Source organism: Oncorhynchus clarkii, unplaced genomic scaffold, assembly GCF_045791955.1.
Source record: "Oncorhynchus clarkii lewisi isolate Uvic-CL-2024 unplaced genomic scaffold, UVic_Ocla_1.0 unplaced_contig_12721_pilon_pilon, whole genome shotgun sequence".
Lineage (NCBI taxonomy): Eukaryota > Metazoa > Chordata > Actinopteri > Salmoniformes > Salmonidae > Oncorhynchus > Oncorhynchus clarkii.
Window position 1 is genome coordinate 1 of NW_027261041.1, and position 72,089 is coordinate 72,089.

Below are 72,089 nucleotides of genomic sequence, written 5' to 3' on the forward strand. Positions count from 1 at the left end.
GTGGGGATGGGGACTGAGTGGGGAGGGGACTGAGTGGGGAGGGGACTGAGTGGGGAGGGGACTGAGTGGGGAGGGGACTGAGTGGGGAGGGGACTGAGTGGGGATGGGGACTGAGTGGGGAGGGGACTGAGTGGGGAGGGGACTGAGTGGGGATGGGGACTGAGTGGGGAGGGGACTGAGTGGGGAGGGGACTGAGTGGGGATGGGGACTGAGTGGGGAGGGGACTGAGTGGGGAGGGGACTGAGTGGGGAGGGGACTGAGTGGGGAGGGGACTGAGTGGGGAGGGGACTGAGTGGGGATGGGGACTGAGTGGGGATGGGACTGAGTGGGGATGGGGACTGAGTGGGGAGGGGACTGAGTGGGGAGGGGACTGAGTGGGGAGGGGACTGAGTGGGGAGGGGACTGAGTGGGGATGGGGACTGAGTGGGGATGGGGACTGAGTGGGGATGGGGACTGAGTGGGGATGGGGACTGAGTGGGGAGGAGACTGAGTGGGGATGGGGACTGAGTGGGGATGGGGACTGAGTGGGGATGGGGACTGAGTGGGGATGGGACTGAGTGGGGAGGGGACTGAGTGGGGAGGAGACTGAGTGGGGAGGGGACTGAGTGGGGAGGGGACTGAGTGGGGAGGGGACTGAGTGGGGAGGGGACTGAGTGGGGAGGGGACTGAGTGGGGATGGGGACTGAGTGGGGATGGGGACTGAGTGGGGATGGGGACTGAGTGGGGATGGGGACTGAGTGGGGATGGGGACTGAGTGGGGAGGAGACTGAGTGGGGATGGGGACTGAGTGGGGATGGGGACTGAGTGGGGATGGGACTGAGTGGGGAGGGGACTGAGTGGGGAGGGGACTGAGTGGGGAGGAGACTGAGTGGGGAGGGGACTGAGTGGGGAGGGGACTGAGTGGGGAGGGGACTGAGTGGGATGGGGACTGAGTGGGGATGGGGACTGAGTGGGGATGGGGACTGAGTGGGGATGGGACTGAGTGGGGAGGGGACTGAGTGGGGAGGGGACTGAGTGGGGATGGGGACTGAGTGGGGAGGAGACTGAGTGGGGAGGAGACTGAGTGGGGAGGAGACTGAGTGGGGATGGGGACTGAGTGGGGATGGGGACTGAGTGGGGATGGGGACTGAGTGGGGAGGGGAAAACTGAAAAATTGGTTTGGATTCTTTCTTATTGGTCTATCAACTAATTTAGTGCCTGGTGACGTCACCAGGCAGGCCAAAACTCCATCCCACCAAAACATTCCAGGCAGTCTTTTTAAACAGCTCTTACACTAAAAGGTTAATATCATCATTTTCACAATATTATTCCAACCTCAGAGTGTGATATATATATATATATATATATATATATATATATATATATATATATATATATATATATATATATATATATATATATAAACACAGGAAATCACGTTTGTGATAGCGCTGGACCTTTAAAGTTAATTCAGAGAAAACAGATGTCCTTGACACTTGAGAGTTTCTATTGGTCAAATTCAGGTGGTCCCTTCCCGTTTCGTTTGCTTATGTTTGGTTCCTAGTGAATACACCCCACGACGGGTTGAAACATATTTTGAAGCCCTGTGTTGTTTGTTTACATCATTGTTATGTAAAACAATGGAGTAATAAAACCTTATATTTTGGGTATGATATAGAAAAACAGTTATGGCTAGCCTAAATATCGACAATAGCCGAATTTTAAAAAGCATTGCATAGGACATATTCCCAGATCCCTTCACAACAGCAGGACTTGTTTGTTTAGCAATAAAGACAAAAATAAATGTAGTAATAACGTTAGCTAGCTAACTAGTTTGTTATGATAAGTTACAATACGACATGATCTATAACATCGAAATGACCGTAAATCTGTCTGCTAGCCTCACAAGATAACGTTAGCTGCTAACTAACTTGTTGGCTAACCAGTTGCTCACATGCCGTTGTTCGCTAATAGCGTGTTGTTAGTCAAATGCTGCAAGCCTTACCTGTGAAGCCTAACTTTTTTAGCACGCAACTGATTATTTTTATCATATGTATCATGTCCTCTATTCTTACAGCTGTAAGCTGAACATGACATTTCTGATTTACAAATTGTTGATATTTTCCTTCTTCGTGTGAATTTCCGGCAGACTTAGACGTTGTGTTATGTATTATTGCTGCCTTTCGAAGGTCTGGGGGGCGTATTGCACATATGGTCACCCAAAAATAAAAGGGAAAGGTGGAATGGGAAAATCTTAAATTGCACCAGGTCGAAACTCTGCATCAAAGCTCAATAAGACAGACAGGGCTTTATATTTCTTTTCTTCCTCATTAGTGGTTTTATGACTTGTGGCAAATGAAAAGGTTGTGCAACACCGCCACCAACTGGACAGGGTGGAAAAAAGGAAAATAACACCATGTAAAATACCAAGTATGGGTAGCTGCAGCCCAATATGGTGACTAGGGTATGAGCGAGTGGGTGTGTTGAAATGCAGAGTTGCAGTTTTAAAGCCAATTTCTTGTAAATCTACACATTTTATCATAAGGGGTCCTCCAGATAGCATATGATAGCAAAATGTGTAGATTTGCAGGAAATTAGCTTTAAAACTGCAAATTTTATGTCAGCCTAATGGAAAAATAGGAACAAAAGAATGAAATGAGCTATAAAAACAGCACATTGTTTTCTCTACCCCATGGCAACGAGTGTAGAATTGCTGGAAATTAGCTTTAAAACTGCAACATTTTATCTTGGCCTCATGACAAAATCTGTAATATAGAATTATAAAACTGCAAATGTTTCCCTCTGCAACATGGCAAAATGTGTTAAAATGCAGTGAGTTAGCTGTTTTCCCGGGCCCCAAATGCAGTAGATCGAGTAGGTGTGTTTTGTATCAGGAGAAAGTTGATTGCATTCATTTTGGAACAGGGCTGCCTCCTGTTCAAAGCCCACGGTGAAGTCGGCTCAAAACAAAAGTGACGTAATTAGGCACATGGAGTAATGAATAGGGTTCTGTGTTTAAACTATCTATAACGTAGGCTATTTAGCCGACACTTTTATCTACTTCATTAAATCAGCATTTCCTCATCTCCCATCCTCTATCGTAGTCGCTCCTCTTTTACACCAGCTGCCAAACTAACCCTGATTCAGATGACCAGTCTACCCATGCTAGATTATGGAGACGTAATTTATAGATCGGCAGGTATGGGTGCTCTCGAGCGGCTAGATGTGCTTTACCATTCAGCCATCAGATTTGCCACCAATGCTTCTTATAGGACACATCACTGCACTCTATACTCTTCTGTAAACTGGTCATTTCTGTATACTCGTCGCAAGACACACTTGTTGATGCTTATTTATAAAACCCTCTTAGGCCTCACTACCCCCTATCTGAGATATCTACTGTAGCCCTCATCCTCCACATACAACACCCCTTCACTACCCCCTATCTGAGATATCTACTGTAGCCCTCATCCTCCACATACAACACCCCTTCACTACCCCCTATCTGAGATATCTACTGTAGCCCTCATCCTCCACATACACCACCCCTTCACTACCCCCTATCTGAGATATCTACTGTAGCCCTCATCCTCCACATACAACACCCCTTCACTACCCCCTATCTGAGATATCTACTGTAGCCCTCATCTTCCACATACAACACCCCTTCACTACCCCCTATCTGAGATATCTACTGTAGCCCTCATCTTCCACATACAACACCCCTTCACTACCCCCTATCTGAGATATCTACTGTAGCCCTCATCTTCCACATACAACACCCCTTCACTACCCCCTATCTGAGATATCTACTGTAGCCCTCATCCTCCACATACAACACCCCTTCACTACCCCCTATCTGAGATATCTACTGTAGCCCTCATCCTCCACATACAACACCCCTTCACTACCCCCTATCTGAGATATCTACTGTAGCCCTCATCCTCCACATACAACACCCCTTCACTACCCCCTATCTGAGATATCTACTGTAGCCCTCATCCTCCACATACAACACCCCTTCACTACCCCCTATCTGAGATATCTACTGTAGCCCTCATCCTCCACATACAACACCCCTTCACTACCCCCTATCTGAGATATCTACTGTAGCCCTCATCCTCCACATACAACACCCCTTCACTACCCCCTATCTGAGATATCTACTGTAGCCCTCATCTTCCACATACAACACCCCTTCACTACCCCCTATCTGAGATATCTACTGTAGCCCTCATCCTCCACATACAACACCCCTTCACTCCCCCTATCTGAGATATCTACTGTAGCCCTCATCTTCCACATACAACACCCCTTCACTACCCCCTATCTGAGATATCTACTGTAGCCCTCATCCTCCACATACAACACCCCTTCACTACCCCCTATCTGAGATATCTACTGTAGCCCTCATCTTCCACATACAACACCCCTTCACTACCCCCTATCTGAGATATCTACTGTAGCCCTCATCCTCCACATACAACACCCCTTCACTACCCCCTATCTGAGATATCTACTGTAGCCCTCATCCTCCACATACAACACCCCTTCACTACCCCCTATCTGAGATATCTACTGTAGCCCTCATCTTCCACATACAACACCCCTTCACTACCCCCTATCTGAGATATCTACTGTAGCCCTCATCCTCCACATACAACACCCCTTCACTACCCCCTATCTGAGATATCTACTGTAGCCCTCATCCTCCACATACAACACCCCTTCACTACCCCCTATCTGAGATATCTACTGTAGCCCTCATCCTCCACATACAACACCCCTTCACTACCCCCCTATCTGAGATATCTACTGTAGCCCTCATCTTCCACATACAACACCCCTTCACTACCCCCTATCTGAGATATCTACTGTAGCCCTCATCTTCCACATACAACACCCCTTCACTACCCCCTATCTGAGATATCTACTGTAGCCCTCATCTTCCACATACAACACCCCTTCACTACCCCCTATCTGAGATATCTACTGTAGCCCTCATCCTCCACATACAACACCCCTTCACTACCCCCCTATCTGAGATATCTACTGTAGCCCTCATCCTCCACATACAACACCCCTTCACTACCCCCTATCTGAGATATCTACTGTAGCCCTCATCCTCCACATACAACACCCCTTCACTACCCCCCTATCTGAGATATCTACTGTAGCCCTCATCCTCCACATACAACACCCCTTCACTACCCCCTATCTGAGATATCTACTGTAGCCCTCATCCTCCACATACAACACCCCTTCACTACCCCCCTATCTGAGATATCTACTGTAGCCCTCATCTTCCACATACAACACCCGTTCACTACCCCCTATCTGAGATATCTACTGTAGCCCTCATCCTCCACATACAACACCCCTTCACTACCCCCTATCTGAGATATCTACTGTAGCCCTCATCTTCCACATACAACACCCCTTCACTCCCCCCTATCTGAGATATCTACTGTAGCCCTCATCTTCCACATACAACACCCCTTCACTACCCCCTATCTGAGATATCTACTGTAGCCCTCATCTTCCACATACAACACCCCTTCACTCCCCCCTATCTGAGATATCTACTGCAGCCCTCATCTTCCACATACAACACCCCTTCACTACCCCCTATCTGAGATATCTACTGTAGCCCTCATCCTCCACATACAACACCCGTTCACTACCCCCTATCTGAGATATCTACTGTAGCCCTCATCCTCCACATACAACACCCCTTCACTACCCCCTATCTGAGATATCTACTGTAGCCCTCATCTTCCACATACAACACCCCTTCACTACCCCTTATCTGAGATATCTACTGTAGCCCTCATCCTCCACATACAACACCCCTTCACTACCCCCTATCTGAGATATCTACTGTAGCCCTCATCCTCCACATACAACACCCCTTCACTACCCCCTATCTGAGATATCTACTGTAGCCCTCATCCTCCACATACAACACCCCTTCACTACCCCCTATCTGAGATATCTACTGTAGCCCTCATCTTCCACATACAACACCCCTTCACTACCCCCTATCTGAGATATCTACTGTAGCCCTCATCTTCCACATACAACACCCGTTCTGCCAGTCACATTCTGTTAAAAGTCCTCAAAGCACACACATCCCTGGGTCGCTCCTCTTTTCAGTTCGCTGCAGCTAGCGACTGGAACGAGCTGCAACAAACACTCAAACTGGATAGTTTTAATCTCCATCTCTTCATTCAAAGACTCAATCATTGACACTCTTACTGACAGTTGTGGCTGCTTCACATGATGTATTTTTGTCTCTACCTTCTTGCCCTTTGTGCTGCTGTCTGTGCCCAATAGTGTTTTGATAAGAGAATTATGTTCTCCAGGTACATCACCCAATTTAATTATATTACTCAGTCTGTAAACCAGAATGTGTAAGATCCTGGTCGAATGAAACAGACGGAGCCCAGCTAAAATAGTCAAAAAGGTTTATTCACGGGAACGTTCTGAAGACAAGAATACAAATCAATTCATTTTATACTGACTTCTCACGCCCACATTCACACAACCATACGCGCACACACATTCACACAAACAGACGCACACAATGTCCTCACTACCCAGCCGACAGAGATTAGGGAGACCTTGAGCCGTACTCCCTGTTCTCTCCCAAATCTCTGGTCAGGTCGGCGACAAATTTTGCTCAGTCTGTCTTTAAAATTCCATAAAGACAAACATTAGCTATATTGTTTTACCCAAATTCTGACTAGAACTACACATTTATTAATTATAATTTTATACATTCTAACCAATTCCATACAATTATATGATTTCAGGGTGGAATATTCTAATCATTCAATTAACAGATAAATCCCATTAACATGTTTGTACCATGATTTGTGCTGCTGCCATGTTGTGTTGTCATGTGTTGCTGCCATGCTGTCTTAGGTCTCTCTTTATGTAGTGTAGTGGTGTCTCTCTTGTCGTGATGTGTGTTTTGTCCTATATTGTTATTTTAATCCCAGCCCCCGTCCCCGCAGGCCTTTTGTCTTTTGGTAGACCGTCATTGTAAATAAGAATTTGTTCTTAACTGACTTGCCTAGTTAAATAAAAATACAGAAAATAAAATTATCCAAAAGAAACTTAGTCATGCGTGCATACATTTTATGTATGGGTGTTCCGAGCAGGAAAGGAACTCAAGCCTAGCGTTACAAGCACCATGCTCTACCAACTACAGAGGACCATATCTGCCTTCCCAAATGGAAACTAGTTTAGTTTAAATGTGTATTTTATGAAAAAGAGATGTATGTTTCTAGACGATGCACAATGCTGCCTTGTTGACATGACCCAGCGGCACAGATTACTGTTCCATTTGAGAAGGGCGCTCCTCCCTCCCCGCTTTGACCCTTTCAAATCACGGGCCATAGACCGCTGCCCCCCAGTTCAGCATAATCAAATGTCTCTGTCTACTGTCCCCCAACAGAGTGTAAAGTAGCTGCCTAGTAGCCAACATCAAGGTGATAGTCACAGTAAGCAACAGTCTAACTAACCTATAGCAGAGTTCTTTTCAACACACCCACTCCTTTCCTTTCAACATGCCCACTCTCCCATACTCTGGTTCCCATAATGGACTGCAGCTACCCCATTCTCTAAAATACCCCAAATCAGAGAGGAATAGATGAAGCACTGAAGCAGTATATAGATGTCTGCCCAAATGCATTATTAAACAACAATCCACTGTTTGAGCACACACAACTTGAAAACAACACTATCTGTTTTTATTTCATTCCAAAAACGTGTATGACTGAGAAACATGTAAGTATATACACATTATAAACTCCTATTGTTCAAACTTCTTCCCCTAGGAACCTTTTTTCACTCCAACAGCAATCTCTTCCTTCACCACCACTTGGTTTCCAACGTCCTTATTATATCCTCCATCTTTTCAGTCCTTGTTTGAAAAGCTTTCTCATTTACATCCAGTTCTTCATGTCCTTGTCTCCTAACCCCTCATGACCTCCAGGGCCACCCTGCAGCTCATGGCCACCCTGCAGCTCACACAGGTGTGGGTGTAGTCCTCCTCCCCAAGTTTCATCTCCTCATATCTCTTCAGCTCTGAGTCCTGGCTGACCGTGCTCCATTGACTGCACTGATTGCACTCCACACGGACTTCCCTTTGAGGTGGCTGGGCATCTAGTATGACAAAGGTCCTTCCTTTTATCCCATTATCCTTCAATGCAAACAGGTTGGTCAAAGCACAAGTCAGTATAAACACTCAACTAAAATATGATACAATTCTATTTCTATGTGCATTTTCTTCATTCATTCAATGGGAATCAATAATATGAGTATGTTTTGTTGTAGGAGTGGTAAAGTGTAAACACGGGCAGTCTCCAACTTACAGGCAGCTTTCTTGGTGAGGTGGAGACAGACTGAGTCCCTCCGCAGCGCAGCAGAGACAGGGGTATTTGTCTGGTGGTGGGGTGCTCTTTGCAGCAGAAGCTGAACACACTGGCAGCCAGGTAAACATCCCAACGATCAGGATGTTCTTTCACCAAATCTGACACCAACCTGTCCAGGTATATGATGAAAAATGTATTAAAACAAAACACATGCATATTATAATGGGGCAGGGTAGCCTAGTGGTTAGAGCGTTGGACTAGTAACCGGAAGGTTGCAAGTTCAAATCCCCGAGCTGACAAAGTACAAATCTGTCGTTCTGCACCTGAAAAGGCAGTGTTCCTAGGCCGTCATTGAAAATGAGAATTTGTTCTTAACTGACTTGCCTAGTTAAAATAAAATAACAAGTCAGCAAGTCAGTTGGGCTAGCATGACATGTGTTTGGATTCAGTAAACTGCCAAAAGATTATTGCAATCGTCCCAATTCTATTTACTAGACTATTATCCATAGTATAAGCTTTTAGAATCAGGTGGCTGTGTATGTAGCATGGTACATTGGAGGACAAACCGGTCTACAAGGGACTTTGTTACTGGATCCAGTGACACTCCCAGAGGACGGTAGAATATGAGTTGGCATGTCAGTTTCTTCAGATCACCCAAAGCCAAGTTGATCTGTAAAATTTAAAAAGAGAAGGGGAACTTAACAGGGGTTTGAACCAGTTCAGGGAACTGGACCAGAAAACAACAACATTTTTGGAGGAACAGAATCAGAACAGGGAACGAAAGTTGTTCCGGAACAGAACAGTTGTTTGAAAACCATGGGAACCGGTTAATAAAGTAATTTTACTTTCCAGGCCCACAAAAAATTGCTACAAAGCGTCTATGCAAAGCCCTCACTCTGTCACTCAGAAACGTATTCCAGTGCCTGCCTGCTGAACATCAAATCAAATTTGATTGTCACATATGCTGAATACAACAGGTGTAGTAGACCTTACAGTGCTGGTCAGAACAGTGGAATGGAACTACACAAATTATGATTTTGTTCAGAGCGAAACAAATGGAAAATAATTTTGGTTCCACCCCCGGTACTTGATATTCATGAGATAACTTAGTGCAAAACTTAATTTCCCCCCCAAAACATTTTTATTTGGGGCAGTACAGTAACACTTACATCCATACATGCATGCATGCATGCATCTCTTACCTCTAAAATGTGTGCTCGAGTCAAACAAGACAGGATTCCAACAGGGAAGCCAAAGCGAGAGATGAGGTCAGAGATGATTTTGGCAATCTCTTTACTGTTGTTGGTCTTCATGGGGTAGGCTTCCATCCATTTGGAATAGTAGTCCATTACAGTTAGTACAAACTTGTGTCTACTTTTGGTCTCTGGAAATGGTCCCTTCACATCCATTGTCAGCCAATCCCATTTCTCCTTGATCTGGTTCAGATGAAGTAATTTTCAGTTATAATGTGTAGTTTCTTTGTGTAGTTATAATGTGTAGTTATAATGTGTAGTTAGTTATATGTGTAGTTATATGTGTAGTTATAATGTGTAGTTATAATGTGTAGTTAGTTATATGTGTAGTTATAATGTGTAGTTAGTTATATGTGTAGTTATGTGTAGTTATAATGTGTAGTTATAATGTGTAGTTATATGCACATCCATTAACATGAGGTAATGGGCTGGGGAATACACACGACAGTAACCCTTTAAGCTGACATGGGTCAAAATAATGTTATTGCCCGCTGTCCAGAATACAATGGTCTGTCAGAAACCTTACCTTGATTGCGTGCTTGGGGATGAAGATCAGACCTTGCTTTTCTAAAGTTGCAGATGGGATCTGAAATTGTCAGGAGTTCAGTTATTAAAGCACGCGTATGGAAAGGTTTAAGGTTATAGAAGACCTTTATAGGATGCTGTAATCATACACGCAACTGGCCCTAGAGGTCCGGGCCTCATCAACACCGTTTTGGTTGGGAGTAACAGTGACACTACTTTTCAACACGCTCCTCCCTGGGATTTTTGAGCAGGTACTGTGCATTAAGCTGTTTGGATGGAAACATGTGGAATATTTGGCAGAAGATACATACATGGTTGTTCTGTAAGGTCTGTAAGGAATTAGGGGAACCCTTCCCAACCAACAATTTTGATGAGCTCAATCAGCTTCATAATGAGGGCTAACTCACAACTTACTTCTTTAGGCATGTCTTTTACAGCCCAGTCAATACTCTGAAAAACAAATAAATACTAAATAAATAAGCATGAATTAAATATTTGTAAAAAAATAATCTTTAAAAAAAATCTAGATAAGAGTGATATGTACTTTGTACCTGTGGAACACAGTAATCGTCATGGAAACGACTTGGGTGCCATATACTGTGGTTTAAGTAGGTGGGTGGAGACTTCTCCCGTTGTGTCGACTCCTCAGGAACAGGATCCTCTGGAAACTGAAATTACCAGTAGAGGCAAAATACACTTTTATTTGTGAAATTAAAAAGGGAAATACATATGTGGCATATCCTTTAGTGTAAACAGCAACACCAATGGAAAACTGGTAGTACAGTTTACATATCCTTTAGTGTAAACAGCAACACCAATGGAAAACCGGTATTACAGTTTACATATCCTTTAGTGTAAACAGCAACACCAATGGAAAACTGGTATTACATTTTACATATCCTTTAGTGTAAACAGCAACACCAATGGAAAATCGGTATTACAGTTTACATATCCTTCAGAGTAAACAGCAACACCAATGGAAAACCGGTATTACAGTTTACATATCCTTTAGTGTAAACAGCAACACCAATGGAAAACCGGTATTACAGTTTACATATCCTTTAGTGTAAACAGCAACACCAATGGAAAACTGGTATTACAGTTTACATATCCTTTAGTGTAAACAGCAACACCAATGGAAAACCAGTATTACAGTTTACATATCCTTTAGTGTAAACATCAACACCAATGGAAAATCGGTATTACAGTTTACATATCCTTTAGTGTAAACAGCAACACCAATGGAAAATCGGTATTACAGTTTACATATCCTTCAGAGTAAACAGCAACACCAATGGAAAACTGGTATTACAGTTTACATATCCTTCAGAGTAAACAGCAACACCAATGGAAAACCGGTATTACAGTTTACATATCCTTTAGTGTAAACAGCAACACCAATGGAAAACCGGTATTACAGTTTGCATATCCTTCAGTGTAAACAGCAACACCAATGGAAAACCGGTAGTACAGTATTACATTTTTTAAAGTTGCATTTCTCACCAAGGTTACTCTTTTCCTCCTTCCGGCTGTTTTCTGAAACTACAAGAACTCAACAATAAAACACAAAGTTCAACTCAACCAACAAAGCCAAAGCACGTTTCAAGAATCCCTCATATGCTAAATTCACAACCGCCAGACTGTTAGGTCTAATAGTTTAAATGAAAACAACACACCTGTCTCAATTTACTAAATACCTTTTTTTGTAGGTGACTAGGAAAGGCAAAGATAGTTGGTATTGCATCATCACGTAAACGCACTGTCTGCCCAGTTCTATCCATGCACCTCTCCTCAAAATGCTCTGAGCACAGTAAGGAATGAGGGGTTGGCTGCCAGTCTTTCCATTTCATCTGACCCACCCACTCTTTTATTCGTTTAGGATCACGCTTTGGAAAGCTGTTAACATAGGAAAAATGTTAAAAGAACCAAATGTAAACAACAGGGCAATCTGTGATTGTAACATACATTTTTGAACTTTTAAATGAATTATATATAACCATTGATTCTTGAAGAATATAACTTAGAAATGCACCATGAGCTTAGTTCAACTGTCATACCCCATCAGAACCCAAAATATAAAAGTGTAATTGTAAACAAACACTTTATAGCCTCACAACATTGCTAAAACTATAATTTTGACATCATGGATGGTCACTCTGATCAGTCCTTGCATTCATAGCTATGTCTGTGAACTTGACATTAGTTACATTCTCCAGCCCCATCCCTCATCTATTTACCAAAATCAGTGGCGAGGCTTTGTTATTGTTATTGTTTGAAATGCAAATCGAAAAAGACAAGGGATGAAACAGCGAGCACTTAGGCCGGGGTACTAAGGGGTGTTCAGTTGTTTAGACGTTACACGTTCTTTATGATAAGGTAACTAACATTTATGTCACATTCGCCTAAATCAAGGTATAGCCGATGTATTACTGGAAATCTTAAACTAGCTACACAAGCTAACCAAGACCTGTAGCTAACGTAAGCTGATTAGCTAGCTGTCCAAATGTCGACGTTAATCAGATGCTGAAAGCCTACCTGTGAAATGTAACCTTGTTTGTTTTATGTTTAACATTTTTAAACGTATTCCTACAGTTGAAAGCTGAACAACGCCCTGGCATTTTTGCTCGGTAGCTAGTTTTAGCTAACAACTATTAGACCAAGGAATGTAAAAAAATAAACAAGGAAGTGACACACAGGAAGTTAACTTTTTTTCGGCTTTTTCTTCTTCTTCTTCTTCTTCTGCCACAACACATCTGTAAAGAAGACAGAAAAATGGCGGACCTCAGGAAAATCAGTTCTGGGTCTCTGCCCTATGTAAACGTTTCCCGAAAAGTGTCAGTTCAAGGGAAGATTTTTATCCTACTCTGTATAATATTGGCCGAACCCGGAGGAGCTACCACCCACTGGGTCGTCACTGAAGATGGAAAAATTCAACAGCAAGTACGTTAACGGCCCGTGTTTATAACCGTATGTTGCTAGCTAGCTAACCATTTTATCACATATAGGTAGAACCAGTGTCTTTGACTTTACTGTTGCTAACATTAGCTAACACGGCTGAAGGCTCATACTAGCTTGTCGATTGCCAATTAACTACTTATAAGTTCCTCTCTGGGACTTTTGCTAGCACAGTAATGCAGCAATGCTGACCCCCTAGATAAATAACGTTAGCTAAGTTAGTTAGAGAACGGGGTCTCTGGGTAAGCCAGAATTAACTTACATATTAGCTAGCTCTAACTAGCTAAAGGCATCCAATCATCCTAGAAAATCTAAAATAACGCAAACTAGTGATAGGTGATTGGTAGGTAGTAGGTTGGCAAGCTAGCTAATTAGCTACTGGGCTCAAAGATAAAATGGGCACAACAGAGCTGACAGACTCAGAGTCGGCACATCCAGCTAACTAGTAGTTCTGATGCAACCAATAGTTTTGACATCCAGCACAATGTCAAAACTCTCTTGGTTGCATCGAAGCTAAGTGAATTGAATGTAAAATTGTGCTTCGGGCTTGATGTAAGCCCAGAAATAATAGGGGTTTAAATAAAATAATATTTGATGTAACCTTTGTAGCTATACACAACTAATCTAAAGTATCCACTTACAAGTGATGTTTAGAAGGACATTAAATGTTCAGATTATTTAGCCATGGACATTCTGTTCAGCTGTGACCAAACTATCTAAAATGGATGGATTGGGGAAAAAACAAAGATTACCAACTGCTACTACTACGTAATTACGGTGTCAAATCAGCCAGGTTCCTCTGCCTCAATTCTGTTTTGGTGTTGTCTCACTTCATGTGTACTGTGGTCAGAGGTCTTTAGTCTTTGGGGTCGAGTCATAGAGTGGAAACGTACTGTCACTGTTTAATTTAAGACTAACATTTTCATTTTTTTTGCAGGTTGACTCTCCTTTAAATCTTAAACATCCACATGACCTTGTCATCTTCATGCGACAGGAGACCCGTGTCAACTACCTGAAGAAGTTAGAGGTGATGATCATCTTTTAATGACTACCTCACTGTGCTCATAGCCTATTGCTCTACTTCCTGGTTTTACAATGTTAGTCCAAGGCCACTGTGTTAAACATCTATACTGCTGTGCTCTCCCTTACTTGAAAGATGCAATATCTCCAATAGTCACAGCTGTTCAATAGTCATTTAATACTCATTGATTATTGAAGAATATATTGGATCACATCAGATGGGGCAACATGTCTTCCTTTCTTTATGTTCCAGTGAGATATAGCATTGCTTCTAAATCAAGCCACACTGAAAGGTCTGAATCTCATGTCTCTGACCCCTGCTTTGTTCAGAAGCAGCTTGTCGCTCAGAAGATTCACATTGAGGAGAATGAGGACAGGGACACGGGCTTGGAGCAGAGGCACTATAAAGAGGATGCCGACTGTGTCATGGCTAAAGTACCCCTGGGAGACTTGGATCTCTACGATGGTACCTACATCTCCCTGGAGAGTAAAGACATCAGGTAAGCCCAGGCTGTGCACTCTTGACCAATCATTTGGTTGTTACTAATAATGTGCCCTCACATAACTCATTATCAAGGGGAAGCACTGATAAGGGATGTTGACATATGTCATCCGGGCCGTGTAACGAATCCATTGGTCGCGCTCCAAAACGGCTTCATCTTATCATTGACATTGACCGATGACATGAGTCATTTTTTGGGAGATTTTCAACAACATACAATATATAAGCATTGGATGATCACGTCACATATGTCATGACACTACAGCACAAAACAAAATCAACTTTTATACAAACAAGTATATATTTGTTTTAATTGAACATTTATTTAACTAGGCAAGTCAGTTAAGAACAAATTCTTATTTACAATGACGGCCTAGGAACAGTGGTTTAGCTGCCTTGTTCAGGGGCAGAACGACATTTTTACCTTGTCAGCTCGGGGATTCGATCTAGCAACCTTTCTGTTACTGGCCCATCGCTCTAACCACTAGGCTACCTGCTGGTTACTGGCCCAAGTCTCTAACCACTAGGCTACCTGCTGGTTACTGGCCCATCGCTCTAACCACTAGGCTACTTGCTGGTTACTGGCCCAAGTCTCTAACCACTAGGCTGCCTGCCGCCCACAAATAAACAATGAAAGTATTTACATACTGTCAGAAGTCATTATTAGAACACACAAAGTGATATTCGAACATTGGAGAACGTAGGTTGTTTACAAGAGAACAAGTATTATTGATGACACCCTGGTGATGAGAAATCAACAAAGATTTCTGATAGAATAAACCATGATGGCTTGTCTTTCACATCTAGATCAGCATGTCCTACATCAACAGGCATTTTAAACAGCTACATGATACAAGTCAACCACTGGTTGTTACCTTTTCTGCTCTTGTTCCCCCTCTTCTGCTGGACACTACACTAATGCTCCCTGGACCTTGACTATGGATGTTTCTTTCAGCCCTGAGGATTATGTAGATTTTAGGTCCCCTCTACCCCCGGATCTGGAGAAGCCTGACTGTGCCAGAGTATTTGAGCTCCCATATAGTATCCACGGTTTCCAGCATCTCCGGGTGAGTTGAAGGGGAAAGCAAACCCGCTTGTTAATGCGATTGCACATACATGTCTGGATCTGTGCCATATATGTCTATGTTTTCTAGGGCGTGCAGGAACAGGTGAACCTCACTTCTCCTCTGCTCTCTAAAGAGGACCCCATTTTTGGCTCCCTGTCCCACAAACTGGGCCGCAGCATGGATGAGGTGGGCCATCACATCCAGCAGGGCCTGCTGAGGGTATGTTGCGCTCTATCGCCACTCTTCACCCTCAACAACACTGTCTGGTCTGTTTTTATTGGTTTACATTTAGCCGTATGGGATTACTTTGAACTTTTATGCACTGATTTGTTCAATGTTATAAATGGACAGTCACTGTTTTAATAGTGTTCGGGTTTGACTTTCATATAGTTCCCTTTTGATGACCTGTTTGTTGTGTTGTCCAGAACTCCTCATCCTGGGTGCTGTATAACCTGGCGTCGTTCTACTGGAGGATAAAGAATGAGCCCAGGCGGGCGGTGGACTGTGTGATCCGGGCCCTGCACTTCTCACCCAGGTACGAACAAAGGAAAACTCAGCCCCTGGCTTCAGCTTGTCAGGCATCAGGGTCATGTTCATTAGGACACACGATGTAAAGCACTTTGCAATGGAAAACTAAATGAGCCTTTCTTATTGGACAAGTCCTAGTATTCCATAATGTTGTCTGCCCGTTGGTGGCCAATGAACATGTCCCAGCTATGGTTATTCAACATTCAAACAGTGGATCATATAAGAGTTTTAAGTCCCATTCTCGTTGTCTGTTGTGTATCCAGGCAGCACAAGGACCTGGCCCTGGTGAACATGGCCAACATCCTGCATCGGGCCCACTTCTCGGCTGACGCTGCCATCGTGGCTCACACTGCCCTGGATTTGACCTCTGACCTTCTCACCAGCCACTACACCCTGGGCAACATCTACGCAGTGAGTTATAGCACCACTAGTAGATGCACTGAATACAACCCAAGAGATAACACGTTAAAGAGATTCCACTTGTTTCCAAGTTGGTTCCTGATGGAATACACACAAGACAGACAAAACCACAGAAAGCTAGCTGTACGACATCATCATCTGGTTTCATCAACAGTTGCAGCTCTATCATTCCCATTGAGGCACCATTCTACATCGTGTGTAGTGAAACGGTACTAGCATCTATCAAGAGAACAGCAGGGGTCCAAGCACTGACCCTTGAGGAACACCGAAGTCAGTTTTTAGGGATGTCTAATGACGATAAAGGAAGCAGGCATTAGGTGATTTTAAACCAAACTTAGCCTTTAAATAGAACACGTGGCTCTGGAACATTTGTTTCCACTACGTTTTAACATTTCTGGAGGGACGTTGACGTAGAGTTGTGTTGGTTTTTGTTCACATACTGTCTGCTTTTAATGTTTTCACTACATCAACACAGTAGGATGATACACTTACAGTAGGATGATACACTTACAGTAGGATGATACACTAGGATGATACACTGACAGTAGGATGATACACTAGGATGATACACTTACAGTAGGATGATACACTAGGATGATACACTGGCAGTAGGATGATACACTGACAGGAGGATAATACACTTACACTGGAATGATACACTAGGATGATACACTTACAGTAGGATGATACCCTAGGATGATACACTGGCAGTAGGATGATACACTAGGATGATACACTGACAGGAGGATGATACACTGAAAGTAGGATGATACACTAGGATGATACACTTACAGTAGGATGATACACTAGGATGATGCACTGGCAGTAGGATGATACACTAGGATGATACACTGGCAGTAGGATGATACACTAGGATGATACACTGACAGGAGGATAATACACTTACACTGGAATGATACACTAGGATGATACACTTACAGTAGGATGATACACTGGCAGTAGGATGATACACTAGGATGATACACTGACAGGAGGATGATACACTGACAGTAGGATGATACACTTACAGTAGGATGATACACTAGGATGATACACTGGCAGTAGGATGATACACTTACTGTAGGATGATACACTAGGATGATACACTTACACTGGAATGATACACTAGGATGATACACTGACAGGAGGATGATACACTTACACTAGGAGGATACACTAGGATGATACACTGACAGGAGGATGATACACTTACTGTAGGATGATACACTAGGATGATACACTGACAGGAGGATGATACACTTACACTGGAATGATACACTGACAGTAGGCTGATACACCGGAATGATACACTGACAGTAGGCTGATACACCGGGATGATACACTGACAGTAGGCTGATACACCAGGATGATACACTGACAGTAGGCTGATACACCAGGATGATACACTGACACTAGGCTGATACACCAGGATGATACACTGACACTAGGCTGATACACCAGGATGATACACTGACAGTAGGCTGATACACCAGGATGATACACTGACACTGGGCTGATACACTCACACTGGGATGATACACTGACACTAGGCTGATACACTAGGCTGATACACTGACACTAGGCTGATACACTGACACTAGGCTGATACACTGACATTAGGATGATACACTAGGCTGATACACTGACAGGAGGCTTATACACGAGACTGATACACTGACACGAGGCTGATACACTGACACGAGGCTGATACACTGACACGAGGCTGATACACTGACACGAGGCTGGTACACTGACACTAGGATGATGCACTAGGATGATACACTGACACTAAGATTTTTTACAAAACTGGAGTATAGCAATAATTTATCCAACAGTTATGCAGTGAATATGGATGTAGGATGTGACTGCAGTGCTTGTTGGCATGGTTTTCTCCAGGTGCTCAGGAAGTGTATTCCTGCTGATTTATTGTCAATGTTACCGGCCCTGACCTTCAGTTCTCTCTCCATTTATACTAGACGAGTGAATCATCTCTAATAGATTATTTATCTCTGTCTGTCTCTACCTCCTGTCCTCTATCCTCTTTGTCTTTAGATGCTGGGGGAGTATAACCACTCAGTGCTGTGCTATGAGCAGGCTCTCCAGGCCCAGCCGGGCTTTGAGCAGGCCCTGAGGAGGAAGCACGCCGTCCTCTGTCAGCAGAAACTGGAGCAGCGCCTGGAGGCCCAACACAGGTAAAGGCACAGCGCCTCACTGCTCAGGGTGTGGTTAGGTTCACAGAGAGTGAGGAACCTTTTTGAAGGGGATTTGATGAGAAGGGAAGTATTGTTGTGGACACAGACTTCCTCTTCATATGGCACAGGTTACAATGCTGAAAATACCCTGAGTCGACAAAATATTAGGAACACCTGCTCTTTCCATGACAGACCGACCAGGGGAATCCTGGTGAAAGATATGATCCCTTATTGATGTCACCTGTTAAATCCACTTCAATCAGTGTAGATGAAGGAGAGGAGACGGGTTAAAAGAAGGATTGTTAAGCCTTGTGACAGTTCCGACATGGATTGTGTATGTGTGCCATTGAGGGTAAAGACAAAAGATTGAAGTAACTTTGTGTCAAGAACTGCAATGCTGCTGGGTTTTTCACGTCCAACAGTTTCCTGTTTGTATACAGAATGGTCCACCACCCAAAGGACATCCAGCCAACTTGACACAACTGTGGGAAGCATTGGAGTCAACATGGGTCAGCATCCCTGTGGAACGCTTTCAACACCTTGTAGAGTCCATGTCCCCATGAATTGAGTCTGTCTTGAGGGCAACGGGAGCCACTCAATATTAGGAAGGTGTTCTTAATGTTTTGTACACTCGGTGTATAACAGCACAGTGACCTGTCAGTAGGCCTCGGGCTAGCTATATGTGATCTGTCACACCCCCCAGGTCTCTGCAGCGCACGCTGAACGAGCTGAAGGAATACCAGAAACAGCATGACCACTACCTGCGTCAGCAGGAGGCCCTGGACCAATACAGGCTGCTGCAGGAAGAGCAGATCCTCCGCAACATCATCCACGAGACCCAGATGGCCAAGGAGGCACAGCTGGGTGAGATGCTATACACACACACACACACACTCGCACGCAATATATACTCACACACACACACTTGCACACAATATATACACACACACACTCACACACAATAAACACACACACTCGCACGCAATATATACTCACACACACTCGCACACAATATATACGCACACACACTCACACACAATAAACACACACACTCGCACACAATATATACACACACACACTCACACACAATAAACACACACACTCGCACACAATATACATACACACTCACATGCAATACACACACTTGAATACAATACACACACACAAGCGCAATACACACTCACAGATACACACAAATACAAACAGTGTATATGGATGAGCAGCCATCGTTCATCCATATACTTACATATTCTCATTCACTCCTTTAGATTGTGTGTGTATAAGGTAGTTGTTGGGGGGGATTGTTAGATTACTTGTTAGATATTACTGCACTGTCGGAACTAGAACCTCAAGCATTTCTCTACACTCGCATTAACATCTGCTAACCATGTGTATGTGACCAATAACATCTACTAAACATGTGTATGTGACCAATAACATCTGGTAACCAATAACATCTACTAAACATGTGTATGTGACCAATAACATCTGGTAACCAATAACATCTGCTAACCATGTGTATGTGACCAATAACATTTGATTTGAGTTTTATATAAATTAATATGTCCATTTAGAGCTGGTCAGTTAATTCTGTCTATTCACCTTGGTAAACATAAAATAGTGCATCAATAATGAGTTGTTTTGTTCAGGCAACCACCAGATGTGTCGTCTGGGCCAACAACAGAGCAGCCTGTTCTGCCCCTTGGACCTGCCGGTGCGTTATCACCGTGGAGACCTGTTTGAGCACGTCCACCACATCCAGTTTGGAGAGGAGGTCTCTGTGGCGGGCAGCGTTGCTCTGGTGTCGGAGCCGAGCACCAACCAGACCACCAGCTCACACCTCCACCCCTCCGTGTCCGGAGACCCTGAGCCTGCAGCCCTCTGGGGCCACCAGGCCTCCCCCACCGAAGTGAGTTCAGACTGTGTGTGTGTGTTTAGCAGGATTTATTAGTGTGTGTGGATAGTGGGCTTTGTGCTGTGTTGGCAGGGCAGTCTAAAGGTTCTGTGGAGCTGACTGCGTGTGTTTTGTCTGTAGGACATTCAGAGGCTGCTGTGGCCTCGGAGGGCAGACTGTGCTGATGAGTTTCCTGTCATCCCCCCCGCCCACCTACTACCCACCTTCTACCTCCCACCTGAGACACAGGGCCCCAGGTTAGTGTGTTAGACACTGGGCCCCAGGTTAGTGTGTTAGACACTGGGCCCCAGGTTAGTGTGTTAGACACTGGGCCCCGGGTTAGTGTGTTAGACACTGGGCCCCGGGTTAGCGTGTTAGACACTGGGCCCCGGGTTTTTATTTTTATTTTTTTTTATTTTACCTTTATTTAACCAGGCAAGTCAGTTAAGAACAAATTCTTATTTTCAATGACGGCCTGGGAACAGTGGGTTAACTGCCTGTTCAGGGGCAGAACGACAGATTTGTACCTTGTCAGCTCGGGGGTTTGAACTCGCAACCTTCCGGTTACTAGTCCAACGCTCTAACCACTAGGCTACCCTGCCGCCCCAGTGGGTTAGCGTGTTAGACACTGGGCCCCGGGTTAGCGTGTTAGACACTGGACCCCGGGTTAGCGTGTTAGACACTGGGCCCCGGGTTAGCGTGTTAGACACTGGGCCCCGGGTTAGCGTGTTAGACACTGGGCCTCGGGTTAGCGTGTTAGACACTGGGCCCCGGGTTAGCGTGTTAGACACTGGGCCTCGGGTTTGTGTGTGCCAGGTTGTTTGTGTATGCTACCTTTTTGTGCCTGTTTCTAACATGGTGTGTGTTGTATCTTGAAGCCGTGTGTGTGCTGGTCGATTGTGTTGACTCGTAGAGCCTCTTCCTCAGCATGGTTTGTGTAACATGTGATATATGATATGACATTCATGTATTTGCTGACCTCACTGATGTGTGTTCAGCCTGCAGACGGTGCTGTACGGTACCGGACCCCCTCCCTCCTCCCTGGCTTCTCCAGACTGTGGCCCTGTGCTCCAGCCCCCTCCAGCTGACCTTCCTGCCTCTGTGGGCTGGACCTTGGAGGACAAGGAGCTGCCAGACCCTCACGCCACCCAGGTCAGTGCGTGTGTTGGATAGGTGGTCTGTAACATCAATATATTTTAGAGACTGGGCTTTGGATTCAATACAATACCATCTTTATTAATCCATTTTACAGAGACAACAGAAATGTGTTTTCTGTCACAGTACCCATCTTCACCACTGGGAGCACCACTGAGTCAGCCACAGAGCAGCCCCACTGGAGCAGGGTTGAAGTGTGTCACTGTGCTGATCCTGTGTGTGTGTGTGTGTGTGTGTGTGTGCGGGTGCAGGTACTGCTGTCTCGCAGCAGAGGCTGGAGTTTGGAGCAGGCTGGTGCCAGCATAGCCCAAGCCATGAAGAAGGTGAGCGCCATAGAACAGAGAAACATTGTTTCATATCAGAAATATCCTCCACTACTGTCCTGAGAAATGCGATGGCTTTGGACTGTTCTGTCAGAATGAACAGCCTTCCACAGTTGTAATAGGAAATGATCCGTCTTCAGACAGTGTACATCCTCCTCTCCTCCAGGCTAGCGCCCCTGGCTGGTTGCTCCAGAACGAGGCGGCGTTGTTCTGGCGGGCGAAGGGTAACGGTACCAGCTCGCTGCAGTGTCTGCGCCACTCCCTGGCCTCGGCTCCGCCCACCCAGCGCCACCTGCCCCTCGTCAACGCTGCCAATCTGCTTCTGCGCCACGGCCTCAGCGCCCAGGCACATACTCTGCTGGAGGACGCCCTGGCACTCAACGCCTCTGAGGTACACACACTTTTAACTGCTTTATTTAAATCCACAAATCACATTACATTCCAGAAGGATTGAAACATCTCAAAGGTCTTTGTATGCGCGGACACTTAAGGATACAGAAAGCACCTTGTTCTCCAGACAGCCAGGCGACCCCTAACAGCTGACAAGGAGCAGTTCCTAGCCCTCTGCTGTGCTCGAGTCTTAGGCAGGCCTGCAGGCCACGCACTGTCAGGTGTTGTACCTGGCTGAGACTGCCAAATATCAGGACTACTAACAGCTTGCAGCTATATCTGAGGCTGTTCTAGTAGGATACGATGGACTGGTATTTCAGCAATGGTCTGCTCCACGTAACAATCAAATTGCACACTGCTGGAGGACACCTTGGTTCTCAACACCTCCGAGGTGTACACACACACACACACACACACACACACACACACACACACCTTTTCTTACAGTGGCGCACTGCGTCTCGGTGCAAAAGGAGTCACTACAGTCCCTGGTTCGAATCCAGACTGTATCACATCCGGGCGTGATTGGGAGTCCCATAGGGTGGCGCACAATTGGCCCAGCGTTGGCCGGGGTAGGCCGTCATTGTAAATAAGAATTTGTTCTTAATTGACTTGCCTGGTTAAATAAAGGTTCAATTAAACCAGTTTTAAAGTGTCACACAGCACCTTTAGGAGTTGTCCACAGTGTCCTCTAATGGGATGTTATGTAATGATATCCACAGTGTTCTCTCATTATGTAATGATATCCACAGTGTTCTCCAATGGGATGTTATGTAATGATATCCACAGTGTCCTCTAATGGGATGTTATGTAATGATATCCACAGTGTTCTCTAATGGGATGTTATGTAATGATATCCACAGTGTTCTCTAATGGGATGTTATGTAATGATATCCACAGTGTTCTCTAATGGGATGTTATGTAATGATATCCACAGTGTTCTCTAATGGGATGTTATGTAATGATATCCACAGTGTTCTCTAATGGGATGTTATGTAATGATGTCCACAGTGTTCTCTCATTATGTAAGGATATCCACAGTGTTCTCTAATGGGATGTTATGTAATGATATCCACAGTGTTCTCTCATTATGTAATGATATCCACAGTGTCCTCTAATGGGATGTTATGTAATGATATCCACAGTGTTCTCTAATGGGATGTTATGTAATGATATCCACAGTGTTCTCTAATGGGATGTTATGTAATGATATCCACAGTCTTCTCTAATGGGATGTTATGTAATGATATCCACAGTGTTCTCTAATGGGATGTTATGTAATGATGTCCACAGTGTTCTCTAATGGGATGTTATGTAATGATATCCACAGTGTTCTCTAATGGGATGTTATGTAATGATATCCACAGTGTTCTCTAATGGGATGTTATGTAATGATATCCACAGTGTTCTCTCATTATGTAATGATATCCACAGTGTTCTCTAATGGGATGGTATGTAATGATATCCACAGTGTTCTCTAATGGGATGTTATGTAATGATATCCACAGTGTCCTCTAATGGGATGTTATGTAATGATATCCACAGTGTTCTCTAATGGGATGTTATGTAATGATATCCACAGTGTCCTCTAATGGGATGTTATGTAATGATATCCACAGTGTTCTCTAATGGGATGTTATGTAATGATATCCACAGTTTTCTCTAATGGGATGTTATGTAATGATATCCACAGTGTCCTCTAATGGGATGTTATGTAATGATATCCACAGTGTTCTCTAATGGGATGTTATGTAATGATATCCACAGTGTTCTCTAATGGGATGTTATGTAATGATATCCACAGTGTACTCTAATGGGATGTTATGTAATGATATCCACAGTGTTCTCTCATTATGTAATGATATCCACAGTGTTCTCTAATGGGATGTTATGTAATGATATCCACAGTGTTCTCTAATGGGATGTTATGTAATGATATCCACAGTGTTCTCTAATGGGATGTTATGTAATGATATCCACAGTGTTCTCCAATGGGATGTTATGTAATGATATCCACAGTGTTCTCTAATGGGATGTTATGTAATGATGTCCACAGTGTTCTCTCATTATGTAAGGATATCCACAGTGTTCTCTCATTATGTAATGATATCCACAGTGTTCTCTAATGGGATGTTATGTAATGATATCCACAGTGTTCTCTAATGGGATGTTATGTAATGATATCCACAGTGTTCTCTAATGGGATGTTATGTAATGATATCCACAGTGTTCTCTAATGGGATGTTATATAAGGATATCCACAGTGTTCTCTAATGGGATGTTATGTAATGATGTCCACAGTGTTCTCTCATTATGTAAGGATATCCACAGTGTTCTCTCATTATGTAATGATATCCACAGTGTTCTCTAATGGGATGTTATGTAATGATATCCACAGTGTTCTCTAATGGGATGTTATGTAATGATATCCACAGTGTTCTCCAATGGGATGTTATGTAATGATATCCACAGTGTTCTCTAATGGGATGTTATGTAATGATATCCACAGTGTTCTCTAATGGGATGTTATGTAATGATATCCACAGTGTTCTCCAATGGGATGTTATGTAATGATATCCACAGTGTTCTCTAATGGGATGTTATTTAATGATGTCCACAGTGTTCTCTCATTATGTAAGGATATCCACAGTGTTCTCTCATTATGTAATGATATCCACAGTGTTCTCTAATGGGATGTTATGTAATGATATCCACAATGTGTTCTCTAATGGGATGTTATGTAATGATATCCACAGTGTTCTCTAATGGGATGTTATGTAATGATATCCACAGTGTTCTCTAATGGGATGTTATGTAATGATATCCACAGTGTTCTCTAATGGGATGTTACATAATGATATCCACAGTATGGTCCTAATGGGATGTTATATAATGATATCCACAGTGTTCTCTAATGGGATGTTATGTAATGATATCCACAGTATGGTCCCAATGGGATGTTATATAATGATATCCATTCTAATGACTCTGTTTCCCTGCTCTCCTCTGGTCCCCTGCAGCCCCACACTCTCCTGAGCCTGGTGAGCGTGAATCTGGCCCAGGGCAACGTGACGGGCGCCCTGGACCTGTTCCGCCAGACCCTGGCTCTCTCTGCCAGTTGTGCCCAGTGCCGTGCCAGCCTGCCCCTTCTGCGATGCCTGCAGTTCTACCCATTCCTCTACAACCTGCAGCGCTCGCCATGTCCGCGTGAGTGCCCCGGTTCACCTCTCATGCCATACTTTATTGTCCATTGTTGTGGAAATTAATTTGGGAGGCCTGGGATAAGTGGTACTTGGCTTATTTTATTGTCAGTACCAACCTTCCCCTTTTGACCTCTGTCTGTCTTGTGTAAGGGGTGACAGTGTTGTAAATTCAACCTTTGACCTCTGTCTGACTATCTTGTCTAAAGGCTTTAATATTAATCAGGTGATCAGCTGCAGTATTGGAGTTAGATTCCAGGTCTATCTGCAGTCCAACCTCAGATTTTTGCTCTCTCTTTCTGTCTGTCTCTCTCTCTCTTTCTGTCTCTCTCTCTCTTTCTGTCTCTCTCTCTCTTTCTGTCTCTCTCTCGCTTTCTGTCTCTCTCTCGCTTTCTGTCTCTCTCTCGCTTTCTGTCTCTCTCTCGCTTTCTGTCTCTCTCTCGCTTTCTGTCTCTCTCTCGCTTTCTGTCTCTCTCTCGCTTTCTGTCTCTTTCTGTCTCTCTCTGTCTTTCTGTCTCTCTCTGTCTTTCTGTCTCTCTGTCTTTCTGTCTCTCTCTGTCTTTCTGTCTCTTTCTGTCTCTCTCTCTCTGTCTCTTTCTGTCTCTCTCTGTCTCCCTCTGTCTTTCTGTCTCTCTCTGTCTTTCTGTCTCTCTCTGTCTTTCTGTCTCTCTCTGTCTTTCTGTCTCTCTCTGTCTTTCTGTCTCTCTCTGTCTTTCTGTCTCTTTCTGTCTTTCTGTCTCTTTTTCTGTCTCTCTCTCTGTCTCTCTCTCTGTCTGTCTCTCTCTCTCTGTCTCTCTCTCTGTGTCTCTCGCTTTCTCTCTCTCTGTGTTTCTCTCTAGAATGTGGAGAAAAGAGGAAAGTGATTTAAGTGGAGAAATGTTCCTCTCAATAATTGAAGCCGTTAAAAATAGTCCTGCTGCTGCTGCTTTTTAAAAAAGTCTATATTTGCCAATCAGACACCAACCCTCTCACCATGTTTAGAACCTCCACACACACTTTCTATGTAGAGGTGAAAAGGTGCAGGGTTACAAGAGAGACCCGTCTCCACTAGGAGGTCCAGTTCTGGTTTCTGTGTGTGTGTGATGATGGCTTTTGTGTGTGTGTGTCAACAGAGGGTGCTTTGTGTGTCGGTGAGGAGGATGTGACTCTACATCTAGATGAATGGGAGGCTGGCAGTAGACAGAAGCAGCAGGAGGACCCCACCACCACGGCTGCCCAGGCTCTGCCTGTCTCCACAGTGGAGGAAGCCCTCCTGTTTGAGAGTAAGACCCTTGTGATTTGGACTATGACTGTATGAAATCAAATGAACAGAACTGTTCATGGAGTTATGCACACTCAGATTCTCAAACATCTGGGTCCTGTTCATTAGGGCACTGTAGCAAAACGTTTTGAAACGGAAAAACTACAAATGTCATGTTAAACCCTCCCTGTTTCTGTCCGTTTTCTTCCGTTTGGTACCTAATGAACAGGACCCTCCCTGCCTTTCTGTTTGTAACAGAGGTGGTGCTGGACAGTAACGGCTCTGGAGAGGCAAGCCAACAGCCTGGAGGAGGAGAGAGGGATGAGGAGGAGTGGCAGCTGAAGGAGGAGCTGATGGGAGCCTTCGAGGGGGCTATGGACGTGGGGGGCAAGCGAGGCGACCTGAGGGGCATCCGCGTGCTGAAGAACGACCGGGTGATGGGAGCGGGCCGGAGCGGAGGAGGGCCCTGCTTCGGGAACTGTGAGGATGACGAGGGGGCTGAGTGGGTAGGTGTCCTGTCCTGAGTAACTATCATGATGTAATATAGAGAGAGACAGGAGGCTGAGTGGTACATGTACTGAGTAACTACCATGATGTAATATAGAGACAGACAGGGGGCTGAGTGGTACATGTCCTGTCCTGAGTAACTACCATGATGTAATATAGAGACAGACAGGAGGCTGAGTGGTACATGTACTGAGTAACTACCATGATGTAATATAGAGACAGACAGGGGGCTGAGTGGTACATGTACTGAGTAACTACCATGATGTAATATAGAGACAGACAGGGGGCTGAGTGGTACATGTCCTGTCCTGAGAAACTACCATGATGTAATATAGAGACAGACAGGGGGCTGAGTGGTACATGTCCTGTCCTGAGTAACTACCATGATGTAATATAGAGAGAGACAGGGGGCTGAGTGGTACATGTCCTGAGTAACTACCATGATGTAATATAGAGACACAGGGGGCTGAGTGGTACATGTACTGAATAACTACCATTATGTAATATAGAGACAGACCGGGGGCTGAGTGGTACATGTCCTGAGTAACTACCATGATGTAATATAGAGACAGACAGGGGGCTGAGTGGTACATGTCCTGAGTAACTACCATGATGTAATATAGAGACAGGCAGGGGGCTGAGTGGTACATGTCCTGTCTTGAGTAACTACCATGATGTAATATAGAGACAGACCGGGGGCTGAGTGGTACATGTCCTGAGTAACTACCATGATGTAATATAGAGACGCAGGGGGTTGAGTGGTACATGTCCTGAGTAACTACCATGATGTAATATAGAAACAGACAGGGGGCTGAGTGGTACATGTCCTGAGTAACTACCATGATGTAATATAGAGACAGACAGGGGGCTGAGTGGTACATGTCCTGTCCTGAGTAACTACCATGATGCAATATAGAGACAGACAGGGGGCTGAGTGGTACATGTCCTGTCCTGAGAAACTACCATGATGTAATATAGAGACAGACAGGGGGCTGAGTGGTACATGTACTGAGTAACTACCATGATGTAATATAGAGACAGACAGGGGGCTGAGTGGTACATGTCCTGAGTAACTACCATGATGTAATATAGAAACAGACAGGGGGCTGAGTGGTACATGTCCTGTCCTGAGTAACTACCATGATGTAATATAGAGACAGACAGGGGGCTGAGTGGTACATGTCCTGAGTAACTACCATGATGTAATATAGAAACAGACAGGGGGCTGAGTGGTACATGTCCTGTCCTGAGTAACTACCATGATGTAATATAGAGACAGACAGGGGGCTGAGTGGTACATGTCCTGAGTAACTACCATGATGTAATATAGAAACAGACAGGGGGCTGAGTGGTACATGTACTGAGTAACTACCATGATGTAATATAGAGACAGACAAGGGGCTGAGTGGTACATGTCCTGTCCTGAGAAACTACCATGATGTAATATAGAGACAGACAAGGGGCTGAGTGGTACATGTACTGAGTAACTACCATGATGTAATATAGAGAGAGACAGGGGGCTGAGTGGTACATGTACTGAGTAACTACCATGATGTAATATAGAGACAGACAGGGGGCTGAGTGGTACATGTCCTGAGTAACTACCATGATGTAATATAGAGAGAGACAGGGGGCTGAGTGGTACATGTCCTGAGTAACTACCATGATGTAATATAGAGACAGACAGGGGGCTGAGTGGTACATGTCCTGAGTAACTACCATGATGTAATATAGAAACAGACAGGGGGCTGAGTGGTACATGTCCTGTCCTGAGTAACTACCATGATGTAATATAGAAACAGACAGGGGGCTGAGTGGTACATGTCCTGTCCTGAGTAACTACCATGATGTAATATAGAAACAGACAGGGGGCTGAGTGGTACATGTCCTGTCCTGAGTAACTACCATGATGTAATATAGAGACAGACAGGAGGCTGAGTGGTACATGTACTGAGTAACTACCATGATGTAATATAGAGACAGGCAGGGGGCTGAGTGGTACATGTCCTGAGTAACTACCATGATGTAATATAGAAACAGACAGGGGGCTGAGTGGTACATGTACTGAGTAACTACCATGATGTAATATAGAGAGAGACAGGGGGCTGAGTGGTACATGTACTGAGTAACTACCATGATGTAATATAGAGACAGACAGGGGGCTGAGTGGTACATGTCCTGAGTAACTACCATGATGTAATATAGAGAGAGACAGGGGGCTGAGTGGTACATGTCCTGAGTAACTACCATGATGTAATATAGAGACAGACAGGGGGCTGAGTGGTACATGTCCTGAGTAACTACCATGATGTAATATAGAAACAGACAGGGGGCTGAGTGGTACATGTCCTGTCCTGAGTAACTACCATGATGTAATATAGAAACAGACAGGGGGCTGAGTGGTACATGTCCTGTCCTGAGTAACTACCATGATGTAATATAGAAACAGACAGGGGGCTGAGTGGTACATGTCCTGTCCTGAGTAACTACCATGATGTAATATAGAGACAGACAGGAGGCTGAGTGGTACATGTACTGAGTAACTACCATGATGTAATATAGAGACAGACAGGGGGCTGAGTGGTACATGTCCTGTCCTGAGTAACTACCATGATGTAATATAGAGACAGACAGGGGGCTGAGTGGTACATGTCCTGTCCTGAGTAACTACCATGATGTAATATAGAGACAGACAGGGGGCTGAGTGGTACATGTCCTGAGTAACTACCATGATGTATAATAAGTTCTGTCCAAACAGTAGCCAGGCCCCAGCCCAACATCCCCCCCCCTCCTCTCTGTGTTCCTGGTCCTCCACAGATCACATTCCAGGTGAAGCGTGTGAGGAAGCCCAAGGCGGACAGCCCTGAGGTCTGGGGCAGTGCTGAGGACACCCTGCAGGGGGAGACACTGCTCCCTGGAGGCCACTCTGTTCTGGAGATCAGCGGCCCCACCATCCCTTCCCCCGGGCCCTCAGGTAATAAACAGCCTGCATGCTCACAGACAAACTCACACTGACAATCTCAATTGTATTTACTTGACTCCTCGTGACCTCTCGCCGCCTCCTCAAAACCCATTGGAGAAGAAGGCCAGTTGGGAGGGACCTCTGACTTTAACATCCAATGGGTTCTGAGAAGGATGTGAGGAATCAAGGAAATACAATTTGAGATTCTCCCATAAAGACAGTTCTCTTAGTCATCATCATTGAACCATACTAAGAAAGGTGTGTGTATGTGTATGTGTGTGTGTGTAGGGCGATGGAGGGACTATACCGGTCTGGGCTGGCCGGGGCCAGAGGAGTGCCAGCGAACACGCAGGGTAGACCTCACCACCGTGGCCAGTACCTGGCTGGCCGTGTCTGCCAAGAACATCGAGTCAGTACCAACCTTCCCCTTTGACCTCTGTCTGTCTTGTGTAAAGGGTTAGGACAGTGTTGTAAATTCAACCTTTGAACTCTGGTTATCTCATAGATAACTATATATAGTGTGTCTGTGACAGTGGTTTCCCAACCCTCCCCTGGGGAATCTACCTCCCAGTCCACATTGCTCCAACCCTCCCCTGGGGAATCTACCTCCCGGTCCACATTGTTCCAACCCTCCCCTGGGGAATCTACCTCCCGGTCCACATTGTTCCATCCCTCCCCTGTGGAATCTACCTCCCGGTCCATATTGTTCCAACCCTCCCCTGGGGAATCGACCTCCCGGTCCACATTGTTCCAACCCTGCACTGACAGCTGATTCAACTAACTAATAAACTAGTAAAATGTTGACTGCCACTGAAGTCAGTTGGGATTCACTTTATTAGGACTTAAAGGGATAGTAGGAGTTTTAAACTCTTTAAAAAATATATGTATTTACACTGTTAAGATGAACTCTTGGATACCATTTGTATGTCTCTGTGCCGTATGAAGCACGGTCGTGTCTGGAGCCATTGCTCACTAGCCCAGTGACAGGAAGTCTACTGTAGTAAATAAAACTACCTTCAACTTCCTCCAAACTGTACACATAACAGTGGTAACCATGACTTTATCTGACTCTGGGGAAGGAGATAGTGCAACATTTTGGCAAAATAAATATCTTCTTATCATCCAAAGCCACTTTTTAATTAGAAAAATGTCTAAAGTTCTATTCCCTCCTCCCCCGCTGTTCTCTCGTTTCCCCCCTCCCCCCGCTGTTGTCTCGTTTCCCCCCTCCCCCGCTGTTGTCTCGTTTCCCCCCTCCCCCGCTGTTGTCTCGTTTCCCCCCTCCCCCGCTGTTGTCTCGTTTCCCCCTCCCCCGCTGTTGTCTCGCTTCCCCCCCTCGCTGTTCTCTCGTTTCCCCCCTCCCCCGCTGTTCTCTCGCTTCCCCCCTCCCTCCGCAGCATCACGGAACACATAGACTTTACCACTCCACTCCAGGAGCCTGCGGTGGAGCCATTGTGCAACGCCAACCTGGCTGCCAGCATGCACACCCTGGACCACCTGGCTGGCGTGGCCAACCGCGCCGCCATCCACTACACCGGAGAGAGTCAACTCAGAGAGGTAGGGGACAGAGCGAGTCTACTCTGAGAGGTAGGAGACAGAGGGAGTCTACTCTGAGAGGTAGGGGGCAGAGAGAGTCTACTCTGAGAGGTAGGAGACAGAGAGAGTCAACTCAGAGAGGTAGGAGACAGAGCGAGTCAACTCAGAGAGGTAGGGGACAGAGCGAGTCTACTCTGAGAGGTAGGAGACAGAGGGAGTCTACTCTGAGAGGTAGGGGGCAGAGAGAGTCTACTCTGAGAGGGAGGGGGCAGAGAGAGTCAACTCTGAGAGGGAGGGGACAGAGAGAGTCAACTCTGAGAGGGAGGGGACAGAGTCTCTCACATCTCACCAGTCTTTATCATTTCACTGTTCTGTCATGATCCTCAACCGGATTTCCGTTTGTCATTCAGGTTCTACAGAATCTGGGCAAAGATAAATTCTCCCCTCAGTCCTTTGAGCAGGTGGGCACGCGCATCGCCAAGGTCTTGGAGAAGGTAGGTGTTTGTGGAGGTGGCAGCTGCCCGTCAGGCTAGTCTACAACCCTGTTTCACCCAAATCACAGCATCTTCCGGCAGTATAAAGATGCAGACAAATGAAAGTCTCTCCTCTCCTGAGCAGAACCAGACATCGTGGGTCTTGTCCAGCATGTCTGCTCTCTACTGGAGGGTGAAGGGTCAGGGCAAGAGGGCCATCGACTGCCTACGCCAAGCCCTCCACTACGCCCCGCACCACATGAAGGTAACATGGACTGAGACTTGCCCAATATTAACACACACGTTTGTTTTCCTTTGCAAAACATCTTTCTACTGTGTGAACTGCTGAACATGACCCTGTGCTTTAGGGCTGTGTGATAATTCAGTATCTCTCTCTCCTTCCCTCCCTCCTTCCCCGCCCTCCCTCTCAGGATGTACCTCTGATCAGCCTGGCCAACATCTTCCAGAACGCGCGGCTGTGGGAGGACGCTCTGACCGTGGCCCGCATGGCTGTGGAGATCGCCCCGCACTTCGTTGTCAACCACTTCACCCTCGCCAACGTCTACATCGCCATGGTGAGCCCACCACCATGGGAACGGACCAGCATTGTTGTCATGGCCTGACCATGAGTCGTCTGGTTCAGGGTCTGTCGTCTGGTTTAGGTCTGTCTGTTGTCTGGTTCAGGGTCTGTCGTCTGGTTCGTGGTTCATGGTCTGCCGTCTGGTTCATGGTCTGCCGTCTGGTTCAGGGTCTGCCGTCTGGTTCAGGGTCTGGTTCAGGGTCTGCCGTCTGGTTCAGGGTCTGCCGTCTGGTTCAGGGTCTGCCGTCTGGTTCAGGGTCTGCCGTCTGGTTCAGGGTCTGCCGTCTGGTTCAGGGTCTGCCGTCTGGTTCAGGGTCTGCCGTCTGGTTCAGGGTCTGCCGTCTGGTTCAGGGTCTGCCGTCTGGTTCATGGTCTGTCGTCTGGTTCGTGGTTCATGGTCTGCCGTTTGGTTCAGGGTCTTCCGTCTGGTTCAGGGTCTGCCGTCTGGTTCAGGGTCTGTCGTCTGGTTCGTGGTTCAGGGTCTGTCGTCTGGTTCAGGGTCTGTCGTCTGGTTCGTGGTTCAGGGTCTGTCGTCTGGTTCGTGGTTCAGGGTCTGCCGTCTGGTTCAGGGTCTGGTTCAGGGTCTGTCGTCTGGTTCAGGGTCTGTCGTCTGGTTCAGGGTCTGTCGTCTGGTTCAGGGTCTGCCGTCTGGTTCATGGTCTGTCGTCTGGTTTAGGTGCTTAATTCCCTTCAAGTGTCAGTGGTTGTGAAGCAGGTTATTTATGCTGGTATTGGTAAGTGTGTGTGTGTGTGGAATCTTATGCTGGTTGCGTGTCAGGGGGGTGTGTTGAAGAATGCTAATGCTGCTGCTAATGCTGCTGTGTCAAATGATGACATGAGTATGAATTGTGGTAATTTGTGTAAATACTGATCAGTTGTATTTATTATTCCTTGTTCACTGGTGTGTGTGTGTGTGTGTGTGTGTGTGTGTGTGTGTGTGTGTGTGTGTGTGTGTCTCCAGGAGGAGTTTGAGAAGGCCATGCGCTGGTATGAGTCCACTCTGGAGCTGCAGCCAGAGTTTGCCCCTGCCAAGGACCGCCTGAGAACCATCCAGTGTTACCTGCTAACCAAGAAGGACCGCCGTCTACCCTGAGACGACTCCACAGGAGAAGCCCTCGGCACACACACACCATACACACATACAAAAACATAACTTACAGTAGTTACTCACAAGAAATCGGTTGTTGATTTAAAAACAAAAATAATAATAATGTTTTTTTTAAGTCATTGCCATATAATTTATGTCCAAAGGAATTCAGGGGTTCCATTCGCTGTGACCTCAGACTCTGGTCGTAGGGGGTAAAACCAACCACTTCCATTCGCTGTGATCTCAGACTCCGGTCGTAGGGGATAAAACCAACCACTTCCATTCGCTGTGATCTCAGACTCTGGTCGTAGGGGGTAAAACCAACCACTTCCATTCGCAATTCTATTAGGAAGCTTTGGGATGTATCCCGTCATTCAGCCTCCCTGTCCCATAGACTACAGTATATAGAGTCCCATCACTCAGCCTCCCTGTCCCATAGACTACAGTATATAGAGTCCCATCACTCAGCCTCCCTGTCCCATAGACTACAGTATATAGAGCCCAGCATAGTCTCATCATTCAGCCTCCCTGTCCCATAGACTACAGTATATAGAGCCCAGCATAGTCTCATCATTCAGCCTCCCTGACCCATAGACTACAGTATATAGAGCCCAGCATAGTCTCATCACTCAGCCTCCCTGTCCCATAGACTAGAGTATATAGAGCCCAGCATAGTCTCATCATTCAGCCTCCCTGTCCCATAGACTACAGTATATAGAGCCCAGCATAGTCCCATCACTCAGCCTACCTGTCCCATAGACTACAGTATATAGAGCCCAGCATAGTCTCATCACTCAGCCTCCCTGTCCCATAGACTACAGTATAAAGAGTCCCATCACTCAGCCTCCCTGTCCCATAGACTACAGTATATAGAGTCCCATCACTCAGCCTCCCTGTCCCATAGACTACAGTATATAGAGTCCCATCACTCAGCCTCCCTGTCCCATAGACTACAGTATATAGAGTCCCATCACTCAGCCTCCCTGTCCCATAGACTACAGTATATAGAGTCCCATCACTCAGCCTCCCTGTCCCATAGACTACAGTATACAGAGCCAGAAGACTGCTGTTCTTTGTTCTGTCTTCAGTGGAGTTGGACTAGGAAGTACAGACAGGACATTGTTTTATTTCATGAATTCACACACATCTTTCCCTCTGTCCTTCATTCCTCAAGGTGTTCACTGAAGAAACTATATGATGTAACTGGAAACCTGCCCAATTCAGTCACAGTATTGAGGGAAGGAAATCTGCTTTTATTTTATGTGTTGTAAGTGGGGCCCCTACGATTCCTCTTTTCTTTAAGGGCTGAGAGTCGTTTTAGTTTTTCTGGGGATGGTGAAACACACCGAAGGGAAGAGTTTAATTGGTTAGGAATCGATCCAGAAGGACAATGCAGTAGGTGATTTACCAGACAGATATAATCCCATAGATGGTGCTGTTTTTTTTACATTTATTTTAATTGGAAGAACAGTTGTCATCACACAGTCATTTCTTATGATTAAGAAAAGGTTTGGTAAAGAGACAGAAATGGCTGCTGGTTTGTAACTCGCTAACTAAACGCAGGTTTACCGGGTGGTGGATCTCAAAACCTTTTTACAATTATGGCTGCTTAAAAAAATGAATATCGATTTGTCTTGTTTTGCCCTTGTTTTTTTTTATCATTCCTATTTATGTGGGGACCTACAATGAATAAATGAAAATGTATTTTTCTGAAAGGAACGTTAATGCATAGCAACAACAACAAAAAGTTAACTGTAATGTGTTTACGTTTGCTCTTTTATTTATAGAAATGATTTGTCAGGGCCAAGAAAAAAACACGGTTCACTTTTGACCGTTTTTCAAACTGTAAATCTAACTGTTGTGTACAGTATTAAGGCAGTGGGACATAGAAGTTGATCGGCTCATCGTTTGAATGTATCCATTGTCTTCTTACGAACTTCAGACCTCTCTGGGAAATAAAAAGCGAGATGTTTTGATGCCTTGAAACTTAAGTTGAATGGAGGTGGGTTTTGGATTCAGTTTTCTGGGGTCTACTTCAGAGTGCATTTAAACAGAGGTAGTGGTGTGACTGAAACCCATGTGACTGAAACCATGCCCGAGGCAGCCATGTGGTGGGGAGACTGAAACCCATGCCTGAGGCAGCCGTGTGGTGGGGAGACTGAAACCCATGTGACTGACACCCATGCTCGAGGCAGCCGTGTGGTGGGGAGACTGAAACCCATGCCCAAGGCAGCCGTGTGGTGGGGAGACTGACACCCATGCCCGAGGCAGCCGTGTGGTGGGGAGACTGAAACCCATGCCCGAGGCAGCCGTGTGGTGGGGAGACTGACACCCATGCCCGAGGCAGCCGTGTGGTGGGGAGACTGACACCCATGCCCGAGGCAGCCGTGTGGTGGGGAGACTGAAACCCGTGCCCGAGGCAGTCGTGTGGTGGGGAGACTGAAACCCGTGCCCGAGGCAGCCGTGTGGTGGGGAGACTGAAACCCGTGCCCGAGGCAGCCGTGTGGTGGGGAGAAATAATTCTGTAAATGGTGGACGGAGAGGTCTTTAAAACTCCTCTGACTGACAGCACAGCCCAAGGCCCTCCCCCAACCCACTGCTCCCATTGCTGTGTTTTAAAGCATAGCTCAGTTAGGGTCCTGAGTGGATGAAGAGCTGCGTAACACTACACTTTTGGTTTTGTCATATTCCTAGAATTGCCCTTTTTAAAATGCACTCCTTGTGGCTCTGTGATCATATTCCAAATGAATGGCAGTATTTCACCTTGCTTTTGGCCTGAGGAAAACGATATGGTTTCCTCAGTACTATACTAGGTGCAGATTGATGCTGTCTAGGTGTCGTCCCCCCCCCCCCCAACCAGGACATGTTGCTCAAATCCAAATGTGCCAGTGACAATGAGTGTGTTTGCAGAAGTAACAAGATGACTTGCAGGACTGTCCCCTTCCTGATACAATGGATCTTATATGACAGGATCTGTAGCCTCAAGCATCACCCCCATGTTTTTATTTTACCTTTATTTAACCAGGCAAAATCTTATTTTCAATGACGGCCTAGGAACAGTGGGTTAGCTGCCTGTTCAGGGGCAGAAAGACAAATATTTACCTTGTCAGCTCGGGGATTCAATCTTGTAACCTTTCGGTTACTAGGAACAGTGGGTTAACTGCCTTGTTTAGGGGCAGAAACCTTTCGGTTATCTTGTAACCTTTCGGTTACTAGGAACAGTGGGTTAACTGCCTTGTTTAGGGGCAGAATGACAAATATTTAGCTTGTCAGCTTCGGGATTCAATCTTGTAACCTTTCGGTTACTAGTCCAACACTCTAACCACTAGGCTACCTGGCAACCCAGAAGGCACTGCCAAATCAAGGGTAGAAGATGGTGGAACTATATCAGGTTGGGAACTAACACACTCCGAGGCGTCGTTAACCCACTCATATACTGTTCAGTCATTACCAATGACCCGTTAGTCTACATGGGCTAGGACTTGCCCGTAGCCAGAGCCGCAATTCTGCAGAGACCATGTGTTTTGTCTGTAAGTGCTGGAAATAGTGCAAGCACAGTGCGGCCTGCTATTTTTAGCAGCCTGTGAGGGAACATGTCAGTTGCAGAGAGGCTGGCACACATGCACGGTCTGCTATAAATATAAAGTAAACACTGGAGAATTCATATTGCACAGCACCTCGGAGAGCAACCTCGTCGCTTATGGTTGTTAGTCTATTATTGTCCTCAGAACCGACCCCTTTTAGAATGTTTCTCAGTTCATATTTAACTCGGGTGGTATTTCTGAACCCACACGTCTTGGGTACAGTGTATAAATAACTTGTGTGCAACAAAGCGTGTGAATTTGTCAGGGGGGTGAGAGGAGGACTGGGTGCTCAGTTATGTAATAGACATGTGATGTGAGTGACCAGCACACACACACACACACACACACACTAACTCACACACACACACACACACACTAACTCACACACACACACACACTAACTCACACACACTGCTTTGAATGGAGCTGTGACGCTCTGCACCCATTGAGGCTGTAAGAGTGAGATCAGCCAATGGGAGTGGGTAGCAGGCAGGCCTATGGCTCAGCTGAGAATGTATTGGCTCGCTGTGTTTTGGTGTGTAAGACATTAGATTATATAACTTTGTTTATAGTCCTTGTTGAAAAAGTAAGTATACAAATAGAAACCGCAAAAAAAACATCTCGGGACATTTGAACACATGATTAGCAGAGGTTAGGCAGCCTAGTGGTTTGAGTGTTTGGCCAGTAACCGGAAGGTTGCTGGATCGAATCCCCTAGCTGACGAGGTAATAATCTGTTCTGCCCCTGAGCAAGGCAGGGCACTGAAGACCTCGATTAAGGTGGGGGGGGGGCACCTCTCTGATTCAGAGGGGTTGGGTAAATGTGGAAGACACATTTCAGTTCAATACATTCAGTTGGACAACTGAGTAGGCATCCCCTTTTCCCTTTAAAATGTCTATAGACTACTTGGATTCACAGAGGATCTGGTAGGTAAACTGGTGTCTATATATCTATTTAGATAAGAGCACAGCAGTATATGATAAGTTACTGTGGTGTCTATATATCTATTTAGATAAGAGCAAAGCAGTATATGATAAGTTACTGTGGTGTCTATATATCTATTTAGATAAGAGCACAGCAGTATCTGATATATAGGAGGCACCACTTAGCAACAGCATCTCATAGGTTCATTCAGATGGATGGTTAATTTGTGCTCTTCTGACATCCTTATCAGGTCAATGTATACTTTGAAATCTGGCGTATCAAATGAATAGGCCCATGGAGAAATTGAATGGGCTATCAGTAAATGAGAGGAATTACCTCGTATATGTTTCAGTTCTGAGTGTGTTGGATTGAATTCTAGAAGTGTCCACATGCAGACTCCGAGGCCGGGATTTGTCCTGGTCTGTTCTATTGTCCTGGTCTGTTCTATTGTCCTGGTCTGTTCTATTGTCCTGGTCTGTTCTATTGTCCTGGTCTGTTCTATTGTCCTGGTCTGTTCTATTGTCCTGGTCTGTTCTATTGTCCTGGTCTGTTCTATTGTCCTGGTCTGTTCTGTTGTCCTGGTCTGTTCTATTGTCCTGGTCTGTTCTATTGTCCTGGTCTGTTCTATTGTCCTGGTCTGTTCTATTGTCCTGGTCTGTTCTATCACCATGGTCTGTTCTATTGTCCTGGTCTGTTCTATTGTCCTGGTCTGTTCTATTGTCCTGGTCTGTTCTATTGTCCTGGTCTGTTCTATCACCATGGTCTGTTCTATTGTCCTGGTCTGTTCTATTGTCCTGGTCTGTTCTATTGTCCTGGTCTGTTCTATTGTCCTGGTCTGTTCTATTGCATGTCAAGTGGATTGAGAACCATGGACAGCGACAAAGCGAGACCTGGGCTACGTTATGTTGCCTAATGTCACAGCCCTGTAAGCAGGCCATTTTCATCCTGGAAATAACGTCCAAATATTTTACAATTCACATGGTCCAATGCATTGTCTTTTGTGGTGACCAAGAGACGCATGCATTTTCAGCAGCCCGTATTTTTTCCAACCGCCCCGCCCTCCTTTCTCGCGATTTGAATTCATTTGATTCTATTTTTGAAGCTCTGTGTTTCTAAGGGATACCTAATGACGCAATGACGTCAATGCGGGTCAGTAGCACACTGGCATGCTGGGGGTTGAGACGGTAGTGTTCAGGAACCGAGCTTTATCAATGAGAGCCTATAAAATCATGCTTTCAATTCGTTGTAATTAAAGCAAAGAAGTATAGTTCAATTGTAAAAATACGACATTATTTGGTTGCATGTCAAAATAATGTATTAATGTTGTGAACTTTAACACACCAAGAGGGTAGCAGCGATCTTTTACATATTTATGTCTGGTGCGTAATCTTTAACCACAAATGCACACCCTGACACGGACAGCCTCATGCGTGTCCTCTTAAAACCCCGCTCAACATACACGCACACACACACTGTGAACGTCTTCGTCTAGATGCGAGGTGATCTATATAGCTATAGGCTACTGTAGGCTACATTCCTCCTTGGATCAACTCTTCCCACAAGGAACTTACCATAGTCACGGAGCCACTGGTTGCGCAGTGAATTAGAGTTGTGCCATTTGAGAAGGTATGTGATTTCTCCGTTAAAAGGTGGGACGTTCTCTCTGTTGTGAGACTTCAAACCACAGTTTAAATTAGTACATTACTGGTGCCGTTTCCAAAAATATTTTATCCTTGATGTGTGGGAGATATGTACCGGTGAGGAGATACGAGGGATACGGTGATTTGTGAACGCAAACAGACAAGGTATCGGACACAGAAAACAGAGAACCGTGCAGGCTGGACTATTTGTGAAGACGCTGGAATTCCTATATTTTCAGTTTCAGTGTCTGCTCCGTTTCACTGATAGCTGCAGGGCTTCATACGATAAAAGCAATACATGGGTAACCTGCATCTAATAAACAGTAAACTGCTGTGCACATCATATGGAAGTTGGCTGTTTTCACTTTTAGTCAACTTCCCTCATTGCCATTCAATCATTCATTTGTTCTATATGATTCGGCCCAGTTGCCGCCCTTCTCAGTCACGACCGGCACACGCGTAGCTGTGTGTAGCCTGTATTTTCGTTTTATGGGCATGTTGTATTGTATGCTTTAAACGAGGCATTTTGGCCTGTAACTATCTACACATTCGCTATGCCCAATGGACAATAAGTGGAGACATTTCTACATTTTTAAACTGTCACATGTGCGGTAATAGCTGATCTGGACAATGTATTGACCGCAAGGGGATAGTGTTGAATTCTTATTATTTTTTCGATGTCTTTTTCATGTGGCAACAGGACAGAGACATTTTGTATGGTGTGTTGTCCTAGGTTATCCTTAAATTTTTGTACGTTTTACCTATGAAGTCAAATGTTGAGGTCCACGGTGCTGCTGGTGTGGTCCTTTTTTCACCTATATTGACTGATTGATGTCATTGATTGACCGTGGAATCACGTGGTATCCCAGGTCTACATCAGTTAGATGAAGGATGAAAAACATGCTTTATGTGGTCCACGAGGCCCGGATTTACTCAGTCCTATTGCATGAGAAGCAGTTCAGAACCAGACCGTTCCTGTTGCACAGGAAGGAGTTTCAGAACCATGGGCAGCGCCCGTTGTACACCAAGAGGGTTCAGAACCATGGACAGCGCATGCTGTACACGAATGATTTTCAGAACCATGGACAGTACCTGCTGTACACGGAACTGTTTTCATAAACTATTGGCTGTATTTACACAGGCAGCCCAATTATGATATTTTTCCTCTAATTGGTATTTTGACCAATAAAATCAGCTTTTTTTTACAATAATTTGTATAAGCCTGTGTAAAGGCAGCCTTAGACAGCAACAAGACAAAGCCATTTACCGTTTAGATATAGCGATCAACGTTGACATAGAAATGTATAATCAACATTATAGAACCTCTCTGATCATTCAGTTCTATACATTACATTTATATCTGTCGACCTCTACAAGAGTCAACATTGTTTCTAGCCTTATCATTAGAGAAAGGCAGTGGCACCAAGGTATAGACCCTCTCCGATCAGAACTATTGCTTTTACACCTGCATCACGTTTCTCTTACAATTCCACATATACGCATATAAATCTGACCTACGACCTTACCAGACCTTTAAATGTAAGTTGCAGCTAGGTCATTACCGGATGTTGGACATTACAGCACACAATCAATATTAACCCAAAATATATATTGCACTGCATACAGGCTATATGTTCATTCCAAATCGACCCCAGGTCTTCATACGGACGTCATGTAGCCCTCAGATGTGGAAAGGTCAGGTAGGCCTTTACGTTGTGGCAATTGTTTGATTAACTCTGCAAGCCATCATCCGTGCATAAGCAACAACAAAACAACACAGTAGGCTACAGAATGCCCATAACACAGTAGGCTGTAGAATGCCCATACCACAGTAGGCTATAGAATGTCCATACCACAGTAGGCTGTAGAATGTCCATACCACAGTAGACTGTAGAATGCCCATAACACAGTAGGCTGTAGAATGCCCATACCACAGTAGGCTGTAGAATGCCCATAACACAGTAGGCTGTAGAATGCCCATAACACAGTAGGCTGTAGAATGCCCATAACACAGTAGACTGTAGAATGCCCATAACACAGTAGGCTGTAGAATGCCCATAACACAGTAGGCTGTAGAATGCCCATACCACAGTAGACTGTAGAATGCCCATAACACAGTAGACTGTAGAATGCCCATACCACAGTAGACTGTAGAATGCCCATAACACAGTAGGCTGTAGAATGCCCATAACACAGTAGGCTGTAGAATTCCCATACCACAGTAGGCTACAGAATGCCCATACCACAGTAGGCTACAGAATGCCCATACCACAGTAGGCTGTAGAATGCCCATACCACAGTAGGCTGTAGAATGCCCATAACACAGTAGGCTGTAGAATGCCCATACCACAGTAGGCTGTAGAATGCCCATACCACAGTAGGCTGTAGAATGCCCATACCACAGTAGGCTGTAGAATGCCCATACCACAGTAGGCTGTAGAATGCCCATACCACAGTAGGCTGTAGAATGCCCATACCACAGTAGGCTGTATAATGCCCATACCACAGTAGGCTGTAGAATTCCCATACCACAGTAGGCTGTAGAATGCCCATACCACAGTAGGCTGTAGAATGCCCATACCACAGTAGGCTGTAGAATGCCCATACCACAGTAGGCTGTAGAATGCCCATACCACAGTAGGCTGTAGAATGACCACACCACAGTAGGCTGTAGAATGTCCATACCACAGTAGGCTGTAGAATGTCCATACCACAGTAGGCTGTAGAATGTCCACACCACAGTAGACTGTAGAATGTCCATACCACAGTAGACTGTAGAATGCCCATACCACAGTAGACTGTAGAATGCCCATACCACAGTAGGCTGTAGATAGTCGATACCACAGTAGGCTGTAGAATGTCCATACCACAGTAGGCTGTAGATTGTCCACACCACAGTAGGCTGTAGAATTCCCATACCACAGTAGGCTGTAGAATGCCCATACCACAGTAGGCTGTAGAATTCCCATACCACAGTAGGCTGTAGAATGCCCATAACACAGTAGGCTGTAGAATGCCCATACCACAGTAGGCTGTAGAATGCCCATACCACAGTAGGCTGTAGAATGACCACACCACAGTAGGCTGTAGAATGACCACACCACAGTAGGCTGTAGAATGTCCATACCACAGTAGGCTGTAGAATGTCCATACCACAGTAGGCTGTAGAATGTCCACACCACAGTAGACTGTAGAATGTCCATACCACAGTAGACTGTAGAATGCCCATACCACAGTAGACTGTAGAATGCCCATACCACAGTAGGCTGTAGATTGTCCATACCACAGTAGGCTGTAGAATGTCCATACCACAGTAGGCTGTAGATTGTCCACACCACAGTAGGCTGTAGAATTCCCATACCACAGTAGGCTGTAGAATGCCCATACCACAGTAGGCTGTAGAATTCCCATACCACAGTAGGCTGTAGAATTCCCATACCACAGTAGGCTGTAGAATGACCACACCACAGTAGGCTGTAGAATGCCCATACCACAGTAGGCTGTAGAATTCCCATACCACAGTAGGCTGTAGAATTCCCATACCACAGTAGGCTGTAGAATTCCCATACCACAGTAGGCTATAGAATGCCCATACCACAGTAGACTGTAGAATGCCCATACCACAGTAGACTGTAGAATGCCCATACCACAGTAGACTGTAGAATGCCCATACCACAGTAGACTGTAGAATGCCCATACCACAGTAGACTGTAGAATGCCCATACCACAGTAGACTGTAGAATGCCCATACCACAGTAGACTGTAGAATGCCCATACCACAGTAGGCTGTAGATTGTCGATACCACAGTAGGCTGTAGAATGTCCATACCACAGTAGGCTGTAGATTGTCCACACCACAGTAGGCTGTAGAATTCCCATACCACAGTAGGCTGTAGAATGCCCATACCACAGTAGGCTGTAGAATTCCCATACCACAGTAGGCTGTAGAATGCCCATACCACAGTAGGCTGTAGAATTCCCATACCACAGTAGGCTGTAGAATTCCCATACCACAGTAGACTGTAGAATGCCCATACCACAGTAGACTGTAGAATGCCCATACCACAGTAGACTGTAGAATGCCCATACCACAGTAGACTGTAGAATGCCCATACCACAGTAGACTGTAGAATGCCCATACCACAGTAGACTGTAGAATGCCCATACCACAGTAGACTGTAGAATGCCCATACCACAGTAGACTGTAGAATGCCCATACCACAGGAGACTGTAGAATGCCCATACCACAGGAGACTGTAGAATGCCCATACCACAGTAGACTGTAGATTGTCCATACTACAGTAGGCTGTAGATTGTCCATACCACAGTATTGATGTTAGTGCAGCCTAAGAATGGGAGACGCTGGTTTCTCTGTAAGGATGCATATCTGTGTTACTGGCAGCAATCAATGCAATCATAACTGACAATTCACGGCAATGTATAGGCTTATATGCTTCAATAAACAAATGTCAGTTTTGTCCGTTATGGTTCCTCAGGCTTAGTCTCCCATGAAGTGCAGTCCACAAGGCAGAGGTCCCTGTTCTTTTCAGCTCCAGCAGCTTTCCATCATGTACAATTGTGGCCTCCTCTCCTCCGGGATTTAAAACTGGTTAGCTAATATACTGTAAATGAGGGATGCCTGGTTGATCTGGCTTCTGGAGGTCTTGAGTGTCAGTGCAGGAAACCAGGACAGGACACCGCATTAGACAATTGAGATGGCTACCTACTGATAAACAAACCTAAGTATCATGCAGGTAAAAAGCTTAGCTGGACAGTATGCATAATTTCCTAAATGTGGGGCATGACCTAAAATATATATAGAACAACATTTCGAGAGCTTGGGACTATAACGTTCTATCTGCAAAAAAAAGATTCTGAGATAATTGCCGTTAAAGTTCCCGAAACCTCATTGGTTTGAAAGGTGTCAGCAATTGTTTTCATTGTATTCTTTCTTTGGAACAAGTATACCGGTAGAACCTAGTAATCCCAACCCCTCGACTTGGCTGTGTATTTACACTTATTTTTGTCTCCTTTTTCGAACATCGAGAAGCAATTATTCCACTAATAAGTGAAAGGACTTTATAAGTTTCCACCATATTGCGTTTTGCTCACCTGTCATTTCCTGCCAAATCTGAGAAAAAGACAGATACAAAGGAAGCTGTCGGACTATTGAGACACATCGACTCATTTAATTATACAGTCAGCCTATGAACCAACCACACAATTACACCTTTAATATTGAACCATGTAAAAAATTAATGAGCAAACAAACCTATATTTCATTGAATTATGTTGTGCATATTTTTGAGTCTATAGGCATAACTGTAACATTCTTCACGTATACCTTGGTCTCGCATGACTGTCTATAATCTATGCTGTATTTATGTTTTGGAGCGTACATCAGAAAGAGAGAAACCCGCAGCGCCAAGCATATTGAGCATGTGAGCTAAAAATAGCATCATCGGACGGCCCCGCGCCGCTCCGTTACCACGCGTTTCAGTATTCTGCTCCGTTAAAAAAAAAAAGGGAAACATCTTGCAAGCTATATTAAGACGGTAATATAGGCTACCATTGTTGTCACTGAGGAATATATTTGGAAAGCTATCTACCATCAGAGAAAGTGGGCGTTTGTCTTGTGCTTGTGTGTATTCGTGTCCAGTGTCTGTGTGAGTGCGCGTGTTTGTGTAGGCGCGCGTGCGTGAGAATCTGTTGCGTGGGCTGTAGCTTCCACTGACATGAAAGGAAGAAGGGAAGACTAAACGAATAGAGAGAAAGGTAAAAGAGAACTGTGGAGAGAGTTGAGTTAGAGAGGAGGGGGAGAGAAATAGAGAGAAAGGTTAAGAGAACTGTAGAGAGGGGGGGGGGGGAGAGAAATAGAAAGGTAAAAGAGAACTGTGGAGAGAGTTGAGTTAGAGAGAGGGGGGGGAGAGAAATAGAGAGAAAGGTTAAGAGAACTGTGGAGAGTTGAGTTAGAGAGGAGGGGGGAGAAATAGAGAGAAAGGAGAGAAATAGAGAGAAAGGTAAAGAGAACTGTGGAGAGAGTTGAGTTAGAGAGGAGGAGGGGGGGGGGGGGGGGCTGTAGCTTCCACTAACATGAAAGGAAGAAGGGAAGACTAAACGAACAGAGAGAAAGGTAAAGAGAACTATGGAGAGAGTTGAGTTAGGGGGGGGGGGGGGGGCATTTTGAAATGCTTGGAGCCATGATTTCGTATACCGTACATTTATAGTCACTGAACAAAGCGACAATGTTAACCCCAATATTGTATTTTACATTCACATTCACTTACATTCACTTGTGGTCAATTCTGAACCAGCGGTTCAACAGCAAATTCAACGGCTGTGGCTTTCTATCAGCAGCCATGGGCTGCCAAGTGGGAGAATCTTAACGTGACGTCAATGCCTAGTAACTGACGCAGCTCTCACGAGGAAAAATATATGCATTTATATATTTTCTCCCTCTATAGCGTTAATTTAGTTTGATCTGAAATTCACATAGAGGTGAAATTATACAACATTGATATAATGTAGCTGTATACCATTCTACTAAGAGAGAGAGAGCGCATGAAAAGTAAAATAAAAAAAGTGTTGGATAAATTAGACTACATTGGCAAGAATCTCTGCATTGTCATGCAATGAACGCAATAAGGCCGTCGTGTCACGTGCACCACTTTATTATAGTGGTTTAAAACGACACGGGAACGCGCATGTATACAGTGTGTGCTGGGCGAAGGGAAATATGAACGCGCATGTTTCAGCCCTACGCTTGAAATTCCTCCGAGGAACCTCTGTGAGGTTTTCTTTTTTTTCTCTCAATGCGAGCTAAAAATAGCACCGGGGTTGGCTCGTGATCCAGAAATAGATAGGGGGCATCACTCGTATAAAAGGCATACCATTCAAGAGTACAGTGTGAACACTTAGTGTAGGAATCAAGAACAGCAGCTGATCTTGCGCTGTTATAAATATATTCCTCTGTGATTTTGTGACACTTGAAAAATAATGTTAGTGAAACGCATTTCCCCTTTCAGCGAGGGGCTCGCGCATTGGTGAGTGATCGGTGCATTTATTTGTTCAGTTAAAGGAGCATTTAATACGCTCGACTGTTGGTTAGCGTTGTCATGCAAAAGGTCCGTAGGTTATGTATAGGCTACCTGGTGTGTTGTAAGCAATGATGACTTTGGAATAATGGTCAGAGTTATTTGGTGTGAAATGTGAGCGCTAGATATATGCTTGATGAAAATCAAACCAGCCTTTCTTTTCAGTCGGAGAATCATGCAGTTTGTAAATCGGCGCTGTTGAGCTCTCACATATGGTTGAAATGTCTCTTTCCGCGAGGACTTATGAATGTATGTAAACCTCTGCCTGGGACGAAGGAAACGTATCCCAATTAGGCTACTTAATTATTTTTGGGGGACCAGAATAGGAAAGAGTCAAATGCGTTTCAGCTGCACATAACTAAAGTGAAGGCTGTCGGGTGCTGTCCACTCCGGGTGCTGCTGAAATGTTCAGAACTCAAAGCGCGACCAATAGCATACAGAAATTCTACTCAGTTTGAAAGCAAAAAGTTTCCAGGCTGACATTATGGGTGTGGAGTTAGACCACATTTAATAGAACAATATTCAGTTCTTGTTTGGAATTATGTTGCTCTCACGTCTGGATAGCGCCATCCTCTTAGATTCAGATAGCACTTGGCGTAAGTCTGCTATGTCCCGGTCATATTCTAGGCTACATTCATTTGTGGTTTAGGGTACACCTTAAATTAATTACGTCCATGTCTCCAATGACAATTTGATTCGGATTCTTGTTTAATAAATAATTTGATTTGTATGGTTGAACCATCGTTAAGTAGACATAGGCTATAGCCTAAAGCTATGCATGCAACCGCGGACTGATGATGTCATTAGGCCATGTTTGAATTATGCTTAGAATGGATATGGGTCCACCACTCTGTGAGGGTTCATCTTGAAATGTTCAATTGTTTTAAAATCTGCGGCTGACAGTTCAGTGTAACATTCCTATGCTATAGTGGGGAATTAAGACATTGTGCCCCACGAATGTTATCGTCATTTTGTGTTTTGACTGTGGAACAAAAATACAGGCATGGCTCTATGTTACCTCAACGTTAGCTCTGTGGACCATTTTGGCCAAAGATGGGCAGAGCTGAGGTGTACCGCCCTCCGTAATTACATTCTGGCGTTTGGTTTTCAGTGGAAAGAGCGACCCTTCTCGAGTCGTGACTGCTAAAGTGAGTAACGCGCGTACTGCGTCAGAGGCGAAAGCCACCCTGTGCTCGAGACAGAAAGAAGGAATCGTGACCGATTGGAGGCGGCCACAAATTAAAGTCCCGGCCAATCAAATCGGCGCAAGAGCGGGCCTGAAGAGTTCGGGAACTTTTGGGGTTCCAATTGATCTAATTTATTGAATAACCTGTTTTTTTTTTTTAAATGTTCGTGCCACGGACTGTCGACCTTCTCCTACTTGCATAGACTACTGCAGGCTACACAGGATGTATATTTGGGTGCGGTATAAAAAGGGGGTAGCCAATGGGTTATCCTAATGTCGTGCCATGTTGTCTCCCTAGTCCACCAGTGTAGATATTGGCTACTTGAGGATTCAATCCCATCGCGCTTGTAGACAAGGCAGCTTTTAAAAGCAATATTAGCGCGGTCGTTGAGATCGCATTCAAGATAAACGCTGCAGCTGCCGGCTCCTTTAAAATGTCAAGCGCGCTATGAAGTGGATACCGCGGATCAGAATGAATCCCAGCCTTGGGTCTAAATGGATGATCATTGGAATCTGTAATGTTAGACCTATAAATCAGTGTTGGTTCCATCACTGCGGGCTGTCCAGTGATGGTTCATGTTGTTGATGGTTTAGTAAATGTTTGGTTAGGGGAAGTTTACGTGCGGCATTGTGGGGTGCATAGTAGGCTTTGCTGTCAGATGTCATCATCTAGTATCAACATTAGGGATATGTTTCTCACCATCAAACATTTGGTTGGATCAGATACATTTTTATTGTACTTGTTTGTTTCAGAAGCTCCCCATTTTTGCACACATTTATTTGGGCTTTGGCAAGGCGTAAAGGCTACTGTGTGGACAATGGTTTGTCCCGTTACCTTTTCACAGCGGAGAAACCAGTTAGTTTTCCTTCTCGTCTTTTTTTGTTGGATAAGGGGGGTCCCTATAGAGATTGATTGCGATTGGTAGATGACGAGTTCTGTACTCTCCAATGAAAGCCTTCGCTGCTCTCTATTTACGGTATGTTGGAGCAGAGCAGCGTTCTTCCTCGTGCACAGCTATCGGCAGACGACTGGAGATCGGCTCTCCATCAGGCGACATTGCGAATAAGAGGATGTACGTGCACACACCGCGATTACTGCTGGTTTAGAAATAAAACACAGTGTTTTCTGTAGCCTAACGTGAATTGATATGTTTAGACGAATGTGGTTACAATGTCGGATTCCACATGCAAGAACCTTGCGCGCAAGGATAGATTGTGAGTGTTGTACCAATTGCTGGACTGATGCACTTTGTGTGGATGAGAGACAGTGGAAGACTTTTTACGGCAGTAGTTCGTGGAGTGATGTGGATCTGGACCCATAGATTGTCCGTCACGAATCTTTTTGCGGTCTGGGCTTGCTGTTCATAAATACCAGTCTGGGAAGCCCTTACCCCAAAAAGCATTCGTGGAGGACTCAGTCGCCGAATTGAATGTTGTATTTATTGACGAGTGATATTATTATTGTAATATTATTGCAGATTTTAATTGTTGTTGTCGTCAAATATCTCCCTTCTCGGGGAGTCTAAATCTGCATGCATTGTTGTGATTTCATAACCATGTGTAGTATAGGCCTATAGTTCATGACAATAGGAAATACACCTGTTAGTCCTTTTTATAGGACGGACACACACACACACACACACACGAGAGTTGGATAACTTTCCTATCATTGTGGATGCTTATCTTGAACTGTCTATATGAAATCTATAGAAGACTGAACTGTGTGTGTTTTGTAAGATCACAGGCTACAGGTATATTATCGATTGGGTTGGAAGCAGAAGTAGGGGAATGTATGTAGTGTACACAACAGCAAAGTAGGAAACTGTGTAGCAGTGACACGTACAGGTTACCTGGGAGGAGAAACTACACAACATCCATCCACCTTTTAATGCTATTTCCACTTCAGACAACTGGCTTCTTCCAGGCATTTGTCAAATTATAAACATTAATGGCTTTCAATATGACATTCATTTTACTGGACATGTTACGCATGTTATCTTTTAATAGCTTTTATTTTGACAGGGAGTCATGCTGAGACCAAGGTGTGTTTTACAGAAGAGCCCTGTCATTACAGACACATACACATCCATACAATACAGAACACAGAGAGACTCGTGTTAAATGTTGTAATATTCGATTGCGGTTCAATTTTATGTCACCTTTTTTTACACGAGTTCCGTATTTCTCAAAACACAATTATGTTGGATAATTGTATGAGTTTGCTGTTTGAATAAAATGTTGATTTATGAAATGGGTGTTTTCTGGTCTATTCTTTGTGTTTTGTAATATAGGAACTGTCTAGAAATACAAAGAGGCTAGTGCCCCCTTGGTGAGTTAATAACTGACTTAGATGGAGCAGATCATTTAGATGTTGGTTAAATATCCTAACAGCTCACACCTAGGACATGTATTCCACATGGTAGGACACGTCACTTTTGAATAAAGATACATCTGCTCCAACTAAGTTAGCTGTAGGCTACACAACAGTATACAGTGCCTTGCGAAAGTATTCTGCCCCCTTGAACTTTGCGACCTTTTGCCACATTTCAGGCTTCAAACATAAAGATATAAAACTGTATTTTTTTGTGAAGAATCAACAACAAGTGGGACACCATCATGAAGTGGAACGACATTTATTGGATATTTCAAACTTTTTTAACAAATCAAAAACTGAAAAATTGGGCGTGCAAAATTATTCAGCCTCTTTACTTTCAGTGCAGCAAACTCTCTCCAGAAGTTCAGTGAGGATCTCTGAATGATCCAATGTTGACCTAAATGACTAATGATGATAAATACAATCCACCTGTGTGTAATCAAGTCTCCGTATAAATGCACCTGCACTGTGATTGTCTCAGAGGTCCGTTAAAAGCGCAGAGAGCATCATGAAGAACAAGGAACACACCAGGCAGGTCCGAGATACTGTTGTGAAGAAGTTTAAAGCCGGATTTGGATACAAAAAGATTTCCCAAGCTTTAAACATCCCAAGGAGCACTGTGCAAGCGATAATATTGAAATGGAAGTAGTATCAGACCACTGCAAATCTACCAAGACCTGGCCGTCCCTCTAAACTTTCAGCTCATACAAGGAGAAGACTGATCAGAGATGCAGCCAAGAGGCCCATGATCACTCTGGATGAACTGCAGAGATCTACAGCTGAGGTGGGAGACTCTGTCCATAGGACAACAATCCTGTATATTGCACAAATCTGGCCTTTATGGAAGAGTGGCAAGAAGAAAGCCATTTCTTAAAGATATCCATAAAAAGTGTCGTTTAAAGTTTGCCACAAGCCACCTGGGAGACACACCAAACATGTGGAAGAAGGTGCTCTGGTCAGATGAAACCAAAATTGAACTTTTTGGCAACAATGCAAAACGTTGTGTTTGGCGTAAAAGCAACACAGCTGAACACACCATCCCCACTGTCAAACATGGTGGTGGCAGCATCATGGTTTGGGCCTGCTTTTCTTCAGCAGGGACAGGGAAGATGGTTAAAATTGATGGGAAGATGGATGGAGCCAAATACAGGACCATTCTGGAAGAAAACCTGATGGAGTCTGCAAAAGACCTGAGACTGGGACGGAGATTTGTCTTCCAACAAGACAATGATCCAAAACATAAAGCAAAATCTACAATGGAATGGTTCAAAAATAAACATATACAGGTGTTAGAATGGCCAAGTCAAAGTCCAGACCTGAATCCAATCGTGAATCTGTGGAAAGAACTGAAAACTGCTGTTCACAAATGCTCTCCATCCAACCTCACTGAGCTCGAGCTGTTTTGCAAGGAGGAATGGGAAAAAAATTCAGTCTCTCGATGTGCAAAACTGATAGAGACATACCCCAAGCGACTTACAGCTGTAATCACAGCAAAAGGTTGTGCTACAAAGTATTAACTTAAGGGGGCTGAATAATTTTGCACGCCCAATTTTTCCGTTTTTGATTTGTTAAAAAAGTTTGAAATATCCAATAAATGTCGTTCCACTTCATGATTGTGTCCCACTTGTTGTTGATTCTTCACAAAAAAAATACAGTTTTATATCTTTATGTTTGAAGCCTGAAATGTGGCAAAAGGTCGCAAAGTTCAAGGGGTCCGAATACTTTCGCAAGGCACTGTATCTGGCATCTGGGTTTTTTCATGGGGGGGGGGTTCAAAGTTCAACAGTGAGCCAAGGTGATTGTTTCCTGAGTTCAGGACCCCCCCCCCCACTCTGGTCCTGGGTGTGCAGGCTTTTGTTTCACCACAGCACTAACACACCTGTTTCCACTAATCAATTGATTACAGTCATCCGAGTTGGAGACAGTTACGTTTTTATCTAATTACATTGTTTATTAGTTGTGGTTGTGGTTTGTGTTTGTGCAGGGTAAGATGGCTGCTACATTGTTTATTAGTAGTGGTTGTGGTAGTGGTTTGTGTTTGTGCAGGGTAAGATGGCTGCTACATTGTTTTAAGGGTTTCCTCAAGTCCTGAGCAAACTAACCCCTTCTCAATCTATAAGGAATCATATGCATATGCAACAAGGTATTGTGGGATCTTTTGAGACCCCTGGCACACCCCTACTGAACTGCTTCTTCACCCCTCCCTATCTAACCTGGTCCTATATGAATGTGCTGTAACCCACTGGGAGTCTTTGAGTTGCATATCACTTGTCTTTATGATCTTCTGTCAGGTGTCCTGAGCGTCACCAATGTGTTCTATGAAGAGTGTATGACTACGATGAAAATGCTCTCATGAGTCTTGCTCCACTTAAAGTGGAATTGACAGCGTTTTAACTACTTTGCAGATATGAAACAAACAGACAATCATAAAATCAGTCAAAAAATATAGAATTCCCAGTTTATGCTACAAAGCCAACTGTATAAGAGGTTTTAAAAAATAGGTTATATTTGATTCAGAATTCCATGACGTACAGTAAGGCATTACTGGCAGAAAAGCTCAAGTTCAATGCATGATTAATATAATTCACCAATACATTTCTTGGTTGTCCAAAAAATATTGCTATCAGGTTGTATATCACATCTGACCTGGTACATTGTTTACTGCCTCCACCCTTTCGGGGAGTTTCAATCACTCAATATTTGGAACAAGAAAGGAGGAATGTAACTAAGGCATGTACATACAACCAAACTAGCAAGGGCTATGATCACAAGTCAGTCATAAAGTGGCTAATAGACTAGCGTATCTATTTATGTAGCTTGACTGCCGTTGTGAGGAATGCTAGGATCAACCCTACTCCTCGGCCAGAGCATCCAGACCAGTGTCAATAGTGCAGTGTGTGTTCTGAACACCCCGAAAGCGAAACACACTGAATTTACAGGCCATCTGAATTTACGAACAGACAATCTGAATTTACGAACAGACACTGAATTTACAGGCCATCTGAATTTACGAACAGACAATCTGAATTTACAGGCCATCTGAATTTACGAACAGACAATCTGAATGTACGAACAGACACTCTGAATTTACGAACAGACACTGAATTTACAGGCCATCTGAATTTACGAACAGACACTGAATTTACAGGCCATCTGAATTTACGAACAGACAATCTGAATTTACGAACAGACAATCTGAATTTACAGACAATCTGAATTTACGAACAGACACTGAATTTACAGACAATCTGAATTTACGAACAGACACTGAATTTACAGACAATCTGAATTTACGAACAGACAATCTGAATGTACGAACAGACACTGAATTTACGAACAGACACTGAATTTACGAACAGACAATCTGAACAGACGAACAACTCAGACCCTACTCACCCTTAGTTGTCAATCAAATGTATTTGGCATCGATGAAATGGTTTAAGTTCCTATTCAGTTGTCAAAACGTGGGTTGGGACAAGCATGCATTGGCAGACAGGCTGCAGAACACTGAGCAGGCTACTATTCCCCATTGTTTCTCAGTGCAATTTTGACTGCCAACTAGCTGAAATCATTTGAGAGGGTTTATCTACTGTCTCTTGTTAGATTTTAGGCCATCCCCTTTGGCTAGCAATAGTTGTTGATCTTGTTGTTGTTGATGTGCATATGCAACTGAGGGAGAGAGAGCCTACCTTTTCATGGTTGTTTGATCAATAGGACTGTAAAGATCCCAAATGGAAGAGGACTCCCGTGGTATTTACATATTTGCAGAAATCCATTCAGGTGTAATTTGTGGCTTTTGGCGAATGCGTTCTGATGAGCTAAAGTCACGCTGTTGCTATTGCCTGTAAACACACCGTCCAGTTCAACGTGAATGATGGCAGGCCCTATTGCCTGTAAACACACAGTCCAGTTCAAAGTGAATGATGGCAGGCCCTACTGCCTGTAAACACACAGTCCAGTTCAAAGTGAATGATGGCAGGCCCTACTGCCTGTAAACACACAGTCCAGTTCAACGTGAATGATGACAGGCCCTACTGCCTGTAAACACACAGTCTAGTTCAATGTGAATGATGACAGGCCCTACTGCCTGTAAACACACAGTCCAGTTCAAAGTGCATGATGGCAGGCCCTACTGCCTGTAAACACACAGTCCAGTTCAAAGTGAATGATGACAGGCCCTACTGCCTGTAAACACACAGTCCAGTTCAAAGTGAATGATGGCAGGCCCTACTGCCTGTAAACACACAGTCCAGTTCAACGTGAATGATGACAGGCCCTACTTCCTGTAAACACACAGTCCAGTTCAATGTGAATGATGACAGGCCCTACTGCCTGTAAACACACAGTCCAGTTCAAAGTGAATGATGGCAGGCCCATGTGGAAAATGGCTTATTTGCATAAAGGCCTACTGTAGTTCTGATTGGTTATCGCTCACCGGTCCTGGACGAGACAGATGTTTTTATTGGGTTTTATTTACTTCTGTTGTCCAAACGCACAGAAGCTTTCCTACTCTATTTTGCTATAGAACTTTCACAAATGCCTTACTATACGTAATTCACAAACATTATATTAATTTGTGAAAATGGCCATATCTAAGTGCTCGCTTGTCAGAAAATGTACAAAAAAAGGTGTCATATTCGCCCTGGGGGTCTATATGAACAGATTTGAATAAGATTTCAAAATGCTGTCAGTTCCACTTGAAGGTTTCTGCCCTCTTTGTGTCTTGCCATTATCATCACATGTGTTTACCGTTCACCCAGTCTTAGGATAACAGTTTGAACTGGCTTCTGTTTACTTCAACATTCGTGCCCCCATATCATGTTTTATCCTGTTTTTCTGCAAAGGGACCAGGACGACTGATTCGTGTAAAGGAAAGAATGAATGGGGCCGTGTATCGTGAGATTTTGAGTGAAAACCTCCGTCCATCAGCAAGGGCATTGAGGATGAAACGTGGCTGGGTCTTTCAGCATGACAATGATCCCAAACACACCGCCCGGGCAACGAAGGAGGGGCTTCGTAAGAAGCATTTCAAGGTCCTGGAGTGGCCTAGCCAGTCTCCAGATCTCAACCCCATAGAAAATCTTTGGAGGGAGATGAAAGTCCATGTTGCCCAGCAACAGCCCCAAAACATCACTGCTCTAGAGGAGATCTGCATGGGGGAATGGGCCAAAATACCAGCAACAGTGTGTGAAAACCTTGTGAAGACTTACAGAAAACGTTTGACCTCTGTCATTGCCAACAAAGGGTATATAACAAAGTATTGAGATAAACTTTTGTTATTGACCAAATACTTATTTTCCACCATAATTTGCAAATAAATTCATAAAAAATCCTACATTGTGATTTTCTGGAATTTGTTTTCTAATTTTGTCTGTCATAGTTGAAGTGTACGTACCTATAATGAAAATTACAGGCCTCTCATCTTTTTAAGTGGGAGAACTTGCACAATTGGTGGCTGACTAAATACTTTTTTGCCCCACTGTATGTGCATTAAAGTAGTAAAAATGTAAGTATTTGGTCCCATATTCATAGCACGCAATGGCTACATCAAGCTTGTGACTCTACAAATGTGTTGGAGGCATTTTCTGTTTGTTTTGGAGAGGTGAGAGGTGAGCATGTCTTGGGTTTATGATATTTCTGCATCTGTAACTCTTTCACTCATTGAGGAGGATCTGTAACCATGGTAACATCCACATTAATGTAGAAGTGTTTAGAATCATATCCTGTTGTTATTTACAATAAAAGTGACTCCAAAATGACACAATACATTATTTAACATTCATTTCTATTGGGCACAACATCATCTGAAACACAACCAAAACTAACAGCAAATACATCCAACAAATGTGTAGAGTTACAAACTTGATGTAGTCATTGTGTGCTATGAATATGGGACCAAATACTTTTTACTACACATAAATGAATTTGTCCCAATACCTTTGGTCTCCTAAAATGGGCCGACTATGTACTGAAAGGGATGTAATTTCTAAACGGTTCACCCAATATATATGAAATAGCCTCAAATTAAAGCTGACAGTCTGCACTTTAACCTCCAAAGTCATCCAACTTTCCCACAACGTTCTGGGAATGGTGCGAATAGTTGCGTGGCTTTGGAACATTCTCAGCACATTTAAGAATTTCTTCTGTGGGAATTTCAGTTATTCAGCAAAACGTTTTCTGCAGGTTTCCTCATGGTTCTATTTCAAGTCATGTTCTCAGAACATTAAGAAAATGTTCCATTAAAAACCCCAAGAAAACATTCATAAGGTTCTAAGAAGGTTCAAATAAGGTTCTAAGAATGTTATTTAACAACATATACATTCCGTTCTCAGGGTCGACAAAACTCTCTATCCTCGATCTTGTTAAGTGTGTTCAGGTGTGTTGGCCGCACCCACTAATTGGCCACAGCTGATCTTAATGAGTGCTTGTTTCCATTGAAATGAGAGCTGGTTGAGTAAACTACAATGAACAGCTTTGTATGAGTTTTAAAAAGCATGGGGTGGTAGCGCCATCCTGGTGGGCAATGGACTAATTCTATGGATTGACAACTAGAAGATCATAGGTTCAAATCTCACTGACACTGTGCTACAATGAAAAGAGATGTGTTTGCATGATTAATGCCTAAGCAAATGAATGTACAATGTATCCTATCTGTGCTGAGAGTTCAGAACAGTTGACCTAAGCTGGCAGTGTTATTAAAAGTCTTGATGCAATATTCAGTGAGTTTTTAGGAAGATACATAAAAAATCTCCAAATAACCTTTACATTCATTCAAAACATTCACAACATTTAGAGAATGTTCTCAGAACGTTATTTAATTATCTTCAAATAACGTATAATTTACGTTCTCAGAACGTTATTTAATTATCTTCAAATAACGTATAATTTACGTTCTCAGAACGTTAATAAAACCTCCCAGGAAAACTTTCAAGGAACCATCGTAAAACTTTCTCAGAAACTCCATGCAATTTAAAAATGAACATTCGCAGAACAGGCGAAATGTTCACTTCCGTTCTCAGAACGTTTACGAAATGTTTGGTTTTACCAGAAAGGAAATAAATGGCTTCGTTCCCAGAACCAATGGAAAACAAAAAACATAGGTTCCCTCATCTTCCAAGGAACCAAATGTGCTAGCTGAATTGTGGATATAGATGCACAGAGTCATAATATATATACACAGAGAGAGGGAGGGAGGACAGAGAGAGAGAGGGAGGGAGGACAGAGGGAGAGAGGACAGAAAGAGAGGGTGAGAGGGAGGGAGGACAGAGAGAGAGAGAGATAGAGAGGACAGAGAGAGAGAGAGAGGACAGAGAGTGAGTGTTCATTTTTATTGTTTATTTAACTTTTGTATATTATCTACTTCACTTGCTTTTCCAATGTTAACATGTGTTTACCATGCCAATAAAGCCCCTTGAATTGAATTGAATTGAGAGAGGACAGAGAGAGAGAGAGTGGACAAAGAGAAGGAGAGAGGGAGAGAGAGAGGGAGACAGACACACACTGACATCTGCTCAACAGATCTCTACTCCCAATCTCAAAACACAAAACAAGGATGTGTCCTATTTTTAGGTCCAGACAGGTAAATTGAGTCTGTAAACAATTTTAATGGACTGAGTGTGGTTAGCCCTGTGTGTATATATATGCGTGTGTGTGTGTTTGTGTGTGTATCTCTCTCTCTCTCTCTCTCTCTCTCTCTGTGTGTGTGTGTGTGTGTGTGTGTGTGTGTGTGTGTGTGTGTGTGTGTGTGTGTGTGTGTGTGTGTGTGTGTGTGTGTGTGTGTGTGTGTGTGTGTGTGTGTGTGGTGTGTGTGTGTGTCTGTGTGTGCCATCCACAGTAAACAAGTCTGGAAACAGACTGTGCTTGTGCCATTTGGTGTATTTGGCTCTATAATTATGGGCTCAGAGGGTTTAGTGCCATTGGACCTCATAGTGCACAGCCAAATAAATGTAATTATGAGAGAGAGAGAGAGAGAATAATCTGCCCCATACCTGCTCAAACTGTCTGTCTGCGGAGTAGTATTGTTTTGAATGGAAAGAACACTAAGTGTTTGTTATTTAGTCATCAGGGCCATAACCAGGTTTGTTATTTAGTCATCAGGGCCATAACCAGGTTTGTTATTTAGTCAGCAGGGCCACAACCAGGTTTGTTATGTAGTCATCAAGCCCATAACCAGGTTTGTTATTTAGTCATCAGGGCCATAACCAGGTTTGTTATTTAGTCAGCAGGGCCATAACCAGGTTTGTTATTTAGTCATCAGGGCCATAACCAGGTTTGTTATTTAGTCATCAGGGCCACAACCAGGTTTGTTATGTAGTCAGCAGGGCCATAACCAGGTTTATTATTTAGTCATCAGGGCCATAACCAGGTTTGTTATTTAGTCAGCAGGTCCACAACCAGGTGTGTTATTTAGTCATCAGGGCCATGGGAAGATAGGTCCTGTGGAGATGTTCACATAGAAACATACAGGGGTTGTATTTTAATGTCGTCCTCCAGGGAAGATAGGTCCTGTGGAGATGTTCACATAGAAACATACAGGGGTTGTATTTTAATGTCGTCCTCCAGGGAAGATAGGTCTTGTGGAAATGTTCACATAGAAACATACAGGGGTTGTATTTTAATGTTGGCCTCCAGGGAAGATAGGTCTTGTGGAGATGTTCACATAGAAACATACAGGGGTTGTATTTTAATGTTGGCCTCCAGGGAAGATAGGTCTTGTGGAGATGTTCACATAGAAACATACAGGGGTTGTATTTTAATGTTGGCCTCCAGGGAAGATAGGTCCTGTGGAGATCATATTGAAACATATCTTATTTTTTAGTTCCTAAATTGTTTGATAAGATTAGTTCAGATTTTCTCAGGGGACCCCACATGGGGCCCCTACCCCAAGTTTCCTCGCTCTCTCTGTCTCCTCTACCTCCTCCTGTATGCATTGCAGCCTGCCTCAGCCTCACCTCTGAGTGCCACATCACTGTCTGTCTCAGTAGTCTGCTCTCTGTAAAGCAAAGTTACAATGATAATTTAGTAGAGTATTTTTTTCATCCTGCTGAGGTAGGCACCTTTTAACGTTAGCTTCTCACTTCATCCTTCTAGCTGGCTAAGTAACACTAGCCAGAGCCCTTCAACTTTACTGCAATATAAGAATAGCCACCTGACTGACATACCTATAAGCAAATACTTAGCAGTTGTGCACTTGTTCAGTTTTTGTTTGTTTGCGGGATGTCTGTAGACAAGGCGGGACTGTTATAATTTGCTTTTTGTCCGGCATCTCCTAAACCCACTGTCAGCAGAGCCTACTGCGAACTGGGGTAGTTCGTTGTGCGGCAAGAGGGCGGGGGTTAGCGGGTTGGAAGAGCGGTGAATGTGCTGCTAAAAAGGCAAATCCGGGTGACGCAGACGAACAAAACATGATTCCACGCCTTCGCAAAAAGGACGGTGCGAATATAACTCAGTCAGATCAATCAGTCAGACTATAATCGTTCGACGCTGGGAGCAATATTTAAATGACCTGTAGGCTAATTGATTTTATTTGTGTACAAAATACATATTTTTGTATTATTCTTTTTTCTTCAAATTAGAAGAAACGATCGACGTCCGGACCTCAGTGTCCTCATATGTAGTTACAGTTATGTTTGTCAGTACAGACAAAACACAATTACTGATTCATGCAAGGTCTTTTTTTGTTGTACTTTTTGTGTCACACAAAATGCAGATAGGCCATCAACCATGCACGCTTGAGAAGAAACTTGCCACCGTGTGTGCAGAATGTACGGAGTAATGTATCCGTTTAGTTCTGGAGAAAGGGCTCTTTCTTATCTGTGGTGGAATGTGATTGTTTTCATGTGTTTATGACTTTATGTAAGTTACTGTATGTTAGTGTTCCGTTGTGACTCATTGCTTTATATATTGCTTTAGAGGGAGATGTACATGTATTTTGTATAATACACGTCACACATGTTTATCTTGTAGATTTGTACCTTAAAGTTGCAATAAAATATTAAAATACAACATCGTGCACTTCTTTTGTCAAACAAGCAATTTTCAGAACGTGTAAAAGTTGTTACCTTATTAGCCTACTTTTGAAAAAGCATGGAATTGACCTATAAAATATATCTATAATTTTAGAGAATATTCACCTAATCTATTACTTTTGTATATAAGTGTTTGCACTTGGTGGCCTCTAATTAAGTCTGAAATACTAAGACATTCCGCATAAAGCGCTGATAAAAGATGTTGAGGAGTTGGATAACAATCTGAAAATAGTGTAGGCTTGTAAATTTACGGCTTTTATTAGGTGGTATCAATACAAGTGTTATAGTCTTGAAGTTAAATAATATTAAAATAAACATAGACGATCTCCAACAAACAGCTCGGATGTCCCCCCTGTATTTGTCCGAATAACGCAATCAAGAAATACAGTATGTGGTGTGAGTCTATGTGCTTTTGAAATTTTAAGTAGATTATATTTCACGTCAATCAACGGTGTTTGTAGTGGAGATAAAATAACATATTTATTATTTCACCCACCTAGATTTGACTTTACTGACGGTCTGTTGGCAGTGTTTAGAGGGAGATAAAGTTCGGATATCGGCTATAACCTTAATTAAGCGACGTGATGTATTTAAAATCAGATATAGATGAGAGTAGTATCACAACAACTCACTACAAGGGAGCTGTCGGGTAAGATGTGGTGCTGAAGTCATATATATATTTATATTCATTTTGGGTTGAAACTAAAGACAAACAAAGAGGCTTTATTATGCAGATCTAGTCCCTTGTCACATTTAATTGTTCAAAAGAGAAAGTATATAAAGTATACGATATATTTATGAATATATTAGGATTCAGGGCCGGTAAATGGACAGGAGACATTCCAGAGAGCTGCAACATCACATGACATGTGATCTTTATACATGTATAATGCTAAGCATTTGTATTCGTTTTATGATTCAACCTGTGCTTCTTAGATGTTCAGGCAACGTGACCCCCCCCCCCCCCCTACCCCCTCCTACAAACACACTGAGATTTAAACTGAGATTCGGTTCTAGTACTTCAATCTTTAAGTAGCCTACTGCCTACCCTGTATCTATAAAACCTTCCAAGGATCATGTTTATATTATATTTATCAAATGAAGCAGTCTTATAGTGTGCTCTCGTGTAAAATTCAGCTCAGAGGCTTTGAAAGCTCACGGACAATATAGTTAACGGATGACTTTTTTATTTAAGCTTTCAAAACATTTTAAATCAGGAACTAGGCCTGGCTCTACTATCTTTTGTCAATATTATATTGACCTATTTATCTATGAATTCTACATATTGAAGTATTTTTCCCCTCATGGTTGAGTCATTTATGAATGGTTTTAAATCAAAACAACGTTCATTGGTCGCCAAGACAGTTGAGCAGATCTTATAGTGGGTGCAGCGAAATGCTTATGTCACTAGTTCCTAACAACGCAGTAAAATGTCAAACACAGAAATTATCAATTTTAAAAACAACAAAAAAGAAAGAACAAAAATAAATCGAGAAAGTTCGGGAATTAATCCAATTAACAACCCAACAGCACTGTAACAGTAATTCAGGAGCAATCTATACATATATACACCGGATGATACTACACAATATATACTAACAATGATACGCACAGCAGCAGAAATATTAGTGAGCTATGTCAATAATCCAGTATGTAAATAAATACGCGGCGTGTTAAAACAGTCTAACTAAAATGTAATGTAGAGTAGTATAAATATTAGAATGAGCTATGTCGAAAATACAGTATTTAAATACACAGTACAAAACCCCATAGTAAAAGGACCTGTCCAGAATACAGTATTTAAATACACAGTACAAAACCCCATAACAAAATGAGTCCAGAATCTAAATCCTATTCAGCAATGTCAAAAAGTTTTAGGCAGGTGTGAAAAAATGCTGTAAAGTAAGAATGTTTTCAAAAATAGACACGTTAATAGATTATATTTATCAATTAACTAAATGCAAAGTGAGTGAACAGAGAAAAATCTACACCAAACCCTTTGGCTTCAGAACAGCATCAGATCTTCTAGGTACACTTGAACAAAGTCAGGGATTTTGTAGGTATATAGTCAGGTGTATGATTAAAAAATATTATAACAAACAGGTGCTAATGATCATCAATTCAATGTGTAGTTTGAAACAAAATGATTAACTGAAACAGAAACAGCTGTGTAGGAGGAATACAACTGGGTGAGGAACAGACAAACTCAGCTGACAAGGTGAGGTTGCTGAAGACAGTTTACAGTCAAAAGTCATACATCATGGCAAGACTGAGCACAGCAACAAGACACAAGGTACTGTATCAGCAAGGTCTCTCCCAGGCAGACATGTCAAGACTGAGCACAGCAACAAGACACAAGGTACTGTATCAGTAAGGTCTCTCCCAGGCAGACATGTCAAGTCTGAGCACAGCAACAAGACACAAGGTACTGTATCAGCAAGGTCTCTCCCAGGCAGACATGTCAAGACTGAGCACAGTAACAAGACACAAGGTACTGTATCAGCAAGGTCTCTCCCAGGCAGACATGTCAAGACTGAGCACAGCAACAAGACACAAGGTAGTTTATACTGCATCAGCAAGGTCTCTCCCAGGCAGACATGTCAAGACTGAGCACAGCAACAAGACACAAGGTACTGTATCAGCAAGGTCTCTCCCAGGCAGACATGTCAAGACTGAGCACAGCAACAAGACACAAGGTACTGCATCAGTAAGGTCTCTCCCAGGCAGACATTAAGGCAGACAGGGGTTTCCAGATGTGCTGTAAAGCTCCTGTGAAGAAGCACAAAGAGATGGGCAACGTTAAAGAACTGGGGGGCCGGGAAATGGCAGCAGGGAAATGGCAGCAGGGAAATGGCAGCAGGGAAATGGCAGCAGGGAAATGGCAGCAGGGAAATGGCAGCAGGGAAATGGCAGCAGGGAAAGGGCAGCAGGGTGGCAGCAGGGAAATGGCAGCAGGGAAATGGCAGCAGGGTGGCAGCAGGGAAATGGCAGCAGGGAAATGGCAGCAGGGAAAGGGCAGCAGGGAAATGGCAGCAGGGAAATGGCAGCAGGGAAATGGCAGCAGGGAAAGGGCAGCAGGGTGGCAGCAGGGAAATGGCAGCAGGGAAATGGCAGCAGGGTGGCAGCAGGGAAATGGCAGCAGGGAAATGGCAGCAGGGAAATGGCAGCAGGGAAATGGCAGCAGGGAAATGGCAGCAGGGAAAGGGCAGCAGGGAAATGGCAGCAGGGAAATGGCAGCAGGGAAATGGCAGCAGGGAAATGGCAGCAGGGTGGCAGCAGGGAAAGGGCAGCAGGGAAATGGCAGCAGGGAAAGGGCAGCAGGGAAATGGCAGCAGGGAAATGGCAGCAGGGAAATGGTCTCCTCAATGCTGAGAAGTATCGGCAGATACTTATCCATCATACAATACCATCAGGGAGGCATCTGAATGGCCCCAAAAGTATTCTGCAGCATGACAACAACCCCAAACATACAGTGAAAGTCATTAAGAACTGTCTTCAGTGTAAAGAAGAATAACGAGTACAGCATTTTTTCACACCTGCCTAAAACTTTTGCACAGTACTGTACATGTATGTGAAGGGTTTGAAATAGACAGTATGGACAGTGTGTGAATAGAGAAGGTGTATATAGCAGCAGTTATATAGGATGAGCCATGACTTCACTCTTAGATGAAAAGGTGCTAAGTAAGACCATACCGTTTTTTTTTTGGTTTGTTCCCATAGTGGAACACTTTTTGTTGCTGGGTAGAACCCTTTGCAAAGGCTTCATTTGGGAACCCTCTATGTGGGGTACTTCAAAGAACCCCTTGTATATGGTTCTACCTAGAACCGTCTATGAAGGGTTATGCCAAAAGCCATTTGATCTTCTGAAGGCTCTTCCTAGAACCATCTATGAAGGGTTAAACCAGCCTTATTAGCCTTTACAATGGTATTATTTATGGAAATACATACAGTGCGTTCGGAAAATATTCTGACCTCTTGATTTTTCCCCACATTTCTAAAATTCTAAAATGTATTAAATTGTTTTTTTTCCGACCTCATCAATCTACACACAATACCCCGTAATAACAAAGCAATTTTTTGCACATTTATAAATAAATAAAAATAAAAGTTGTAGAAACATCTCAAGGATGATCAATGGAAACAGGATGCACCTGAGCTCAATTTCAAGTCTCATAGCCAAGGGTCTGAATACTTATGTAAATAAGTTATTTCAGTTTTTATTTTTGATCAATTAGCAAATATGTCTAAAAACCTGATTTTCTTTGTCATTCTGGGATTTTGTGTGTAGATTGGTGAGGGAAATAGTTTATTTAATCAATTTTAGAATAAGGCTGTAATGTAACAAAATGTGGAAAAAGTCAAGGGGTCTAAATACTTTCCAAATGCACTGTTTAACATAAGACCTTTCTTAAAGGACCTAGTTATACCTTAACACAGTGGTGTTAGGAAACTCCTGGTTTACAGGCCACATCAGGCCTGCAAGTCACATTATGCTGGCTTGCAAAGTGATGTGCATTTCCTATTGGAATCCAACCAGAGTTATGACATTGTTAATCACCCGCAACCTGCATTCAGAATGACTGCCAGGGTAGGCAGTCATTCAATCATCTCAACTGGAACAACCATCTCAGTAAAAGGTGCTATAAATCCGACAGATTGGATTAGTTTAGAAAACTGTACGTTATTTATCTTTGTGTAGCATAAAATATATTAACCAGTCAATGTACATGCAAAAACACAGATATTACAGTAAAACAAACCAATCTGAATGTCTTCCTGCAACAGAGCATGCTGGGAAATACTATGGTTCTGTGTAGAACCCTTTTTTCCTTAAAAAAGAATCCTTCTTGCCTTCCAAAAAAATCATCAAAGAACCCGTTCTTCTAAAAATGGTTCTTAGGATGTTAAAATGTTCGAGAGGAAACCCTTTGCCTTACAAAGCACCCTTCTCTTCCAAAAGGGTTCTTCTGATCAAAACGGTTCTTGGTAGAACCCTATCCCTCTGCAAAGAACCCTTTTGTAACCCTTTTTTTCTAAGAGTGTTAGAATACAGTATACACATATGAAGCAGGTAAACAGTATGGAAACATTATTGAAGTGACCAGTGTTCAATGACTCTGCGTACATAGGGCAGCGGCCTCTTTAGGTGCAGGGTAGAGTATCAGGTGGTAGTCGGCTAGTGACAGTGTCTGAGGTTCCGGGCAGTGTACTGGGTGGAGGCCGGCTAGTAGAGACTGTTTAACAGTCTGATGGCCTGGAGATAGAAGGTGTTTATCAGTCTCTCGGTCCCAGCTTTGCTGCAACTGTACTGTACTGTCTCCAACCTTCTAAATGGTAGCGGGGTGAACAGGCCGTGGCTCGGTTGGCTGGGGTCCTTCTTGGCATTTCTGTGACACCGGGTGCTGTAGATGTCCTGGAGGGAAGGCAGTGTGCCCCTGATGATGCGTTGGGCTGACGGCACAACCCTCCGGAGACTTTTGCGTTTTGCGGACAGTGCAATTGCTGTACCAGGCGGTGATACAGCCTGACAGGATGCTCTCAATGGTGCATCTGTAAACGTTTGTGAGGGTCTTGGGGGCCAAGCCGAATTTCATCAGCCTCCTTAGGTAGAAGAGGTGCTGGTGTTTTTCTGCACAGTGTCTGTGGGAAGGGACCATTTCAGGCCGTCAGGGACGTGCAAGCAGAATAATTTAACTCCACTGCAGAGTCCAGTAATAATAATAATATATTAACACAGTACCAGTCAAAAGTTTGGACACACCTACTCATTCTTGGGTTTTTCATTATGTTTACTATGTTCTACACTGTAGAATAATAGTGAAGACATCAAAATATGAAATGACACATTTGGAATCATGTAGTAACCATAAAATGGTTAAACAAATCAAAATATATTTTAGAACTTTGTTTCCAAGATTTTTGGTTCCAACCGCCATGTCTTTGTGAGATGCAGAGTAGGTGAACGTATGATCTCTGCATATGTGGTTTCCATCGTGAAGCACGGAGGAGGAGGTGTGATGGTGTGGGAGTGCTTTGCCGGTGACACTGTCAGTGATTTATTTAGAATTCAAGGCACACTTAACCAGCATGGCTACCACAGCACTCTGCAGCGATACACCATCCCATCTGGTTTGCGCTTAGTGGGACTATCATTTGTTTTTTAACTGGACAATGACCCAACATACCTCCATGCTGTGTAAGGGCTATTTGACCACGAAGGAGAGTGATGGAGTGCTGCATCTGATGACCTGGCCTCCACAATCACCCGACCTCAACCCAATTGAGATGGTTTGGGATGAGTTGGACCGCAGAGTGAAGGAAAAGCAGCCAACAAGTGCTCAGCATATGTGGGAACTCCTTCAAGACTGTTGGAAAAGCATTCCAGGTAAAGCTGGTTGAGAGAATGCCAAGAGTGAAAAGTTGTCATCAAGGCAAAGGGTGGCTACATTGAAGAATCTAAAATCTATTTCGATTTGTTTAACACTTGTTTGGTTACTACATGATTCTATATGTGTTATTTCATAGTTTTGATGTCTTCACTATTATTCTACAATGTATAACAACTGTAAAAATAAAGAAAACCCCTTGAATAAGTAAACGTGTCCAAACTTTGACTGGTACTGTATATGATTTGTTATATTAATACAACAAAAAAAACTGAACATTGAACACAGACAACGATGAAAGCTATATACAGGGTTAGCCAGATCTAGTGAAATAATATTACAGCACAAACCAATCAGAAATGTGAATATCTGGTGTCATAAATATTCATCCAGTCAGATATTATGAAAGTGTTGGTCCCGCCTTCCTCGTCCATGAAGATTAAAAAAATAATAATAATGAGGCTGGCTGTCGATACACATGTCGTTGCTGCTCTACGAATTGACGCAAATATAAACGAATCGAAAAGGAGCATGTTTTGACAGATTCCAACGTCAACAAATCGGTGCTGCAAACCAGTGAATGCGGAAGTGTCAGACGCGGAAGTAAAGCCAAATATAAAAGCACGAGCTTAAAGTTACTGGCTGCATCATGTACAAGAGGCTTTTGCGATAGATGCACGTATTGTAGACAGCCATTTGTAAATCCATACATTTGATCTCACAAATTAGTTGTGAAAGCCGTGTGCAAATATCATGTCGTCAACTGGAGAGACTTTACTACGGGCGGTGGAGACTCCGCTCTTTTGGATAGGCGCGTTGACTGCGGCCTATTTCTCAGTGTGCTCCGTATGTCGTTTGCTGTCAGGGCTCAGAGTTTGGGTGTTGGGGAATGGGCGGGTGGTATCACCTGCTAAACTCGGAAAATGGGCAGGTGAGTAGCTAGCAAGCAATATTTATATAAAGACAAGGTTTGCGTGACCTCACCGTTTGCTTTATTGCCTGCTGTTTTTCTTTGAAGGTTTATTTAGTCGCTGATGAAAGATAATTGTCATGTGTTTCGAAAGCCCTATCTCAAGCGATGATTGACGCGTCTAAACGTTAAAACACAGTGAATGAATTGTAGTTCACATGAGCCATCAAGGCTAATGACTCAGGACTGTCTAGTGAGGTCAGGATGCTGCCTGGTGTTTGAGAGCTAGTAATGAGATAAATCAATCACCCTCGACCCAGTATAATATGGTTCAGTTTATAGTGTGAATCAGACAATTTTCTCCTAGCCATCAGTAGGATATTGTAGCTAGTAGAATACATGTAGTGTTTCCCCTAGGATTTCTCTGCAGTGGTGGCAAAGTTAGCGTGGGGACCACAGTTTTAGAGGTCCTCTTGGCGTTAGAGACAACTGTGCTGTTTTTAAAGGGGATTTCCTGCAATTCTACACAATTTGCTATTGTTTATGTCTTATGTTTTCAGTGACTCAAACATAACTAAGTCAATGGGAACACAATTCCAATCTCCCTGATTGTCTAGTTTTTATTTTGGTGATGGCTAGTTCTCAAAGATCTTATATATATATATATATACTACATTCTTTATCTGTTTTTTAAAGTTTACACTGAGAAGTTTCACCATCCTGAAAAATCTTTAAGTTTTACTGTAAATGTGTTGTTCACTGCTTAATGCATATAGGGGAAAGGCTGGCCAGCCCTATTGTCCTTTGGAACACACTGTGGCCTCTGCTTTGTCGACAACACATCAGTATTGCGTTGGCATGACACGAGTCTGCCTTTTCTCACAGAAGTGAGTGATAGGCTACATTAATGTTTACCCAACCTTATTGCTCGTGCAAGGCCATTCAGGGTTATGTTATCAGGGTTACATCAACAGGGTTACCACATCAGGATGACTACATAAGGGGTGGCAGGTAACCTAGTAGTGCTTAGAGCCAGTAACCGAAAGGTCCCTAGTTTGAATCCCTGAGCCGACAAGGTGAAAAATCTGTCAATGTGCCCTTGAGCAAGGCACCTAACCCTAATTGCTCTAGGGTTACCGTTGATTATGGTAGACCCTGGTTGTGACCCTACTCTCCGAGTGGGATTTGCAAAAAAAAAAACATTTCCAGTTCACATGTGTATTAATACAGACTGTGTATTAATACAGACTTGTACATGTGTGAAATAGGACAAGTATAAGCACCCAGTGAAATTATTATTATTATTATTATTATTATTATTATTATTATTATTCACTGCTCAAAACAATAAAGGGAACACTTAAACAACACAATGTAACTCCAAGTCAATCACACTTCTGTGAAATCAATCTGTCCACTTAGGAAGCAACACTGATTGACAAATTTCACATGCTGTTGTGCAAATGGAATAGACAACAGGTGGAATTTATAGGCAATTAGCAAGACACCCCCAATAAAGGAGTGGTTCTGCAGGTGGTGACCACAGACCACTTCTCAGTTGCTATGCTTCCTGGTTGATGTTTTGGTCACTTTTGAATGCTGGCGGTGCTTTCACTCCTGTGGTAGCATGAGACGGAGTCTACAACCCACACAAGTGGCTCAGGTAGTGCAGCTCATCCAGGATGGCACATCAATGCGAGCTGTGGCAAGAAGGTTTGCTGTGTCTGTCAGCGTAGTGTCCAGAGCATGGAGGCGCTACCAGGAGACAGGCCAGTACATCAGGAGACGTGGAGGAGGCCGTAAGAGGGCAACAACCCAGCAGCAGGACCACTACCTCCGTCTTTGTGCAAGGAGGAGCAGGAGGAACACTGCCAGAGCCCTGCAAAATAACCTCCAGCAGTCCACAAATGTGCATGTGTCTGCTCAAACAGTCAGAAACAGACTCCATGAGGGTGGTATGAGGGCCCGATGTCCACAGGTGGGGGTTATGCTTACAGCCCAACACCGTGCAGGACGTTTGGCATTTGCTAGAGAACACCAAGGTTGCCAAATTCGCCGCTGGAGCCCTGTGCTCTTCACAGATGAAAGCAGGTTCACACTGAGCACATGTGACAATCTGGAGACGCCGTGGAGAACGTTCTGCTGCCTGCAACATCCTCCAGCATGACCGGTTTGGCGGTGGGTCAGTCATGGTGTGGGGGGGCATTTCTTTGGGGGGCCGCACAGCCCTCCATGTGCTTGCCAGAGGTAGCCTGACTGCCATTAGGTACTGAGATGAGATCCTCAGACCCCCTGTGAGACCATATGCTGGTGCGGTTGGCCCTGGGTTCCTCCTAATGCAAGACAATGCTAGACCCCATGTGGCTGGAGTGTGTCAGCAGTTCCTGCAAGAGGAAGGCATTGATGCTATGGACTGGCCCTCCCGTTCTCCAAACCTGAATCCAATTGACCACATCTGGGACATGTCTCGCGCCATCCACCAACGCCACGTTGCACCACAGACTGTCCAGGAGTTGGCGGATGCTTTAGTCCAGGTCTGGGAGGAGATCCCTCAGGAGACCATCCGCCACCTCATCAGGAGCATGCCCAGGTGTTGTAGGGAGGTCATACAGGCACGTGGAGGCCACACACACTACTGAGCCTCATTTTGACTTGTTTTAAGGACATTACATCAAAGTTGGATCCGCCTGTAGTGTGGTTTTCCACTTTAATTTTGAGTGTGACTCCAAATCCAGACCCTCCGTGGATTGATAAATTTGATTTCCATTGATCATTTTTGTTTTGATTTTGTTGTCAGCACATTCAACTATGTAAAGAAAAAAGTATTTAATAAGAATATTTCATTCATTCAGATCTAGGATGTGTTATTTTAGTGTTCCCTTTTATTTTTTTGAGCAGTGTATTTGAGTCCATCTTTGAAGTGTAAACACCAGGTTAGGGCTTTGACCATGTGACTGTAAAACACAGCTGTGCCGATCACACCCAGAAGTGGACTGGTTCCAGGAAGTTTTTATGTCATTGAAATCCCATTTTGAAATGAAAAATAAGCCCCTGTAAATTAAAGCACATGTCAAAACTTCTGTGTTTGGCATGCGACGCTGAGTACCAGGAATGGTATGTTAACACCAACCGGGTCTGGATTTCAGGCTAGCTGCCAAGGCCTGCTGAATATCGGTCTTGTCCTGCTCTGCTGATTTTTAAGTACAGGTTTGCTGAAGTTTGCAGCAAAGGGAAATTATAAATGTGGGGACATTTTGACGTGTTGTATGTAGCTTATTTAGAAGCTGTGTGAATAGCTATTATACAGCTTCCCCCCTCGCTCACTGAAGCAGAGGTGATTGAGAGAATGGCCTGATTATGTAAGAAGACTAGAGCCATTCATAAATGCGGCTGAGGAGTCAGAGTATTCTGTTTCAATTACACTTTACTGCTGGCAGTGTGTTGTGGAGCAGCATCACGTAACACAGGGTCCATATCTCTAGCCCCTCCTCCCATTCACAAAGGCCTATATTCACTATCTTTCTGTGCATTCACGCCTCTTACCCCTTCCTCATCCTGTTCTGAGCTTCCGTCCCTCCTCCTCCCTGTCTCTTTCTGTCACAACACCTGCTCTGTCTCTACACCGTGGTTATTTAGCTTCTCGTACAGTTATATTGTCAAGTCCTTCATCGAAAGGCATTGGCTCATGAGTTATTTCTGGCGTGATTAACAGATTGTTGGACCCTGGTAGCATTAAGTGGACCACTCTCTGTCATTGGTTGAAGGAGGTCGTTCTTAGGTCATTGTTACGTTCCACA

General features: G+C 43.9%; 3 protein-coding genes across 6 annotated transcripts in view; 2 read left to right on the plus strand and 1 right to left on the minus strand.

The window, feature by feature from the left end:
- Window positions 1-6,431: 6,431 nt before the first annotated feature.
- LOC139403921 (uncharacterized) lies at window positions 6,432-12,828 on the minus strand. Of its 2 annotated transcripts, none has more exons than XM_071147124.1 (10): window positions 12,674-12,828; window positions 11,836-12,034; window positions 11,642-11,680; window positions 10,690-10,806; window positions 10,553-10,588; window positions 10,140-10,199; window positions 9,563-9,796; window positions 8,927-9,030; window positions 8,361-8,529; window positions 6,432-8,188 (listed from the first exon to the last, which is right to left on the minus strand). In XM_071147124.1, exons 1-10 carry the CDS (start codon window positions 12,754-12,756, stop codon window positions 7,961-7,963), a joined length of 1,269 nt encoding a protein of 422 aa, XP_071003225.1. In that variant the 5' UTR covers window positions 12,757-12,828; the 3' UTR covers window positions 6,432-7,960. The 2 variants fall into 2 exon arrangements, with proteins under 2 accessions (XP_071003225.1, XP_071003226.1); XM_071147125.1 differs by having other exon boundaries at window positions 7,841-8,151.
- A 65-nt stretch (window positions 12,829-12,893) lies between these two features.
- Window positions 12,894-36,154, plus strand: LOC139403919 (tetratricopeptide repeat protein 17-like). 3 transcript variants are annotated; one of them, XM_071147121.1, is made up of 24 exons: window positions 12,894-13,078; window positions 14,031-14,120; window positions 14,444-14,613; window positions 15,571-15,682; window positions 15,770-15,901; window positions 16,108-16,217; window positions 16,474-16,621; window positions 18,683-18,822; window positions 19,526-19,686; window positions 20,472-20,731; window positions 20,858-20,973; window positions 21,715-21,868; window positions 22,123-22,194; window positions 22,361-22,585; window positions 25,605-25,791; window positions 26,897-27,046; window positions 27,283-27,530; window positions 30,349-30,505; window positions 30,782-30,902; window positions 31,888-32,047; window positions 32,437-32,520; window positions 32,645-32,764; window positions 32,931-33,074; window positions 34,041-36,154. In XM_071147121.1, exons 1-24 carry the CDS (start codon window positions 12,911-12,913, stop codon window positions 34,170-34,172), a joined length of 3,561 nt encoding a protein of 1,186 aa, XP_071003222.1. In that variant the 5' UTR covers window positions 12,894-12,910; the 3' UTR covers window positions 34,173-36,154. The 3 variants fall into 3 exon arrangements, with proteins under 3 accessions (XP_071003222.1, XP_071003223.1, XP_071003224.1); XM_071147122.1 differs by having other exon boundaries at window positions 12,906-13,078; window positions 14,447-14,613; window positions 34,041-34,294; XM_071147123.1 differs by having other exon boundaries at window positions 12,906-13,078; window positions 14,450-14,613; window positions 34,041-34,294.
- A 31,781-nt stretch (window positions 36,155-67,935) lies between these two features.
- The window catches only part of LOC139403917 (very-long-chain 3-oxoacyl-CoA reductase-B-like), a 10,492-nt gene continuing 6,338 nt past the window's right edge, over window positions 67,936-72,089 (plus strand). Inside the window, exon 1 of the mRNA XM_071147119.1 lies at window positions 67,936-68,313. Coding sequence (XP_071003220.1) covers window positions 68,136-68,313 — 178 coding nt within the window. The 5' untranslated portion in view covers window positions 67,936-68,135. The remainder of the gene's footprint in view (window positions 68,314-72,089) is intronic.

Excerpts from the sequence above, each read along its gene's own strand:
- LOC139403921 (XM_071147124.1), bottom strand. The coding sequence starts at position 12,756 with ATGCCAGGGCGTTGTTCAGCTTTCAACTGTAGGAATACGTTTAAAAAT. Across the intron at positions 11,681-11,835 it reads CTAGTCACCTACAAAAAAAG|TTTCAGAAAACAGCCGGAAG; the intron begins GTATTTAGTAAA and ends GAGTTCTTGTAG. Across the intron at positions 9,797-10,139 it reads TCCCCAAGCACGCAATCAAG|ATCAAGGAGAAATGGGATTG; the intron begins GTAAGGTTTCTG and ends CATCTGAACCAG.
- LOC139403919 (XM_071147121.1), top strand. The coding sequence starts at position 12,911 with ATGGCGGACCTCAGGAAAATCAGTTCTGGGTCTCTGCCCTATGTAAAC. Across the intron at positions 16,218-16,473 it reads GCCCTGCACTTCTCACCCAG|GCAGCACAAGGACCTGGCCC; the intron begins GTACGAACAAAG and ends TTGTGTATCCAG. Across the intron at positions 22,586-25,604 it reads TGGCACTCAACGCCTCTGAG|CCCCACACTCTCCTGAGCCT; the intron begins GTACACACACTT and ends GGTCCCCTGCAG.